Source organism: Apium graveolens, chromosome 11 (genome assembly GCF_009905375.1).
Source record: "Apium graveolens cultivar Ventura chromosome 11, ASM990537v1, whole genome shotgun sequence".
Lineage (NCBI taxonomy): Eukaryota > Viridiplantae > Streptophyta > Magnoliopsida > Apiales > Apiaceae > Apium > Apium graveolens.
This window is the reverse complement of record NC_133657.1, coordinates 49,638,752-49,710,840: the sequence shown is the minus strand read 5'-3', so window position 1 is coordinate 49,710,840 and position 72,089 is coordinate 49,638,752. Positions and strand designations below refer to the sequence as shown.

Here is a 72,089-nt window from a genome sequence, read left to right as displayed (position 1 = left end):
AACGGGCATTACGACGGCTATGTTTACGCGATTACCAAGTTTTAAACTACTCCAATCAACCACAATTCAACTCATAACCATCAATACAACAAAACTTCACCTAAACCATACCACATTAGTCCATAACCTCCAAGTTTTTTAACTCAAACAACCACAATCAAGACCTATGAACTATAATCAAGCTTCAATTACCAAAACACTTCCAAATCAAACCAAACTACTAATAATCACGATCCATGCTTCTCATTTCATAAAACCAACCATTAAACTTACTAAAAAATAAAGTAAAGGCTAGGTTTTAAAGTTTATATCTTCCTTGGTAGGTGTTAAGTTTCTAGGAAGCCTTAGGGAGCCTTAATCTAACCTCCTACAAGCTTGATCTTTCCAAAGAAATCAAGAACACAAAGTTAGGTTTTGAAGTTTCTAAAAGTATGATTGAAAGAACTGTAAAAATGAGGGTCTTACCTTGCCTATTTGGACGAGACTTGTGAACTAGAGTTGTAGGCCATCTCAATACCTTTCAACCGAGCTATAGAACACAACATTTGAGTAAGTATTGAAGAAGATATGGCAGTTTTAAGTTGTTGGTATTGTTTTCGCCGAGAACTTTTGTTCTTGGAAGCAAAAGTCAACTTCTAAATTTTGTGTTTTATGATATTTGCTTGGTTGCTTCTCCTTTTTGTCTCGGCAAATGTTTTAGCTTTTTACCATGGAAAATTTTAGATGGCCCAAAATCAACCAACAAAACAAAACCCCTTGTCATTCTTATGTCATCCCGCTTGTGTCATCTATTTGCCACATGTCTTTGTCTTGTGGTTTGATGATGTCATAATACCTTGGATTCTTGTACAAGCTTATCTCTTGGTTGTGTATTTGTTTTACGGTTCGCGTAACTTTCATTCTCATTCGTCGTTTGAGGGATCATATCCAGGATCTTATTACTTGGGTTCCCCTAAACCTTTCTCAATATTTTATATTCCTTTTATGATCCTCTCTTATAATCCTTGAATTTAAATCCTTTTAATCATGTTACCTTATACTCAATTTTTTCGATATCTGGTGGATTTTCGGGAAAAATCAAAGAGTTCGAATTTTGATTCTGACGATCTTTACATACACTCATTTACTTTATGGAATACTAATACGATCTTAGAACTTCCATAACAGTACTCCTATATAGTGTGGTCTGATAATTTTCCTTAATCAGCATCATCAACAAAAAGTTACTATTCATCAGTGTTTCGAAAATTCCAAAAATTGGGGTTATTACATGTCACAATCTGGATATTTCTATGAAAAGAACAACTTTGCAGCACTTTTGAATAAGGAGATTCCTTAGTCTGGAGAATTTCACAAGATGATGGATTTTGGACAACTGCCCTGTACAACTCTACTGACAAGACCATAACTTTCACTCTCAAAGGTAAACAGTTTTGCATTAATAGTGATATTGTCAAAGCATGCTTTAGAATTCCAGATAACACTGCTACTGTTCCACACACAGACACTGATATAGTTAACATGCTAAATTTTATGGGCTATGCACTTTCTACTTCTAAGTTAAGTGAAATTAGGAGGCTAGGTCTTAGAAAAGAATAGAGATATCTGTGTAATGTGGTAACTAAAGTATTTTCTGGTAAAATTAGCAATTTTGACTCTGTTAACATTTCCATGCTTAATATGCTTTACATTCTAGTTACTGATAAGTACTTTAATTTCAGTGACTTGGTCTTGTTTGAGTTAGGTTATAAGTTAGGAGAACTTAATAAGAGAGGTAAAAGTGTCTATTATGCTAGATTCTTTATGATGCTTGCTAACCATCTTATTGAGAACATTATTGTTGAGAACCCATCCAATAAATTGAACCGTTGGGTTCGAGAAAGGAGAGTCATTGCAGATTTAAATAGGGCAAGTCATCACAAGGAGGTGCCCCTCTTCTACTTTCCAATAATGGAGGGCCCTCAGGTAAGTGAGGTAAGCACAACTTTCTCCACAATTCCAATCTCACAAGTTTCTTTGCCTTCTATTGTAGCTATGGCATCTGTGTCAATGACCCAACAGATGCCTACCCAAGCTACCAAATCAAAAATTTCAAAACCCAAAACAAAGAAAGCCCGCTCTGGTGTCTCTCAAAAGATACCAGTTGCAAAAACTACCAAACACAAAAAGGGGAGTGTGAAGGAGAGTGAGTTAGGTGAGGGACAGGGTGAAAGTCAAAAAAACCCTAAGGATAAGGCTGGTGAGATTAGTGTACCCAAGCCTAGCCACACCACAGTTTCCCAACAAACTGTGGTTGTTAATAAGGAAATTAGCTATTTTCTAGTTTCATCCTCCCAAAAGGATGTTACTATTAAAACATGCTCCCAACCATGAGCACAGAACAAGAGGGTTAGGGACACAAGTTCTCCACAGACTTATGCAAGAAAGAAAAGATCTAAAACCCTTAGGGATGCACATGGAACACACACAATGCAAACTGGAGCTAAAGACCCAGTCACTGCACCATCTCAAAGTCAGCTTGATGTGGCTCCAATAAATGTGGAGTCATAGCCAAAATCATTACTAAATAAAGCACCTCAAACACCAAATTCACCCACACACTCACTGGATGTAGACATGATTCATACATCACTTCCAAATTCTCCATCTTTAACTCTATTGGAGAAGCCAAAAATCTAAGCAAGTGAGCATCATCTTTTAGATGATTTGTTGGCTCACTTGCCATTTCTTTCTGAGTCTATTGAGACATCTGTGCCCAAACTTTCATCAATCTGCACAGAGTCTACAATAGTCTCCACTCCAAACTCATTCATTTCTACTCTCCCGGTGGATATTATTCATCCGTCGAGTGGTGATTGTATCCCGACGGATGAACTACTATCCGATGGATACTATCCCGATGGATATTTCTCATCCATCAGGAGTCTCTGCACAACTTCAAAGTTCAACAATTGTCACAAGTGCAGATGACTTAGTTGTAGTACAATCACTCTTAGGACTGAGGGAAAGGAGTGAATTGAGTGAGAGGCTGGGTTGCTCCCAGGAAAATGGAGAGATAATGAGTGAACCAATGCAGATCATTTCTTCAGGTCTCGAAAAAGTGAGTGAGAGGAGTCCCACCTTAGATGGTGAAGGTGAGGGTGTGAGGGTGGGAAGCCAAGGGGAGCCCTTGATGCAAGAACAGAGGGATCATGAGAGAAATGCAGGTACAGGAAAAATAAGGGTGGACATCATTGTTAGTGAGTCAAAAAATGTCAATGATGCAGACAGAGAGGAACTATCTCAACATAGTCAAGCTGTTATAGATTCCACCTCTTTGGATGCTGAGACATTTACTCATCCTGTTCCACTATATCAACTTTTGGCTGGACAGGGCAATGAAAATGTAGAGAGGATGCTGAACTTGGTGCACATCACTCAATCAATGCAAAGAGCAAATGATGTCATCAAAGTTATGCCTTCTACAGCTGGTGATGACATTGATTATGAGGCTGGTGGGTCAGAAGATTTCTTTGGAGATGAGGGTGATGATAGTGAAGAAGAGCCAATGGACATAGGGGGAGAAGTAGGCCCTAGTTCCAGATCCAGTATGCCATCTTGGGCATTTTCAAAGAAATGTGATGAACATCACTTCAAGACCACTCTCCTATAACTCATCAATCAGACACAAACTGCTCTTCAATCAACAACCAATGCAAGCACCAAGAAGCTCCTACAAGCACACCTTGATTCTCTTCAGTTACATCAAATCCAAGGCTTTCAACACAATCAGAATGTCACTTCTATCAAGACTGAGATTGATCAAATAAAGAAGGATATTTTGAAAGATTGGATGTTAAACAGCTTCCAGAAACAATAATGATTAATATTAAGAGACAACTAAGGAAGAACTTTGATCTTGCCACTAAAGTGGATTCCTTGGATAAAAGGATGACTGTTATGGAAGCTTCTCTAACAGCTATTCATCTACATTAAGCACAATAAACAGACTTGCTTCAAAAGCTAGTGGCAGCACAAACCTCTTCCTCTACTCTACTTGCTGATAACAAAAAGGGGGAGAAAGAAGACTCTATTGTCCCAATTAGTCAAGAGGGATCAAGGAGTGAGGGGGAGTAGAATATGCTAAACATACAAGTCAGCAAAGCAATTGTGCCGGCAATTACCTGCACAAAGCCACCTACTATAGATAGAATTGATCTTATCAATCTAGCAGCAGCCAAGCTAAAAGCAGCTGCTGAGAAGAAGCAAGTGAGTCCAATAGATTGGAAGAAAATTGATGATGACATCCAAAAGAAATTTGGTCAAATTCAGAAACAAGACAAGACTTTTCATCATCACTCTCAAGTCACACAAATTACAGTAAATGAAATGAGTCTTGGCATCTTAGAAAAAGGCCAAACTTCATGCATCAAATCTCCAAAAGCTAATCTAATTCTGAAGACTAAAAGGAACTACTCAAAGTTCTCAGACAAAAATCATGTGGATCTTTTGTTTGAGACACCTAGGCCAGATGAGAAGAAGCTGTTGGCAAGGTCAATTACATTTTACAAGGATCCATATGATTCAGCACTTAAGAGAAGAATTGCCAAGATCTATAGGAATGGTAAAGAGATATGTGTGGTGGCTGGGCACCCTCAGTTTGCAGCAGAAAAGAAAGAAGAAAAAGAAAGAATCAAGCAAGAAAAGAAGCAGGCTGTCTTGGATGCTAAAAAGGCTAAACAGAAAAAGAAGCAAGATGCTATCTTGGCCAAGCTTCAAGCTGTGAAAGTTGCAACTGAAATATCTATAAAATTACCTGTGATCACTGAAACTAAGGATCAGGAAATGCAACAGAAACCTCAACAGATAAAGAAACCAAGGTACAAGCAAAGAATTAAGAAGAAATTGGACATTAGTGATGAGGAAATGGAAGACTATATTCCTAAAGAGTCTACTACTACAACACAGACATCCATGCCCTCAGTGGTACATGAGGAATTCAAGGTGGATCCATTCAAGAACTTTCATGGTGAACCTATCATTTCAAAGGATGAGTTAATAGAATGGGATAGTCTACCAATTCTTGAACTAAATCTACCTATATTCAAGAAGCCAAAGAAAACAAAGATTAGAGAAATCAAGAAAGTGAAGCCTGTGACTCTCAGAACCAAGTCCCCAGCCAAAGTTCAACCCAAATTCAACAATGGAGATCTCTTGTATATCTGTGATATCAAGGAGTTTTCTGATATAAATCTCTACTTGGATGAACTGGAAGAAGTAAGAGGAATTGATGCTCACGGACATCTTCCTGAAAGGCTGGTGTTCAAATACAAAGCAGAGAGAGAGATCACATGGCCTCTTCAAAGGATTCTTGAAGAAAGTCGTTCTACATTGATAAAGGTCTACTCATCTTTTAAAAAGAACTTTGGATTCAATATGACTGCAAGAAGACTAATTCTAAAGAAGACTGAAGAGCTAAGGAGTAATAAAGCTAAAGATGCACTCCCAAAGACTCTAACAATTTCTTACACAAGAAGTAGAGTGCATCTGAGGCGTTATTGGCTGATGGAATTTATAAATGACAAAGGTGTAAGAAGATTCTTCAGATTGGATGACCAACTGAGTATCTCTAGCAATGAGACTCTGTTGGAAATGCAAGAAAAACTGAATCTATCTGAACCTGATGAACTTGAATTTCACAGACAACTCCAGAATTAAATTGAAGAAAATGACAGAAAGCTTGGGAAGAAATCCAGAAAGTCAAGGAAATAGAAATCATCAGCTCAGGCTAGAGGAGCACCTTGATAATGATTGTGAGAACTCTTTGTACACTTTACTTTGATCAATTTTCAAATAAATAATGTAGCATTTATTAGTTTTTATCTACTACTTTTTAATCTGTATTTTTAGGGTGTTTTGTTATCATCAAGTTTCTCTTAATTTATGGCTACAATTCTAGTAGACATAAATTGGGGGAGATTGTTAGGAATATGTTGTGTACTTGGTCATTAGATTAATAAAATACCTTAGTAGATTCAACTTAGTGTAATTTGTAGCACTCGACGGATAAACCTTTATAGTCCCGACAGATGACCAATTGACATCCATCGAGTGAGTAGCTTATGTAACAAATAAGAACTGTAGCACAATTCTGCAAAAAACTTTGTGTAGATTCTGTAGGAGTATATGAGTCATATTGAGTACTAGTGGATATGCAGAATAGGTTGATTAATTGTAAATATGAGATGTCTTGTAATTCTGTATAAGTGAAATGGAGTAAAGTGACAAATAGATACCCGACAGATGATCAACAAACCTACCCTACGGATGATCAACAAAGCTACCCAACGGATGATCAAATTCAAATATCTGTTGACAGTGACAACACGGTCACATCCGTTGGGTGTTTGCAAAAGGAATGTGGCAGCCTGTTAAGCAAGATTTTGAGAACAAAGAAGCATTACCATTTCAATGATATTTTGAAGACAGTCAAGGATGCTGAAAAGAGTAATGAAGCAGCATGGTTTTAGACAAGATAAGTTTTGTTTTATTATCTTGTCTTATTAGACATGTAACTTGGTGATATGTATAAACCAAGAGTAGCAAGTAGAACATTTAACTAAGCAAGCTTATTTTCATAGAAACATATAAGGTTGTATCCTGTTAAATTTTCTCTGTAGTTTTATTTTTTCAAACTTGTAAAACAGTTGTGAGCTCTTCAAGGCTTCACAGAGTTCTCATTAATATATATATATATATATATATATCTGGTGGATACTTTCAAATCCACCAGAAAGTTTTAACAGCCTTTATTTTTATTACTGCCATATTTTATCAAGTTAGAACTTCTTTAAATTTGAAAAAGTAGCCAGAATTACATTGAACCCTCCTTCTGTAATTCTTGGTGTATTGTTAGGGACTAATAAGTTTCGACTTCAAGTATATGAGAACAAGAAAATGTATAAGGAGAAAGTCAAGAGGTGGCACGATAGGGGTCTAGTGCTCAAATTATTTGTGCCGGGGCAACAAGTTATTTTGTTCAACTCTCGTCTCCGTCATTTTCGTGGAAAGTTGAAGTCAAGATGGTCAGAGTAATTTGTTGTCAAAACTGTGTTTCCACAAGAAGCGGTGGAGATTTTGAGAATGATCCAGGCCAAGCATTTAAGGTAAATGGTCAGAGGTTGAAGCATTACTATGGTGACACGGCAAACCGCGAGCTGGTTAGTGCCGTTTTGTTGTCCGTTTGATCTTGCATTTCTATGTCAAGTTAACGATGTAAAGCAAGCGCTTTTTGGGAGGCAACCCAAGTTTGTTGTACATTGGTAGATAGAGGAATAAGAAAGAAAGGAGAAAAACACAAAAAAATCAAAAAATGAAAATAAATTGGGGCCAACTAAAATGGCACGGCGCGCCCGCGCTGAAATTCCATAGACATGGCGTGCCCGCGCTGCCTAGCGGGGCGGCCGCGCTGAAATAATAGAAACACGGCACGCCCATGCTGAGGTAGCGCGAGGCCACGCGGCCCCCAGAATTCTGAAAAAAAATTAACAACTGGGAATTAAGAGAAAATCGGGGGCTTCTATTAAAAATAAATTCCTACTTGAATTTTACTCTTCCACATCCCAAATTTCCCTCTCCAAATCAAACCCATTATTCCCATTATTCCTATAATCAATTCCCACTTCTATTCCATATGTAATTCTCTTCTCACCTCCTATATATACATACACTTATTCACAAACTTCTCCACCACTTCACAAATTCTCAAACACAAAACTCTCTTAAACACTTATCTCTTATTCAATCCCAATGGCACCCAAGAGACAAAGAACTCAAGTAAGCAGCAGCACCATCAATTCTTCGAGTGCGGATGGTGTGAGGCCAAGGTTTTCAACTCTCGAGGATGAAGCGGAGTATACGAGGCTTCTCTCGAAGCCTATAACCAAGGAGCGTGGTTTTCTGCCATCAGGGAAGGATGGTAGGTTGTTGGAGATGATTTTGGAGATGGGCTGAGTTTCTTTTTGTGAGGCACCCGCTGTTGTGCCCATGAGTGTTGTTCAAGAGTTCTATGCTAATGTGAAGGCGTGGAAGAATGGTTTCACTGTGCTTAGGGGGATGACTGTGGAGTACAGTTCTGATGTGATAAGGAGGGTGATTGATCAGCCCGCGAGGAGGCCTGGTCAGGACACCTGAAACGATAAGACTCCAGAGGATTTTTATTTGGATTTGATTGTTGCTACTCTATGTGTGCCTAAGACTCATTGGAAGTTCAAGAGGGGCACGACTGATTATGCCACATTATCTGCTTCGTGTATGAACATGTTTGTATGCGTATGGAATTCTTGTATTTGTGCTAATATCAGGCCATCTTCTCATATGCATGAGGTCACTGTGGAGCGTGCGCGTTTGTTGTGTGGTATTCTGAAGGGTGACTATGTGGACCTTGGTAGGGTTATTCACCAAGGTATTATGAGGTTTTTGCGAGGGAGTACAACTGGTTCCATACCGTATGCGTCCATTGTGACGAAGTTGTGTGCGGAAGTTCGTGTCCGTTGGGCCGCACATGAACAGCTTCAGCTTCCTAGTTCTTCTATTGATAGTTCGATTATATTGAATATGGTGGAGTGGTACGGTGGTAAGCCCGATCCTAAGGGGCTTGGTTATTTATTTGATCTTCTTTCGGGCAAGCGGCCATATGGTCAGATGTACGTTGGTGGTTCAATGTTTGCCCGTGAGGCGGGTTGGAGATCTCAATTTGGTGAGGAAGTAGCGTCGTCCCAGTCACAGCAGCCATTGCAGCAGGAGTAGGAGGAGGCAGGAGCTGATGTTGGAGTTAGTATGAGCATGGCGCAGTATAGGCGTCTAGCGAGGAGGAGGGATGCGATGCATGACATCCAAAGTAGGTTTGCACGTGATCTCACCTAGGCGTTGGGGACTGCATTCAGAGCCACAGGTGTTGACATCCAGTGGCCAGTATTTAGTGAGGACTCTGTGTATCCACCTTCAGACATGCCTGACACTCCACCCGTTGAGGGTGAGGATCCTGATTCTGAGTAGGTATGCCTGATTCCTTACTATTACCTTCACCGAGGACAATGAAAATTTTAAGTTTGGGGGTAGTAGTTGAAGAAATATGTTTTGTGTGAGTCGCATATAGTTTGCATATTCATGATAGTTTAGTTCATATAGTTGTATTTTTGCCATGTATTAGTTTTTTTTATTTTGTAGTTTTTATGGTAGTTTGTTCATTTAGTTCAAGCATTTGCATTATAACATGATCCCTTAGATGATTTTTCCGATTGACTTGTGATATTGATGCTAGTGTAGTGATGTCGTATTTAGTGATGTTAAGTCGTATTGAGTAGATTTGCATGCTAGATACACTTGTATTTCACTAAGTCTTATAGGTTGCTTGAGTGCTAGATCATGATCATGGTTTGTTTGTTTGTCGGAATTTAATCGCTTATTTATATTTAAAATTTAGGATATTCTCTTAATGATAAAATAATATGGATGTTTAAAATTTGGAGAAAAATTGGATTTCATTGCTAGTTGTTGTGGCTAGGTGTCAAATGGCTAGTAGCCGGCTCATATTTATATGAGTAGTCTAGGGTTGAATGAATTGCAGCGAAACGCACTCGTTCAAAAATTTGTGAAAATGAAAAGAGAAAAAAAAAGAAAAAAAATGAAGAAAAAAATAAGTGTTATGTATAATTGATCACGAGTGGGCTCTTTAGTACTCGAGTTATTAAGTTTTTAGGGGACTTTGTGCCTAGTGACCTAAGGCTTTTATAGTCTGGGATCCGCTAACCTAACGCTCGCTACATGGGTACTATTGTGTAAGTATTTTGTGGACCTCACTCATTGCACGGTCAAATAAGCATATTTGTTTTATTTTGTTGTGAATAAAAACATGAATCCATATAAAACTCCAATATAAGAATTGAAGTGTTATAAGTTATTTTGAGTCTAGCTTTTATTTTATTTATAACCTTTCGATTGCTTTGATGAGTAGTGAGTCATGATTATTGATCTAGTTGCGATAGTATATCGGTAAGCATTTGCACACACGCACGTCTCTGGTTTGTAAGTTGATTTGTATTGTTTGATTCATCTTTATGCGAATAACTGCATTTATTGAGATGTTGCTTATTGATTAGTTTAGTTATTCTATGGGGATCGTTGCATTCATTTAGTTGTATTCATGCATTTTTATTTCTTGTTCTTTGAGTCTGTTTATGCTTGAAGACAAGCATCGATTCAAGTTTGGGTGTTGAGTAGCATTTTTGACACTTTATAACGCTCCATTAAGCTTTGAATTGGTGCTTTTGTACTCAAGTTGTTGGTGTTTTAATGTGTTTTCTAGTGTTTTTACATTTCAGACATTAATCCGGGATTCAGGTGAATTAGCATTATTTTTATGCTAATATGGTGTTAGGATGGTGTCCAAGGAATAAAGCTCGGAAAATCAACTCATTGCAGCAAGAAAAGAAAGAAAACAGAATTTTCTCCAGAAGGCCAGCGTGCCCGCGCTGTCATAGCTCGCGCCCAAACTACAAAGACAAAGTGCGCCCGCGCGCTTGCACGGCCGCGCCCAGCGCGGCCGCGCCGGGTCGGGTACTTTGAATCATGATTCTACTTGGCTTCTGATTGGAGGACTTCTACTTTGCATGGGCTGCTATATATATATAAATAAAGGACATTTTTTAGAAGGAGACGTACCGGAGCACAAGGAGAAGGCGTAAGAAGAATATTTTAGCACGATTCAACGAAGGCGAAGAAGATCTTATTTATACTTGTGATTCTTGGTTCTAAGTTGTAACTTTTGATGCTAGTTTTCTTATTCGTGAACCTATACTCTTGTTTCGTACTTGGTTTATTATTTATTCAGTATAAAGACTACGTTTATTATAACATGTTTTCATCGGAACCCACGTTGATGATGAGTCCGATCATGGGCTAGTCGTTATCGTGGGGTTCTAGCGGATTTGTTTATAGATTTATTTAGTTAATTTATTTCGATGCCTTAGTGTGTGGTGATTGTATGATAACCTAGTATTGGTTGTGCTTATTCGTCTTATGAGCGTCGCGAACTTATAAGATAGCGTGTTAATCTTTAATGAGGCGACAGTGCATTTAAGGATTTAGAACTTGCCATGCTAGCATAGGTTCATGTGTTATTGTTATGCATGATTTATAGGTAATTTTAACCATCTTACTTGCCCTATGTAATCATGATAGATAACTTGTGCATTAAGCCATTATTTTGTCAAATTCTATAGACATATAAGGTCTCAATATAATTGGTGTCTATTCAGCTTCTATTTCTTTTGTGGATGTTTGGTAGTGTATTATTCGTGCAACGAAAGTTGGCGTTGAGCAGTTTCATATTATCTGATTAGTATCATCACCATTGCATGATAAGGTTAAGATAAATAAGGCTATTGAATGAAGTATTTAATGAAGTGAGAATCCCATATTTGTCATATATATTAATTTAACCATTCTTGTTCTCTTAGTTATAATTGTTAGTTTAATTGTAGTTATAATCAAACCCAAATTTGTTATCGTCTTAGCATTGAATAATAGCCATATCATTGTTGCATAAGTGCATAAATCACATAGTTAACCTAAACCAGTCCCTGTGGGAACGAACTAGAAATAATTCTATATTACTTGCGATCGCGTATACTTGCATGAATTATTAGCGCGTGTTTAGCCCTAACAAAAGGTTTTCCAAATGAATTTCTTGAGGATTGAATAGAGACGTAAGAGGCTAGTGGGACTAGTCCAGTCATATAAGAAGCTAGCGGGGCTAGTCCACTATAAGGCTGAAATAATGCCATAGGTACCTTAATGACCGGATGGAGGTTAGTACAGGCTAATCACCCGTATTATATTTAAAAGATGTATATTCCAATCGAGGGTTCTTTAATATTTTCTAAAAAGGGTAATGTATATATTTGATAAAGCAACTTGCTTAATTATTTGAAATGAAACAGAATGAGTAGTGTTTTCCTTAAAGTTATGAGATTTAGTCGAGAACCCTGTCATTTTACTTTGTTATTGATTCTCGAAGCTTGAATAATTGCTTCCTTTGGAACGAGAAACTCCTTGAGAGCCCTGTTGTTGATTTGTGATGAATGTCAGCTTTCTCCAAAACTTTGAATCTTGAAAGCCCGAAACCTTTTTCAATGCCTTTACCTAGCCGCTAAAAGAATATTGCCACCTAGCTTAGTTTTATCCAGAAATAGAATGCCTCAATTAATGTTGTTTATGTCGATATTTAGAACTCCTCTATAGTTACTTGCTGAGTGTCTTTTCTCATTTATTTACTTTGATTTAACCATGGTCGTTAAGAAAGAAGATGGCCAGACTTAAGCACATCGCTCGTAAGAGCGTTCCTGGCGGTCTCTATCGTGTTGTGGGATTTCAGTGCCAGATCAGGTAGTTATTGATTGAACAAGTGATGGTGGGAAGTGTAATAGATGAATCACTTACTTTTGGGTTAATTGTCGATTCCAAGTAGGAATCGAAAAATTTGAATTTATTCATATTTTGGGTTGTAATAATATTATTTTCTGGTTGGTAGTTGTAATCTTGTCTTATACTTTATCCTGTTTAGATCCTGTTAGTATCGGGGTTTATTATATTTCTGCTATTATGGTATTAGTATATTGTGTGTGGGTCCTCATTTCCTAACTCCGAGATTGGGGGCATCACAGGTTGGTATCAGAACTACAGGATCTAGTCCCTGAGACAAGTTAGGATAACAGGGTATTTGGGTAATTATATTGTGAGAGTGTTTGACTCATATAGAGTTGAGTTAGACTATTAGGTATAGTCTAAGTGGAATAAATAGGTTAAGGTGATAAATAGAGTTAGGTCATTGAGTCGCTTGGAGGTTTTATTTAACCCTAATGATGTTTTCTTGACTGCTGTTTTATGTTTCATCTCAGGTGCCTAGTAGTGATAGTGATGCTGATTCTGAGGATAGTTTGTTGCCTGGTTCCCCAGTGGACTCTATTCCACCCCAATCAGTGGAGCCCCTGTATATTAGTTCAGACCCTGAGGAGGATCCATCTGAGAGCATTGAGGCCCATATGCATGTTTCTCCCCTGAGACCAGTTCTAGAGACCCAGTTCCTGAGCGAGAGCCTGCTATACCTGTGCCTGCCCATGTTGGTGGCAAGTTAGCTCGGGACCGAGACTTTATGTATTGTCGCATCACTGAGTTGGGAGCATTAGTAGATAGGCTGGCACGCGAGTCTAGGCAGCAGAAGTCAGTGCTGGAGACCGAGTGGCGAGTTCGTATTGAGATGGTGGAGCAGGTTGCCCGTATGCGGTTGGATGAGGGACCATATTCCAGTGATGCTTATGCCGAGGCCCGAAGGGTTCATAAGATTATTCATTGGATGCTGTCAGTGTTGAGGGAGATTCTTGATTTTGATGATTAGTGAGATTGTGAGATCAGGCGGGACATCTGGTGGAGCCCGTAGTTATTATGGTTGTTGTTTCTTTTCAGCGTTGTTAGGCTTTGGGATACTTGGTCAGATGCCGGGATCCCATTTTCTTTTCATGATGTATTGTATTTCAGAATTTAGTGTTGGTTATTGTAGTAGTAGCTAGATAGAAGTTAGGGGTAGATAGGGGGATATTTTCCAGTTTTTCCTATGTTTAACCCTGTTATGTTATTATACCTTATTCCCAGAAATTACTGTATTGGAACTATTTATCTATGTACTTTGGTTATCTTGCAAGAAACCGATGAATTTCATAAACTATCCATCTATACATCTTGTTTCTATATTGTTAAATCTTAGGTTTCATAAATTGTTTTGCATATATTGTTTTCCAAGTGACCATATTCAAACATCTTTATGATAATATACCTTATGTCATGTGAGAACCCTAACCGTGAGTGAATTATGTAGTAATAGGATTGCATGATCAACTGGGTAAAACCTAAAACCCACGAAATTATTTTTAAAGGAATCATTATTGTTATGTATGCCAAGCTATCATATTGCTAAATAATTTCTCATCATGTTTATAAAATGGACACTTCACCAAATCACCAAGAAGAAAAAACTCAAACTCAAAACCAAGAGCAAAACCAAGACACCCATATGATGAACCGACTCTTCCAACTTTTCCAACAACCCACAGCCCCTAGAGTCGAGAATTTCAAACATTTTCAATCCGTTCATGCCCCGAAGTTTGTAGGTTTTCCAGATCCGATTAAAGCTCGGTCCTGGTTGAGAGAAATGGAGAAGGCCTTTGTGTTAGCGGAGGTTAAGGACGATAAGAAGGCATAGTATGCAAGTTATTACCTTAAGGATAAAGCTAGTTACTGGTGGGAATCTACTAAGGCGTTGCTTGAAGGAGAAGCTATATCTTGGGAGAAGTTTACGGAGCTATTCTTGGAGAAGTATTTTCCAAGTTACATGCAAGACCAGTTAGAGATGAGATTTATGGATTTAAAGTAAGAGAATATGATGGTAGCAGATTATAAAGTAAATTTCTCGGAGTTGGCAAGGTTTGTGCCCGTGTATGTGAATACGGAAGCAAAGAAAGCCAAAAGATTTCAACAAGAACTTAAGCCATGGATTTGTAGTCAAGTGGCTATTCTTGAGATAAGGACTTACGTTGCTTTGGTACAGAAAGCCATGATCGTAGAAGGAGAAAGAGAAGCAACTGTAATATCCGGGATATATCGTGTAATTATTTTTGCAAATAAATAATTATTATATGTGTTCAGTATCTATTCTATGAATTATTTGTTAAGTGTTAAATGTGTTTGGATGTCTAAAAATATTATTAATTGAGTATTTTAATTTTTATATGTCCAAAATAAAATATAGATAATTGTCATATTTTCCTAATTATTTTTATGTTGATTTATGAATTTATAGGAATCATATGAATTTTATAAAATCTTTTTCCGGGTATTTAAAATCTATTTTATAAAAACGGGAACCAACCGACGTCATCCGTTTTTAGAACCCGAAACTCTTCCGAGAACTCCTTCCTAACCTAATTGAAATATTCCAAGTATTTTCCATGTTTCGACTTTTTCGATCCGGCGTACGGTTTGTCCTGCGCGGGTCCCGGCGCAACATTTTTGATACAATATTCGTTTCGGTAAATCAATAAAACTCGTATTTTTGATAAACGGGAGCTTTTTATTAAACTATCACAATTATCATCTCATAATACGTGTAACCAGGCGCTGAGACCAAGACCGTAGTACAAATTGTACTGATTTGGATAATTATCCCGAAAACCGATACCGTTTGGATCAGTTTTTACAAATAAACGTACCGTTTTATATTCGGAATGATCCAACGGGATACTAATTTCCGTAAATATAAATAGCCTTTTACCGTATTTTATTCCGTATCAAAATCATTTGCAGTCAGCTAAAAATATAATTTTCCAGAGAAAATACTTATATTCATATAATCTTCTGAAAATCAAACCAACTTTTGGAGGTGTTATTGATCATTGTTTGGAAAGCTCGAGTTACCAATTTGAAGGTCTTGAAGAGCTCTATCAGATTCTGTGATCCATACACCTGCAGAAATCAAGGTTTATTTTCTGGAAATTTGTTTATTTTCGAATTATTTTTATTAAAAATATGAATTTTTGTTCGGATGATTGTTTGTATGATTTGATGATTGCATGTTGTAGAGCTTGTTTTCCTGATGATTTTCATATGTCATACGTCTGATTTGGAGTCCAATACATGTTCAAAATTGGGTTTAATTTTCGAATTTTGAAATTAGGGTTTATAACCCGTATGAATGTTTTCAATTGAAATTTGGGGATTTTGATTTAGGGATTATTAGCTGTTGATTTATAGTGGGTTGTGTTCCTTATGAAATTTGCAATCGATTGGTATATAGCTCGTTAACAGAGGATTAGTGAATCGAAGGGAGTTGTCTTTTTGAGTTTTCGATGTTTCGCCGGAAACCGGCGATGTTCTTGGCCAATTTCCGGCCAGGACAGGGATGATTGATGTGTTTTGATTGCACGAATAGATTCCTGGTGTTGTGTAGTGTAAATCTGGAGCAGATGGTGAGGTGAGGGTGTCGGAATCGAGTTCTCCGGCCACCCCTGTATTTTCCGGCGACAGAGGTGTAAAAATTGCAGTTTGGTACCCTGACTTTTGAAAACGATGAAGTTCAGTCCCTGAACTTTCCAGAGTTTTCAAAAATAGGATTCCTGTTTTAAAAATATTCAAAAATCATATTCCCGATTTATTTTTATTATAAAAATTCATTTTTAATTTCTGAAAATTCCAAAAATTATTATTTTAATTCCAAAAATTATTTTTAATTCAAAAATAAATCTGAATTAATTAGTTAATTAATTTCAATTAATTTTTAATTGATTAATTGGTCAATTAATTCGAAAATTAATTGATTAATTGATTTAATTAATTATTAAGTGATTTTAATTTTTTATTTAATTAGATTTAATTATTTAAAAATGATTTAAAAATTTCGAAAAATAGTTTCGAGCTTTAAAATATTATTTAAAATTGTTTTGAAGGCTCGATAATTATTATAAAATTGTTTCGAAGCCAGAATTGGCCAGCCGAACCCTTTTTATTACTCCAAAATTGATCCAACGACCCGTTTTAATTTCGAAAAATGTTTTAAAAATCATTTCAAATACCCGAAAGCCTGTTTATGACCCGAGACTTCCTTATAAATGATATATCATTGATTATTTGACGTGTTATGTGCTATATGTGACTAGTTGGTTAACTTCCAGTCTATTTATTCGATGTTTACTTGTTTATTGCGTAACTTTCAATCCGTTAATCGGATTTGGGTGAAACGAAGGGTAGATAGAATTATGTGTCGAATAGAATCGTATGAGTTGAATATTGATAGATGTTTATGATATGTGAGCAGAAGAGGCAAGGCGCAGAAAAGGAAAATAGGTAGTCGAGGAGTAAGACAGTGGTGATTGAAAGCGAGTGCAGTATAGTAAGCTAGTACTAGGCAAGTGTTCTGAACTTTCTCGAGATATTGTAGTAATTGATAGTCATGTTTTATATTGTAAGTGCTTTGAAGCACTGAACCCTAAACCCTGATTCCAGTTATTGAACTTGAGCCATAAACCTGATTCTTTCTAGACCATTGATTGTTGTATACCCAAATACGAACCTCAAATATACGTTACTACTACACAATTACATACAAACTAAATATCAAACACTGAACCAGATTGCTTACACACTCAAACCATTATATCTTATGCTTTGAAAGGCCAAATCCTTGAAACCTTGAAACATTGTTTCCTTTGTTATCCAATTCTTTCACTACCTAGCATCCATGCTTTGAAAATGCCATATTGATCCTTATGTAGATTGAAACCATTTTCATTATTGAATGTCCAATGTTGTTAATGATTCTGTTTATTGCTTATTACTGTTTATTTTGTTATTATGTTAGAATTGGATTATTTTTATAAAATTGTGGACCGGATTCGTGGTCAGACCATATAATGGTCAAGTTAGGCCAATATGTGCATTGGATCCAGTACTTAGAGCAGTGTTGTGTGTTTTACTCGGGGTTAGTGCGTGATTGATCAGCAGCCTAACCTTGGTTTTTAAAATGAAAATATAATATCCAATTCTAAATCATAATCTATTGTTCACTTGACATCATAACCATGTTCACCTGATGATCATTATTCTCAGTTTTGTCATTGTGACTTGCTGAGCTAGTTAGCTCATTTGTGCGATGTTGTTTATGTTCTTTTTCAGTTAAGAAGGAACCGGTTGGTACCGAGGATCCCCAGTCCAGCGCGAGAGCTAGGGGTTCAGGTTGATCGAGTTGAGCTAGTAGGCTTCTTTTAGAATAAAATTAAGTTTGTAAAAGTTTGTAATATTGTTAATTACTCAGCTCTGAGTTGGAATAGTTGGGATTCGAATATTTGTAATATAAGTAAGTGTGTTTGGCTTGTGTGCATACTTTAACCTGTTGCGGTCCGTGGTAGTTGGTAAGTAGGGTCACTTCATATTATTATTATTATCTTTGTTATTGTTATAAGGAATTTATAAATAGTGTGTGTGTGGACCCCAAACTTCTGACCCGTTTTTGGAGGGCGCCACATCAACTAAAAAGGAAAGTGAAGAAAAGAAAGTTTGAGGATTCAGATAAAGATCAAGGAAGTTCCAAGTTTAGAGGGAAGTTTGGAAGGTACTCTGGAAGTCAGAACCAGAAATTCTAGAGGTTTAAGCCCGAAAATGGGAATCAAAAGAATCGTTTTCAAAAGACTGGACAGTCAACAAAGGAGAGTAGACCCCAGATTCAAGAATGCAAGACTTGCGGGAAGACACACCCTGGTAGATGTAATAAGCTCAACGTGACGTGTTTCAAGTGTAACTAGAAAGGACACTATTCAACTAAATACACCAATGGTTCGGGAAAGCCCGAGATGACTTGTTTTAAGTTTGGAAAAGTTGGCCATATGGCAAGGAATTGCAAGGAGCATGTTCAGAAGGCAATTATTCTTCGGATTGTTGGACCACCGTCTTCACCAGCACAAATAGTCCAGCCAAGGGCGCGAACGTTTAATATGATGATGAAAGATGCAGTACAATATACGGATGTGGTAGCAGGTATGCAACCTATAAATTCATTAGAAGTCAAAGTGTTAAAGGATTCTGGAGCTACCAAATCATTTATTTATGAAAGTGGTGTTGATAGACTAAAGTGTGTTGCGTACCCTTTAGAATCTAACTTGATTATAGAAATATCAAATCTGGAAAGAGTTACTGCCGGTAGGATTTGTCCCTATTGCGATACTGTTATAGAAGGTAGGCACTTTTCTATTGACTTAAATTTCGTTTAAGTTAGGAGAATTCAAATTTATTCTCGAAATGGATTGGTTAGCAAACCACGATGCGCAAATCGAGTGTAGAAATAAAAAAGTGAAATTGAGAACCAAGGATGGAGCTGAAGTGATATTCAAAGGAAAGAAGCAAGGTAGGAAGTTTCTAACGGCAATTCAAACGAGAAGATTGTTACGACAAGGATGTGAAGCTTATTTGGCTCATGTGAAGGATGTAGAGAAGGAACCTTAAAGATTGAGGACATTCCTGTAGTTAGAGAGTTTCCTGATGTGTGTCCTGATGAATTACCAGGACTACCTCCTGATGGAGAGATTGAATTCATGATTTGTTTGGCTCCTGGAATATAACCAATTTTGAAAGCCCCTTATCGAATGTCGCCCATTGAAATGAAGGAACTAGCGATGCAATTGCAGGAATTGTTAGATAAAGGAGTTATTTGACCGAGTGTTTCCCCGTGGGGAGCACCAGTGTTATTTATCAAGAAGAAAGATGGAAGCATGAGATTGTGTATCGATTATCGCAAACTCAATAAGTTGACTATCATGAATAAGTACCCTCTCCCGCGAATCGATGATTTGTTTGATCAGCTAAAGGGAGCTACTTGTTTCTCAAAGATCGATTTAAGATCGGGATATCACCAATTGAAGATTAAGATGAAAGATATACCCAAGATGGCATTTTAAATAAGATATGTACATTATGAATTCTTGGTAATGGCGTTTGGATTGACAAATGTGTCGGTTGCTTTTATGAATCTTATGAATCCAGTATTCAAGAAATACTTGGACAAGTTCGTGATAGTGTTTATCAATGATATCTTGATTTACTCAAGGTCAGAAGCGGAGCACATGAAGCATCTGACAATTGCTTTGGAAATTCTCAGGAAATAGAAATTGTACGCGAAGTTTTAAAAATGTGAGTTTTTGTTAAAGGAAGTTCGGTTTCTTGGACACGTAGTCAATAGTGAGGGGATCAAAGTGGATCCTACAAAGATTGAAGCTGTTATGAATTGGGAAAGACCAAAGACTCCAACGGAAGTGAGAAGCTTTTTGGGGTTAGCTGGATAATATCGATGATTCATTCAATATTTCTCTAAGATTGTAGTTCCCCTGACAAAATTGACAAAGGCAAATGAAAAGTTCGTTTGGACAGATAAGTGTGAAGAATGCTTTCAAGAGCTAAAGAGAAGGTTAGTTTCTGCACCAGTATTGGTTCTTCCTGATGAGAAAGGTGAGTTTGTGATATATAGCGATGCTTCGTATAAAGGATTAGGTTGTATTCTGATGCAACATGAAAAAGTGATACGTATACATCAAGGAAATTGAAGCCGCATGAGCAAAAATATCCTACACATGATTTGGAGTTAGCATCAATTGTGTTTGCTCTTAAAATTTGGAGGCACTATTTGTATGGGGAGAAATGTGAAATTTATACGGATCACAAAAGCTTAAAGTGTATCTTTACGCAGAATGAGCTGAACATGAGATAAAGAAGATGGTTGGAATTGATCAAAACCTATGACTATATGATAAGTTATCATCCCTAGAAGGCGAATATTGTAGTGGATGCGCTAAGCCGCAAGGAAAGATTGAGTTTATTAACTGCGTCCGAAGAATTGATTAAGGAATTCAAGGAATTAGAAATAGAGGTACAAATTCCGGAAATGGCAAGTGAAGTGATGTACGCCATGGCATTTCAGTCAGAGATTTTGGAAAAGATTCGACATTGTCAGGAACAAGTGATAGAGTACGAGAAGGTTAAGTTAACAGGAGAAGAGGTTAGAGCTCAAAAGGATGATAAAGGGATATACCGGGTTTGTTCAAGTATCTGGATCCCTAATGTTACAAAGTTAAAGCACGAGATTTTGCATGAAGCGCATAACTCGAGATTTTCGATTCATCCTGGAAGTACGAAAATGTACAAGGATTTGAAAGAGAACTATTGGTGGGCGAATATGAAAAAGGAAATCACAGACTGGATAAGAAAGTGCTACACGTATCAAAGAGTAAAAGCGAAACATCAATGACCTAGTGGATTGCTTCAACCACTGAACATACCTGAATGGAAGTGGGAACATATCGCGATGGATTTCGTGGTAGTATTACCAAAGACTAAGGTTAATCATGATGCGATTTAGGTGATTATCGATCGACCGAAAAAGTCAGCTCATTTCTTGCCTATCAATGAAAGATTCTCATTGGAAAGATTGGTCTAGCTGTATTTGGACGAAATTGTAATGCGTCATGGAGTACCAGTGTCTATCCATGTCTGATAGAGATCCGAGATTTAACTCAATATTTAGGCGACAATTTCATGATCATTTGGGAACGAAGTTGAAAATGAGCATCGTGTATCATCCGTAGACAGACGGATAAAGCGAAAGGACTATTCAAATGATCAAGGATATGTTGAGAACATGTGCGTTGGATTTCAAAGGAAATTGGGACGATTATTTGCCATTGATTGAATTTTCCTATAATAACAGTTATCACACAAGTATTGGCATGCCGCCTTATGAATGGAAGGAAATATAGATCTCCTACATATTGGGATGAAGTTGGCGAGCGCAAGATGATTGGCTTATAACTAGTCCAACATACGAAAGAAAAAGTGGAAGTTATTCGCAAAAGGCTGGTAGCTGCTCAATATCGACAAAGGAAGTATACGGACCAGAATTGAAAGGATGTGATATTCGAACCCAGAGATAAAGTGTTGTTAAAGATATCTCCAAGGAAAGGTTTATCCAGATTTGGAAATAAAGGAAAGTTGAGCCCCAAATATATTGGGCCATTCGAAGTATTAAAGCGAGTAGGAAAAGTGGCATACGAATTAGCGTTACCTCCATAAATGCAACATCTTCATAACGTGTTTTACGTCTCTCTTTTGAAGAAGTATAATGCAGATGTTATTAATGTGATTGAGTTGCAACTAGTGAAAATCTAGCAAGATCTATCTTATGTGGAACAACTAGTGTGATATCTAGATCGAAAAGAGAAAGCCCTTACAAACAAAGTGGTACCATTAGTTAGAGATTTGTGGAGAAATCCTAAAGTCGAATAATCAACTTGGGAATTATAAAGCGAAATGCGAGAAAAGTATCCCCATTTGTTTGTTTAGACTAGATTCTGAGGACAGAATCCTTTTTAAGGGGGTAGATTGTAGCGACTGGGATTTTCGCGATGTATTTATTTGAATAAAATATAGTTCTTGTGCTGTTGCGTGGATAAATGTGAATAAAATAAAAGGATTAATGTTTTTGTGGTTTATATATAATTTCTTGGAAATAGTAATAAGAAAATAGCAAAGTCTTGTTCCAGTTTGATGAGTAAGCTAAGGGCTTAAGCTGTGATTGTTGGGCCGTTAAGTAGAATGGGACCCGTTATTCAAAGGATGGATTAAATGAAAGGATTAAAAATAATAAAATTAAGGATTATAGTAAGTTATGATAAATATGAATACCTTTGTGTATTTCTGTTACTTGAGTTTATATTTGAAAAGTTATTTTGTTAATGGATCTATCGAGCAACTGTTACTCGCGTAATCACTAATTAAAAAGGGAACTATGTGCTAAGGTGTATAGATACAAATTATGGTGGCTAATATTATGTTAATATATGCTATTTGATGGTTACGAGTATGAATCTGTGATTCAGGAGTTTTTAAATAATTTTAAAAGGATATTTTTTATTTAAATAAGGGTTTATTGATCCTTACATAATTTTATAAATTTATTAAAATATGATCAATGTGCGAAATTTGTTTCATTAGCTCTGAAATAATCCCAGATACTTTTCAAAAATGATAGTTGGATTTATTTGGGTGTTCTGATATTTTAAAATGATTTTATGAAGTTTATTTTATTATTTGGGATTTATCTGTAAAATCCATAGAAATTAATCAGTTCACTCAAAAAATTATTCTGAAAATACAGGGAGAGATCTAATTTTATATTCTAGGTATTTGTTATGGATAAAAACCTAGGGTGTATTAATTTCTGTTTTTATAACTAAGGAACGTGAGCTTCAAGGCTCGATTTGACTGCTCTTGTGTTTCGTGACTCAATCTGCCTTAACAAGATGCCTACGTACCTTGCTGATTGCCAAGTATCAAGTCAAAAAATGTAGTTCTGATTTGTGGGGTGAGGCCCCTTATATAGATGTTGGGAGTCCTTGAATTGGACTAGGGTTAGGAGACTTGGTGGGCAAGTCTCAGAACCAGAATGGACTTTGGAGTCCTAGGAAGTAGGAAGCTGATTCCTTATCCTATGAGGTTCCTTGGAGGCCAATCTACATGGATTTATGCCCCACTAGGATTCATCTTAATAGCTGTTTTTCTCACTTATTAATTAATTATGAAATTAATTAATATTCAGGGTTTTGGGCCTTCTTTGTTCCATCAGGCTTGATCTGGTCCATCAGGCTTGATCAATGTGTTAACCTTTTTGGTCTGAATGTCATACATCTTCTTATTAGGCCTTGTAGCCCAAATCATGAGTAATTAATGTAATATTAATTACGTAATCATGATTTATTTATTCCCTATCAGTATTAAAAATAATATTCGTGGTATCTTCGGAAGTTACAAAATAATTTTATGATTATCAAATGCTTTTAATTGTTCAAAAGCATTAAAAAATTTGAAAAAGGAAAACAAAATTCATAAAATTAGATGGAAATTTACTAAATTGCCCCTGCCATCTAATTATATATACCTCTCCCCCTTTCTTTTTTTCTCCCGGCCTCTCCAATCTCTCTCTTTCCCGAACTCTCTCTACTCTCTCTCTCTCACCTCGGTAAACACTCTCTCTCCTCTCCATTTACCACCGAATGTGGGTGGTTTTCGATTTCGAGACCATCATTGTGATGGCCTTTGCTTTCTCTATGCTATACATGGTTGCATGTGGTTGCTTTTCGATTCCTTGAAACCCTCCCTCGGGTTTTTGGTCCGGTTCTTGATTGTTGTTGATTGAATGTAAATTTGGTTGATGTTTCTGTGATAATACATGTGTTTAATTGTTGGAAGCAAGTTATAGGTAGAGTTTCGGTAGGAAACCCCGATAAGAGGCACCACCATGCTTTGTCCCCATCGGTGGTGAACCTCCTATGAGCCGAGTGGGACGATGATGCTACTTGAGTCCGAAAAATTTCATAAACACTTTTTTTAACTTGTATCTTTACATATATGTACGTGTTTAAGGTTTTTCTAAAAAAAATTTAATCCTTGAAAAAGTTGATTTTGGTATTTGGTACAAGGTTTATAATCGGTTATTAGAATTAATGTTGCATGTCGATTTCGGTTTGAAAAATCGAATGAAACTCTTGATTTAAGGAAAATTTGGTTCGACTTATGCAATAAATCCAATTTTTATGATTTTGTTCAATTTGTTTAAGTGGAAATAACTTCAGTTTTAATTACAGAGTATGCATGCTAATTTCGAACAAATGCATGTGGTATAAATGTTATATTTGTGTCGGTTAAAGGAACAATTGATGATGCATATCGATTTTAAATGGTTTGGAAATTTTCTAAGTTTAATGAATTTAATAGGATTAGGGTAAAGGTGCGGTTGAATTCGACTAATAAGTTAAGTTCGACTGATCTCGATTATCCATAGGGGGAAATGTTGTATGTTAAATGTTAAAATGGAATAATTATGTGCATTTGATCCTTGATTATGGCGTTGTATTGTTATGATAAGAGTAAGTGTCATGGCCGATTCTTTTTGATAAGAATGAAGTCGATATTTACTAACGCTTGGTGTTGATTATGTAAAAGTAGGATTTGCTTGCTATATGTAAAGTATTGAGATAGTCGATAATATAAAGAGTATAAAGGTATATCATATTACGTGCTACGTGTATGAAAGCGTATAAAAGATAAATGATTACTGCGATTGGAGTAGAAGTGAGACATTTTGAGAAATGTCGGGAGTTTATCAAATATCTAATTAGGGTTCTATTTTGTATTGTAGATTTGTAAAGCAAAGGCATTCGGCCTAGTAAAGGGAAGGATATCTTAGGTGGCAGTAGCTCAGGTTTCGTAAAGAAGGAAAGCTTTTTGAGGCAAGTAACTTTGCCTTCTATTATGAATTGTTATAGAGAGGATATTATTGATGCCATGATAGAATAAAAGTTCTTTGTTATACTTTTAATCGATTCTTGAGAAACCCACCACATGATCCATGCGAAAAATAATATTTAATTTATGAATGTTTACCTTAAAGAGTTTTACGATTATGGTTGTCAAAAGGAGATCATAACTTTAACCGAAAACCACGTATCCCGCCTTAATGATCTACGCCATAGAGGTATCCACACGAACGCTGGTACGGAGGAGGCGTGTACTAGCACCAAGAACGGACCTGTTTTCCCCTCTCTCTCACCTTTAGCTTCTAGGGTTTTATGTTTTTATCTAATAAAAATGTAACCCTAATTTTAGCCTTAAGGATGTTTATATAGAGAGGTCAAAAACAGTCCTAACCCTAATCCAAGTTAGAGTTTATTAAAATCTCAAATTCTATTTATTTAATAATTAAGTTTAACTCAATTACTAATTAACAACTGAATTTCGGATTTAATAATATACAAACTCGAAATTCATTTATCCTATTAATTAAGTCCAACTTAATTAATAATAAATAATTCAAATTTCATTTTTAATTTTGAAATCTGAATTTGAATTAAATATTCCTCCATGCTTTCTTTGTGCATCCCTATAGGTTATTATTACGTTGGCAATAATATAAATATCTCATATTTAAATTATAAACAATGAGTGGCATCTAGTAATACATCATTGTTGAAAGAAATATGTCCTAAGTCCAATCATGTATTAGGATTTAGGAATAACTTTTATGTAATCTGTTTTGATTTCATTGATATTAATAAAAGACTTGTTTTGTTTTTATTACGGGCTCTATCTATTTAAGTGTTTAAATAAGATATACCATAGTTTAGAGTAAAGCTTTTATGGATTATGATGAGATCATAATAGTGAGACCTAAAAGAAGATAACTCTAAACTTAATTAGTTCCTGGTCATAGGATTACTAACTGGTAATTAATAATCCGCAAAGATCGGTATATACTATGCTTGCTTCATTATGAAGGATGTCTGTTCTTATAGACATTTGTGTGGTGACAATATAGCTAGTATGTAGGTGCTTATTATAGAATAAGTTTACTGAACATGACTCGCACAGCTGAACAACTGATGGAGTTCACTCACGTGTCAGCAGTTGTTCATATAGTGATAGTTGTACAAGTATCCTTAGACTTGAGGTCATCATAGTCATCTTGTGTACACTGAACTATGCTTTGGTTTAGTTCTTAGTCTCCAGGGATAATTATTAGGGCTCTACTGGGTATAGGAATTTGTACACGAAGATAGTGTATGATCAATAAAGGATCTACCCCTTCCAGTGAAGGAAACGAATGTTCAAGGCTGATCCACTTATGCTAGTTCAGGAATCTCTGGCCAGAGTGAATGAAATTAGAAAGGAGTTTCTAATTTGCATAGAACTAAGCATAGTAAATGGTAAGCAAGTGATTAAATTAGATAGGCTTGACACGAGATCCATGCCTTGTATTTAATCGGGACATTGTAGGGTAGAAGGAGTTTATTGTACGGTAACTATTCACTGAATAGGTTCTTGGTATTCTAAGCAGTGAATTCGTATTATCCGGATAGTCGCGATATGCTGAGAAGTATCCCTCACGATGTAGAATAAATATGATTAATTAATTAATCATATTTAGTGAATTGGAGAATTTATATAAATAATGATAAAATAGTTTTATTATTATTTATTTCTACTACCGGCTTAATATTGAACCTACAGGGTCACACCGTAAAAAGAGAATGATTTAATGGTGGAGGAATTAATTAATAATGGCTGATAATTATTTATTTATGAAATAAATAATTAATTGGCAAATTTAATAATTGATTAAATGAGATTTAATTGATTATAAATTAATTAAGAAAAGTTCTTAATATTATTAATTAAGAATTTAATTTTGGAAATTAAATCAAGAGAGAGAATTATTTCTAAAGTGTTTAGAAAAAGGATTAATAATTAAAAGGTGTTTTAATTATTAATGAGAATAATAAATGGGTTAATAATAATAATATTTTATGGGAAAATTTCAGCTGAAAATTTTGCCTATAAATATACTATTATAAACCCTATTTTTATTCCAACCCCAAAATTTTATAAAACCTAATTCTCTCAACCTCCTCCTCCTCCTTAACATCGTTTTCTTGGTGGATACCGGTGGAGTGCTTCACGTTTAAGGAGCAGCTGCTAAGGATCTCCGATCGTTGCTTTTGGATCGCTATTAAAGGTTAGTAATCGATTCATATGTTTTTACCACGATTTATATGCTTTTATTTGGATTTTATGTGTAAAAAGTGTTTTACCATGCCTCCACTGCGATTAAAATCCAATAATGGTATCAGAGCGTAGGTTGTATGCATATAGATCTGTGGTAAAAATTTCAGAATTTTATGTGCTTGTATGAATTAATTATGATTTTTACAAGTTATATTATGGATTAATTATGTCTGATGAGAAATCGTTTCTCAGAATAATTTTGAATGTTGATATGGGTTCTATAAGTGTTGTAGATCGTCTGGTTATTTTTCTTATAATTTTATGATGTATAGATTATTTATTATGAATTTTTGAAGTTGTATCATTAATAATTCGTAATTAGATAAGTATATATATATATATTCAATTATGTATCTATATATTTGTGTTGTTTATGCTGCTGTTGGAAATAATGGCACATGTGATGTGCTGCTATTAAAGTACGGTGGCACGGGAAGAGAGAAGAACAGCACGGCGATCGAAAAACGGCGACTGACGTAAACAGGAGAAGGACCGCGCGACTGGCGCGCGCGCGTGGGGCTCACGCGCTGGCGGGCCACGCGCGGCGCGTGTCAGACACGCGCGGTCAACGGTCAAGAAGTGCTGACGTCATGCTGACATCATCAGATGACGTCATGCTGACGTCAGCGTAGGGTCGTAGGCGCGTGGGGGCGCGTGGGCGGTGTTCTGACACGCGCCTGACAGCGCGTGTGCATGTGGCCGCGCGTGGGGGACCTTGTTTCGGCGCGTGAGGGCGCGTGGTAGCTCAGATTTGGGCGATTTTGGGGCCGTTGGATTCGTCTTTTCGAGACGCTTCTAATGGTATATTGTATGATATTTTATGAAATTGTTTCGAACTGTTTATAGCTAACAGAAGTGTTATAAAGCTGTTTTTGACTGTTTAAATTGCTTTTAAATGCTTCATGTGATACATAGAGATGTATAATGCTTAGACCAATATGCTAGATGATGTAACATGCCTACCTTGATGTTTATTCATGTTGATATATGTGATATATGCTTAGTTTATCATGCGATGATAGATTTAGGTGAACTTAAATGAACATAAGGCGTTTATTAGACAACCTAGTATAGTGAAATTGTTTCATAACCTTAATAGTAATATTATGAATACAATCATGAGATTCTTGTGTTTATGAAACACGTAATTGAATATGAATTTTCGATATGAGAGAAAGGATGATTCTGTCAACAACAGATTTCTATCTGTAAGAAAGGGTTATTAAGTGACGCCTCTTGACAATGCTCCACCCGATCTGGGAATCATCTGATTATTGATTATTGATTTGAAATATTTAATTTAAAAGGAAGAATCTCTTTATAATATGATTATGATTGTAACGTAATATAATCCCTCTAAAATTAAATAATATCAAGTAGTAATTGGCCAATGATACAACGGGCTTGTGTCGGTCATAGCCTTCCAACATGATAGAAAAGTAGTTCTTATTTTTAAATCATTGTCGGTTCGTGCTACAGCCGAGGGCTTTGATTTCGAAATAAGAAATACTTGTCTATTACATAGAGATATGTACGTTGAATTAGAATCTAAAGGTCGGTACGTGCCACAGCCGTGGGCCGTTGGAGACTGATTCAAATGTACGGAATGTTGGGTTAGACTTGACTTAGAATATTGAGTTTGTTGTGCCACAGTCGTGACTCAAGTATTCAAGAGGCTAAAGTTTGATTAGGGAATAACATAAGATGTAATTGACAAGAGTTGTCTGCCTATTGAACATTACATGGCGGTTCGTGCCACAGCCGAGGTTGTGTGATGGAATGTAGGATCCCTATTCCCACTAGCATTATGAATGCTTAATTTTTCACGTAGGGGGTTGAATAAATTAGATAAACTAGTGGGAGCCACTTATGAATAAAGACCCGATTTATATAGTGTTTTTAAAATGAAATTGAATATTTGCTAAGTGTTGTTATGTGTTTATCATTTACAGAATTACAATATACATTATGTCTTCTGCACTATCACTCAGGAGCATACTAGATGCTCACAAGTTGACTGGTCCTAATTATGTTGACTGGCTTCGAAACTTGAGAATTGTTCTCAGGATTGAGAAGCTGGAATACGTGATTGACTCACCTAAGCCTACTGAACCTGCTAGTGATGCACATAATGATGAACATGTTGTGTATCGTATGTGGATAGATGATGCAAATGTTGCTCAATATATCATGCTAGCTTCCATGAACATTGAGCTACAGAAGCAACATGAGCATATGGATGCTCACACTATCCTCATGCATCTACAAGAGTTGTATGATGTGGCGGGGAGGACAGCTCGATATGAGATATCGAAGGAGCTGTTCGGTTGTAGGATGTCTGAGGGATCATCTGTGAATGACCATGTACTTAAGATGATCAATTTGATTGAACGTCTTGGACAACTTGGTTTTTCCATGGATGGGGAGCTGAGCCAAGACTTGGTCTTGCAATCGCTTCCAAGTTCGTTCTCGCAGTTTGTTGTGAACTTTCACATGAATAAGTTGGATGTCAGCCTGCCTGAACTCCACAACATGTTGAAGACTGCGGAATCAAATTTTCCCCCTAAGAAGAGTTCTGTTCTTCTAATTGGTGAAGGTTCCAATCCTAAGAAAAGGAAGAGGAACCCTTCCAAGAAGAAGAAAGTAGGTGAAGAAAAGCCGGTTCCACCAAAAGCTGAAGACCCCAAGAGCAAAGTTGTTTGCTTTCACTGTAACAAGGTGGGGAACTGGAAGAGGAAATGCAAGGTTTACCTTACAGAATTGAAGAAGAAGAAGGGTAGTGAGACTACCGCTTCTGATTCAGGTATGTTCATGATAGAAGTGAATATGTCATTAAATCAAATTTATACTTGGGTACTAGATACTGCATGTGGTTCTCTTATCTGCAATTTGTTGCAGGGACTAAGGAGAAGTAGGACTCTTGAGGAAGAGGAGGTGATTCTACAGATGGGAAATGGAGCAAGAGTTGCTGCTGAAGATGTAGAATCATTTCATTTACATATGCCTACGGGCAAGACTATTGTTTTAAATAATTGTTATTTTGTTCCCTCGATTGTGAGGAATATTATTTCTATTCCCATGTTAGACTTGGCTGGATTTTCATTTATTATTGAGAATAATGAATGTTCTATTCTTAGAGATAATATTCTTTATGGACGTGGTACTTTAAATAATGGTCTGTATAAATGTGACATAATTTACTTCAGATTGAACAAACTAATAAAAGAAAAGGGATGATGAAAATCTCACTTCATTGTGGCACTGTAATCTCCATTTAGTGGACATGGAGAGAGGGCTGCAAATTTGCTAGGAATGGTACACACAGATGTATGTGGACCAATGTCTACGCAAGCCATGGGTGGATTTTCATACTTCATTACTTTCATGGATAATAGATCTAGATTCGGATATGTGTTTGATGAAACACAAGTCTGAAGCCTTTGAAAAGTTCAAAGAGTATAAGTATGAAGTGGAGAAACAAACCAAACATAGTATTATAATTCTTCGATTAGATCGAGGTGGTGAATACTTGAATGGAGAGTTTCTGAATTATCTCAAAGTAAATGGTATAGTCTCCCAGTGGACGCCTCCAGATTGGTATCTGAAAGGAGAAATCGAACTTTGTTAGACATAGTTCGGTCCATGATAAGCTATGCAAATCTTCCAGTATTCCTATGGGGTTACGCATTGGAAACCTCAACATATTTACTGAATAAGGTGCCTTCCAAATCTGTTCCTCAAACTCCGTATGAGATATGGAAAGAAAGGAAACCGAGTCTTAAACACGTTAAGATTTGGGGATGTCCAGCTTATGTCAAGAAAGTTGACCCAGATAAGCTGGAATATCGATCCGTAAAATGTAGTTTTGTGGGATATACTAAAGAGACTTTAGGGTATTACTTTTACACCGATCATCGGGTGTTTGTCTCCAAACATGCTACCTTCTTGGAAAAGGAGTTTATCCTTGAAGGAAACAGTGGGAGCAAAATTGAACTTGATGAAGTTCAAGAAGCACAAACTACTACGGATCAAGTGGAAACACCTGTTCTGACTAAACAACCTTTTGTGGAACACCCTATTCATAGAACAGGGAGAGTGTCTCGCCAACCTGAGAGGTAATATGGCCTTGTCATTAAGAATGACAATGAGTTGTCGATCATTGATGATGACGACCCTGTGACCTATAATGAGGCTATGAGTAGTGTTGACTCAGAGAAATGGCAAAGTGCCATGAAATCCGGAATGGAATCTATGTATACGGTATACGAAAGAATGATTAGAGCAGATGGGCAGGTGGAGACCTATAAGGCCAGGCTTTTGGCAAAAGGATTCAAAAAAAGGCAATGGATTGACTTTGATGAAACCTTTTACCTGTAGCCCTGTTAAAATCAGTTCAGATTTTGCTTGCGATTGCTGCTTACTACGACTATGAGATATGGCAAATGGCCAGATGGTTTTCTTTCCAAGGGAAATGAAAACCTAGTGTGTAAGCTGCTGCGAACCATATATGGTTTAAAGCAAGCTTCTCGTAGATGGAACATCCGTTTTGATGAGACAATCAAAGAGTTTGGTTTTATCAAAAATGTAGATGAACCATGTGTCTACAAAAGGGTTAGTGGGAGCGCGGTAACATTTCTTGTATTGTATTGAAATAGAGTTGACACACATAACAACATAGCAGACCCACTCACAAAGCTACTTTATGAAAGTCACTTTGATCGTCATAAAGACTAGATGGGTATTAGATACCAGAGTGATTGGCTTTAGTACAAGTGGGAGATTGAAAGGAATATGTCCTAAGTCCAATCATGTATTAGGATTTAGGAATAACTTTTATGTAATCTGTTTTGATTTCATTGATATTAATAAAAGACTTGTTTTGTTTTTATTACGGGCTCTATCTATTTAAGTGTTTAAATAAGATATACCATAGTTTAGAGTAAAACTTTTATGGATTATGATGAGATCATAATAGTGAGACCTAAAAGATGATAACTCTAAACTTAAATAGTTCCTGGTCATAGGATTACTAACTGGTAATTAATAATCCGCAAAGATCGGTACATACTATGCTTGCTTCATTATGAAGGATGTCTGTTCTCATAGACATTTGTGTGGTGACACTATAGCTAGTATGTAGGTGCTTATTATAAAATAAGTTCACTGAACATGACTCGCACAGCTGAACAACTGATGGAGTTCACTCACGTGTCAGTAGTTGTTCACATAGTGATAGTTGTACAAGTATCCTTAGACTTGAGGTCATCATAGTCATCTTGTGTACACTGAACTATGCTTTGGTTTAGTTCTTAGTCTCCAGGGACAATTATTAGGGCTCTACTGGGTATAGGAATTTGTACACGAATATAGTGTTTGATCAATAAAGGATCTACCCCTTCCAGTGAAGGAAGCGAATGTTCAAGGTTGATCCACTTATGCTAGTTTAGGAATCTCTGGCCAGAGTGAATGAAATTAGAAAGGAGTTTCTAATTTGCATAGAACTAAGCATAGTAAATGGTAAGCAAATGATTAAATTAGATAGGCTTGACACGAGATCCATGCCTTGTATTTAATCGGGACATTGTAGGGTAGAAGGAGTTTATTGTACGGTAACTATTCACTGAATAGGTTCTTGGTATTCTAAGCAGTGAATTCGTATTATCCGGATAGTCGCGATATGCTGAGAAGTATCCCTCACGATGTAGAATAAATATGATTAATTAATTAATCATATTTAATGAATTGGAGAATTTATATAAATAATGATAAAATAGTTTTATTATTATTTATTTCTACTACCGGCTTAATATTGAACCTACAGGGTCACACCTTAAAAAGAGAATGATTTAATGGTGGAGGAATTAATTAATAATGGCTGATAATTATTTATTTATGAAATAAATAATTAATTGGCAAATTTAATAATTGATTAAATGAGATTTAAGTTATTATAAATTAATTAAGAAAAGTTCTTAATATTATTAATTAAGAATTTAATTTTGGAAATTAAATCAAGAGAGAGAATTATTTCTAAATTGTTTAGAAAAAGGATTAATAATTAAAAGGTGTTTTAATTATTAATGAGAATAATAAATGGGTTAATAATAATAATATTTTATGGGAAAATTTCAGCTGAAAATTTTGCCTATAAATATACTATTATAAACCCTATTTTTATTCTAACCCCAAAATTTTATAAAACCTAATTCTCTCCACCTCCTCCTCCTCCTTAATGTCGTTTTCTTGGTGGATACCGGTGGAGTGCTTCACGTTTGAGGAGCAGCTGCTAACGATCTCCGATCGTTGCTTTTGGATCGCTATTAAAGGTTAGTAATCGATTTATATGTTTTTACCATAATTTATATGCTTTTATTTGGATTTTATGTGTAAAAAGTGTTTTACCATGCCTCCGCTGCGATTAAAATCCAACAATTGCTACCCAAGTAATAATAATTAAATCGGTGATCGATTAAACCTTTCATGAATAATGTATAAAGTAATATAATCCCTTTAACCAAATATTATAGATTAAACTTGAGGCATGTTATTTGTCATCCTCTTCATGGTTTAATCCAGGTTTCCTTGATCAATGAGTAGACTATCATTTCAAATCAACATTTGAACACGGCGCCGTGCATTTCATAGTCTAGCTCACATAAGAGGCCAATAATATCTCGGCAATAATTAGGAGGGTTAAATCCTTTCTAGATCATTCATATTTCTCACACGATTCTTAGTATACCCGAAGTCCACTTTTATCATTACCCGGTCAAAGACAACTTTTGATGTAATCAAAGTTTATTAATCATCGTATAGAAATATAATGATTTCATGTCGAAGGACCATTACATCATTATCACTGTGAGAATTACTTATGACATAACAGACATGTAGAATCTCACATTAGGTCTATCCAGCACCATGTATATGTACATCTGCCTTTGGATTCGACTTTGGTATCAATATACCTATGATCAATAAGATGTGATCATCAGTCAACAAACACATTAGTCTTAATGCATTATTATTGTCCCTTAATATTAATACTCGACTAGGGATATTTGGGAATATCGATACCGTAAGGTCCCGTAAGAGGGCTATTTTAAGCTAAAGGGGGGTTGAATAGCTTAATTACCAATTTAAAAATTATTATAGCATTTTAAAATAATTTATCCCTTTTTAAAACTTTTCCGAGTGGTTATGCAGTTTATATGTGCGGAAAAATAAAGTGCAAGGAAAGAAAATACCACACGGTGATTTTATCCTAGTCCACGAGCTCCTCTCCCGGACTCAGGATTTTCCCTTATAATAAACTCGCTCCTTTAGTAGGCGGAGAAGCCTTTACACCCATACAAGTACTTGTCTTGGTGCGTAACACAAGGGTCACCACCTCAAAATAAATGTAAATCCTATACAACTTATCTTAGACAATAACTCCCCGCTATTTCTTCAAAGTTGTTGTAGAGCTTTTGTGTGGACTTGGCTTTTTTAGCTTTTGTCGGTCTTGGATCTTAGTGACCCGGTCTTGGATCTTGGGTCTTTCCTCTTCTTCACGGTGCAAAGACTACTAACTCCCCGTAAGTACGTCTAGGACTTGGGTCTTAGAACGAGAATCACCTCACATCACTTCACCTCACTACAAAACTAATAAGACAATCCACGAAACAAACCAAGTATAGAAAAGATGGTTTGAACTATTATGTTACTGTACTAGCCCATAAATAGTATAATATTCAAATAAGAATATTAAAACTAAATAAGAATACTTGACTTTAGATAATAAATGGTAGTCCAAGTATTTTTATAATTACTCCTTTATAGATTAAATAAAGTTGTGAAGTACTATGAGAAGTCTTTTATATAAAGCACTTATAGCTTATGACTTCTTTGATATTCTTCTTCTTTCGATTACGTATTTATAAATCGAAGAATACTTTAGTTACAATCTCGGAATTGTAACTTATCCTTTACGCTCAGAGGCTTAAGGATATTAGTATACTTATATTTTGACACTTATGTGGTCAAAGTATACGTTTAACTTCAAGCACTTGTATAAGATTTATGAGTCTTAGCCAAGATCCAAATAAGAGAAGTGCAAGTAATTGGCTTAGTGCTTTTGAAGTTTAGACGAATAATTACGAGTAGTTTATATATATCGAATAAGAACAGCACGGAACACTGAAAGATGTTAGAAGGGGCTTATACGATATGTCTCATAATTGTTTATATACACGATATGTGTTAGCCAAGGTCCAATTAAAGAGATTAAAATTAATTGGCTAACTCATGGATTTGATTCATCTTTAAATAATGGATGATTACGAAGTGTTTATAGATCGAGTTATAATCCCCCGGAACACTAAAGATGTTAGAAGGGATTAAACTATGCTTTGTAATATTTTATGTGCATGATATTTGTTAGCCAAGATCCAATTAAAGAGCGTGAAAATAATTGCCTAACTCGTGAAGTTTAATCCGTTTTGATATTTGACAAATTACGAAGAGTTTATAGATCGAGTTATAATCCCCCGAAACACTAAATATGTTAGAAGGGATTAAACTATGCTTCGTAATTATTTTATGTGCATGAATATTTGTTAGCCAAGATCCAATTAAAGAGCGTGAAAATAATTGGCTAACTCGTGAACCTGTGTCAAATTTAAATCTCACTCTTGGAGATTAAGTACTTATCTTTATAGATCTTCTTGATGAAATGATTTTTTGAAGATCAAGTACTTATTCGAATTCCGAGTTCGAATCTTAGTTCTCTTTTCCCTCGAGAATTTTCTTTATAAGAGATCTTGTATTAGAGCTTAAGATGAAATAGAGAAGTTAAGTACAAAGCTCAAATAAAAAGAACACAAATAAGAAGCTTAAAGTTACCACTTCTGAAGAACGGTCGGAAAAGTTTGCCGGAAAAATTCGCCGGAGGTTCGGCCGGATTTTGGCACTTTGGTCGAACTTGGGCAGCCCTTCGGGAGGCCAGTAAGTGGTAGTGGATGAGCTCGCTTGGTGGGATAAATATTGGTTGGGTGAAGCTAAGCTTGGGTTTCAAAAACCTTGTATATATGTAACTATATAGAAGAGAGAGAAGGTTTTTGAGAAAAAGTGTGTGTTTAGAATTTGAAAGAGATGAAGAGAAGCACTTCTTGAAAAAATCCCAGAAACTTTGTGGCTTTTTAGCTTGAAGAAAATGGGTTGGGGTGGGGGTTTATTTATAGGAGAAGTTAGGTGGATTGAATGGTGGAGATTTGAGGAAAATGGATGGTGGATGATGTATGTCACTTGGATTGATGACATGGAAAGCAAAGTGTCTTTCTTTGCAACTTTCCATATGAGACAAACAACTTTATGGGTTCAAAATCTCAGCTGATATATTTGAATAAATATATATTTTCTTTTTCTTTTAATCATTGTTTAATCACTTAATTAAGGATTAAACACCATTAATTATGACCACCTTAAAAACTCCTAAATAAATACCATAAAAATTGATAATTACTTAAATAATATAAAATGATGTCCTGCAAGTTTTGGTCAACTTTAGTCAATGGTAACTAGGTCAAACATGGTTATCTATGGGATCAACTGCCTCAATTTTTGTGCTCGGACAAAAATTCTCTGAATGCTATGAAATGTTTACCATACTTATAAAATATCATTTAAATGATCCATACCAAATTTCAAGTCATTCTAGAATATGGAAGTATTTTATCTAAAAATAAAATTGTTTTGCCAGCCTTTCTTCCGAGTTAAAATATCATTGGTCTTGAAATAAAGGAGATGGATCTTTTGACCAAATTTTTGACTTGAATAAATACTTAAAATATATTTCCTAATATATAAAATATATTTGGATGATAGGAAATATGTTTTAGTATTTTTGAATAATTTTCTCCGAGAAATGTTGATTTTACGTAACGGGAGAAAATTACTGTAAGTATACATAAATGATTTGCAGAACTGGATATTAATATTCCAACCATGAATATTAATAATCTTTGAATAAAAACTCTTTTGATATATGTAGAGATATATTTTGGAGCGAAGAGTTAAATATTTTGATATAGCACGAGACCTTTAAAGAATATTTTTGATATATTTCTTATTCGAGCTTGTTGCCATATTCTTGTTACAACACAAATCTAAGAAATATCATATCTTGATGTTTCTTATTTGATCATATTTCCTTAGAGATATATTCCATAAAGATATAGTTTTGATATTTTGCAAAAATGGAATATCTGTTTTATCTGTTTTAAAAGACATGATTTTGCTAGTTTGACTTTTTGACTTTGATTTGGATCAATTAAATTCATGTCCTAATGGAGAGGATCTATGTGTACATAATTTTATGTTTAATCGTACAAATACCAAAATAAATAATATATCGAAGATATCCTTTCAATCTTCCCCTTTTTGGTATTTGGCAAACAAACATAAAATTAACAGTGTGTGCTTCCCCTTGGTGTATGCATGAATTTTTGAAAAATATTTTGCACATAAAATATTTAATTACTTAGAGATTAAATCTCTTTCTTGAGATCCTGCAAAATACTTTGTTAGATGTATCATATAATAATATATTGAAGCATAAGATAGATCCTTATATATCAAGAAGATAATCATATTTAATTTGAACATTAGGGGTCTAATTCTCTTATATTTGATCAATTTGAACATTAGGGGTCTAATTTCTCTTCCCCTTTTGTTTGGTATATTCCAAAAGAGTATGATAGTCATATACTTAACATTTTAAAAATAGATATTTATGTTATCAAGTCATAGATGACAATGCCATTTTATATATTCATGTCTTTATTTGATGATTATCAGTTTGATCATAATGTAGTGTTATACAACCCATCTAACTATAAGATTTCATACCAATAGAGACATTTGTAATCATGAACAAGCATTGTGATTAAAACAATTGACAGTTTAAAGAAGTTTTGGTTTTACAAGAGAAGATATCAATTGTATTGTAATCAGAGGTAGTACCAGAAATTGTTTTTATCTATGAGTTTTATCAATTATATTAATAGAAAACAATGGTTCTAGTGATTATCATGCTTTTGTAATATTGTATTCTAGTTATTAACATGCATTTGTAATAGTTAAATTTTGAATGCATACAACCACTTTTGCATCTTTTCAGTCTTTAGAACTTAACAGGATACACGAATGCATTCTAATTTGTCAATCACATTTTACACAAACTGTCACTAATACAAACTATTTTCTTGGTACAAAATCTAGCACTAATACATACTATTTTGTCATTTAGACGATTCTGAATATTTTCATGTTACAAACTTTAACACTAATACAATCTATGTCTATTCTAGGTCTGAGTAACAGACTACACAGTTTGGAAAGCTAATACATTCTAAGGAAAAACCACATTTCTAAAAACAACCGATCATAAAAATAATATATATAAATCCACAATACTGATACTCAATAAATTTTACACAGTCAATTTCCACAATATGTACAGTTGGATTGGTTTGAGACTGGAACACAATATATCAATCTAGTGTGTGTATGTGAAGTAAAATGAACAGAGGTTGAAAACTTATACATGTTTTACCTTGTGGATTCTGACAGATTGCTTGGGAAGTCAAGTTGTGTTCCTTGTATACTTTGAGAAGCTCTTGCTGGATTCAAGGGACTCAAATTTGCCATTTTTTTCTTCTGGAGTTCATTCAGGGACATTTGAGTTTTTCCTGCATGTCATTTAGACACAGAAAATAATTTCCAGCAATTTACATAACTGTTAGTTGTAGTGTATAAAGTACTGAAGTATTAGAAAACATAGAAATATTTGAAGTCAGGTTTGACTTTGTTCCTGCATAGAGTGGTTAGTGAGTTTAAGAGTAAACTTGTAGTATAATTACGATAGGGTATGCAACACTAGAAGTAACAGAATGCAGAGTATATTACATGGAACAAAAGTATTCATATCAATCAGTGTGGTTCACTGATTAAATAGAACAAAGTTTTGCACTTGTGTTAAGAGATTACAAAGCATAGGGAGTGCATACACTCCATCAAATCTTAACAAAGTTAAACAATAATTCGAGATTACAAACCAACAACCAACACAAAGTCTTTTAAGTTACAAATACATTATACAATAGCAAAATAGGTACATAACAGCAAGTACCAGCACAACATCACAGAGCATACTTCATCACATAACAGAATCAGGAAAGTTAACCAGTCACATTTCCAGCAGCATCACATACATGGATTAAATCAGGCAGATTATCAATCAATTGACCTCTAGATCCCCCACCTACTTCTTCTAACTCATGAATCATTGCAGTGTTCTCACTCAAAAGGACTTGATATGAATTGACAATTTCTTGGTCAGACATTTAATTTGTTCCTAGTGTAGATGCAGCTAGGTTTTCTAGATATGCAATTTTATGTTTACAAGATGCAGTAATACCCTCTAGTTCTCCTACCTTTTCCTTAACCTCATCATTTTCAGTTTTTACTCTCTTAAGTTCCATTTTTAGTTTAGTAAACATGGCCTAGACAGACTCAAATTTAGAGAGAAAGACATCTTCTTCTCTGATGAACTGAGGAATGACAACAGGAATGACCTCTTGAGGTTCACAGTGCATCAGGGGCACTTGTGGCCTAAAGTGGTCATTGGTGATTTGAGAATCAGCCATATTTGCAAATATTTCAGGCATTGGAATGTTGAAGATTGTAAAGAGAGAAGAAATTAACATACCATATGGTATATAATCAACAAGATGAGCATTTATCATGTTCAAGAGAATGACATAGGAGATACTGAAATTGATTTTGTTATTAAAAAGCAGATGTATGATTTTCATATCAAAGAAGTCAAAATAATTGCTCTGATTAGGTTTAGGCATAACATTAGACCTAATAATGAGAGTAATGTGTTGGAAAGTGCTAGTAAAGTATTTAAAGTGGATACCACAGTTGACATCACAAAGATCATCAGGCACATCAGACTTACAAAACATACCTACCGTAAGTTCAAATTCAGACTTATTAAACATAAACAGAGAAACTATGTCCTCACATGGCAACTCACATAGATGAAGAGGTAAATGTAGTGCTCTATTTATGCTCTTGTTATCTACACAGATAACTTTCCTATTCACTATAGTAGTGAAATGTAAGATGCCCTATACCCCTTTAATTATGTTCATGTTGCAATAAAATTCCCCCATGAGATGAGTGAAATACTGTTTTCCTAGATTGTACATCAAACCATCCCATTTAGCCCTTCTAATGATGAACTCCACTTTATCTTTAACATCTACACAAGTGCCAGGTTGGACATTTTTATGAGTTCAAGAAACTTTTTGGAGTTTGATGGGTTAGATAGTTTTGGTGGTGGAGGTTTTAATTTGTTCATGTTTGGGCTAGGGTTTGGTTCTTGTCTGAGATTGGCTTTCCTGGTATAGACTTTTGGTTGGAAAGGCTTAGTTGGTATAGGGTTAGTGGAATGAGGGTTCTGAAATTTTCTGCTTTGGTAGAAAGGAATGGTGTGATTTTTGTATCCCTTTCTGAGTTGTCTAGGTGGAAAATGTCTTTTGTGATAGTGTTTAGGATGTGAATATTGAACAATTTTGAAGGCTGATGTTTTGTGATGGTGAAACTGATTTTTCTCCATATCTTTAAGAAGATATGGATTTTCAATCAGTGGTCTGGGCAAGGGGTAATAGGGATTGGCATTTGGTTCATGTTGCAAGTGAAGTGGAGTAATGCAAATAAACTGTGTTTGTGTGTGAATGCAGCAAGTGTAAACAAGTATATATGCATGCACATAGCACAAAATTCAATATCAGTTAGAAATTTTTTTCTGGAAAATAACTTTTACTGTTCATGAACAGTAATTTTCATTAAATGCAGTTTGTAGAATTTTGATAAGCAGAGGAGTTTTTTACATGATTCCAAATTCTAGGTATAATTAAAAATGCAACTAGAGTATGATGTTTGATAGCTGACATATGCAAAAAGTGTCTGAACCGCAGGAGATAGTTGCCCATCATACGGACAAATGGTACTAGATAACACTGTTTTAGTACTATTAGAAGTACAGAAAGTACATAGATTTGGGACAATGTGTGACATAAAGGTGAAATGCAGCTCACTCTATATCATAGAACCTAGCAAGTGACAAACAATGCATTTAAGAATGTTCAGTGCTGAGACAGGATTAGTGCAGAAAGGTTGTCCCTTTTTTCAAAGAATTTAATTTTTGAAACCTTTTAAGTTTTAATAAAGAATGTTACATTCATTTCTTTAGGCAGCTTGTGTTAAATGAGATGCAACACATATACTAATATGCACATTTAACACAGAACAATGCATCTATATTAATGCACACTCAGTTTCATTTAGTACAATCAGCATTCAAGGTCATACACTTCACAGAATAATCAGACTATAATTAACACCAGATATAACACATTGACTGCATTGAATTTAACTGAATTTTCTCCTAGAATTCTAAGTGGCCATTAATCACAGTAGTGATCCAGATACAGGGATGCTCAAGGCTCCCCTGCCAGGTCTTTCTATGAGGGCGGTATGTGCTTGTGAGTCTTTAACTTTTAATTAACTTATGCTCTTTGAAAAAAAACATTATACCAAGTCAAACTCATAAATAAAGTGTATAATATTAGAAGCATACATAAGTTCAAGTACACAGATAATTGTACCAGCAAGATGCAGTTCAAATAATCAAGTAATGTTTTAGCAGTTGCTCAGATAATTAGAACAGTCTATATCAAAGTCATTTGATGAACTTAATCATACACAAATGTATACCTACACACAGATTCGGCAAAGATATAAACAATCCAATAAAGCCTTTTTAACTATTTATTATAACTGAACTAATGTTATTAATAAGGAAGTCTTCAAGCATTTATCAGATAGGCACATATAAACAGCAGTCACAAGACACAGACAGATCTGACACTAAAAGAAAAACACAATGTTCATGCCTATATCAGTTGAGTCCTAGAAGTAAAGTGAATATTGATTACCAAGCAGCGTATAAATTAAGAAATCTGACTTATCTTAGAAATTGATTTCAAACAAGACATTCCTGTTAAGCCTATTAATTCCAGTGATTTACCATAAAATCATTTCAACTTTATCACACATCAGTTGCTTCATGGGATTTAAGCAGATTGACTTTTCATGTTTGAATTATACAGAAAGCACTAATATGTAATCTAAATTAAACTAAATCAACCACATTGTGTTTTCACAATCATAATCAAGGAATCAGTTTATACATTTGATTTAGGTGGAGTTTACACTATATATATTCAAGCTTTTCTATCTTACACAATATGCAAATAGCACATTCAACATGAAGATTAAGTCAAGCCTGTTAATTTACTTTAATACTATTTAGACCATTACAGAAAATCCAAGTAAGTGATTGACTTAATTACAAAAAAAATAAGCACATTCTGTTGATTTCATGTGTACTATCAGATTTCAACTTATACACTTAAGTAATTCAAGTTTTTATCATATAAAATCATTAAGCTCATAACATACAATCAATGATCATATTCATAATTCAATTATCTATAACAATTAAACTCCAAGAACTGAGAGTAATTATTCTAAATTTACCAAGTGATTATCATAATCGAATTATTACTTTAAGCAACCATACTGAGATACAATCCAGATTAATCAATAAAACTTGCATCTGTTATCATTAAACTACAATAATTATCAAGTAATGATTATAATCAACACACTTTAAGCATCCATACTGAGATTCAATCCAGATTAATCAACGAAACTTCTCGACTGAACTTTATATCCAACAAATAATTTCAAATCGCAGCCACAAAATGAATCTACTTTGACCAAGTACTCTAATTCACCAATAACTTAAACCAATCAATTTCCATATAGTTCCTTAACCATTCAAGCATTGAACATCTTACCATTTCCTGAGACTATGTCGAGTCATCAGGACTCACCTGGTCGACTGAGTCAACATTCTTGACTTTCATACCGCATGCAATTCAATTTTTTCTTCTCCGAGTGATGTTTTCAATCATTCAAGTCTTCTCCTGTAATTAAACTTAAAGAAAACGTTAGGGTTTTTAGAAACGACCAAAAATATGAACATAAACGTATTAAAATTAACTAATCTAATGTTCGATTTGATGATTCTCGTTCGATTTATATATAAATCGTCGATTTTTATCACCGAAAATCGATTTCATTTTAACCAACCCCAATACTGATTTCATAGAATCTATCAGATATTCGATGAATATATATATATATATATATGTATATAAGCATAGCTTTGCAAGAGCTGTGTCGAGTATTATTGGAAAAGAAGAATTTTGATCGGAAAAAGTCTAGGGTCTCAAGTCTGAGAGACGATGAGAGCGGCAAGAGAGAGAGAGAGAGACAAATAGATTAGGGTTTGAAGTGAGAGAGCTGAACTGTAGAAATAGTGTTGGAGTGTATATATATTTTAAGGATTGAACGGCTAGGATTGATCCGATTTATGAATAAATGCCCAAGATTGTAGGGTTTGTAGTTTGGCCTAAAAAAATAAATATGGGTTGGGCTTTTTCTGGGTTAATTCAAAATACATTGAAGTAATTTTTAGGAAAATATGGGCTTTTAGAAAAAGAACTGGACCAAATATATTTATTTTGGGCTTGGTTTATTAAAGAAATAATTCAGAAAAAATAATTCTTTCATAAAACTATATATTTTTTTTAAAAATAGCCGAATTATTATATTTATCCTTATATATATATATTTTGTAAATTTGTTTTGCAAGAAAACATTCATATATTGCAAAAATTACTTATATATACATAATATCTATTTTAGAAAGATAAAATAACATCCATTTATATATATACATCTGTAAGTAAATATCTGAGAATAAATATATATATTTATTTAATACCAAAATAGGTATACATAAATATAAATGACTGAAAAAATATAATATTAATTTATATGCGAGTGACTTCTAAATGGATATAAATCTCATGGAATAATAAATATTCACTCGATTAAGTTTATTTTCCCGGTTAATCTGGGCTATTTAAGTTATCTAAACCCGATCAATAAATTTCTTTATTGATGAATCTGAGTTTTAGACAAATTTAATAACTTGATCGGAAAAATATCCTTATCGTTGAGATTTATTTATAATTCTTTTTTTATAAACCATTATTTCACAGATTCCAACATTCCTAAATCCAAGCGGAGTTTAGTGAATCTTTCATAATTTAATTGTTTTGTGAATATGTCAGCGAGATTGATCTCAGTATCAATATGAGTCATTTTTATATCACCTTTATTGACATGATCACGTAAAAAATGATGTCTCACATCTATATGTTTAGATCTTGAATGTAATATGGGATTTTTGCTAAGATCAATAGCATTCATATTATCACATAAGATTGAGATCACATAAAATTTTATATTATAGTCAGCTAGTGTTTGCTTCATCCATAGTATTTGAGCACAACACTTTGCAGCTGCTATATATTCAGCCTCGGTTGTTGAGATGGATACAGAATTTTATTTCTTTGAAAACCAAGAAACTAAACATCCACCGAGAAACTGACAAGTACCACTAGTACTTTTCCTGTCGACTAAATGCCCGACATAGTCCGAATCAGAAAATCATACTAAGTCAAATGGTATTCCTTTTGGATACCAAAGACCAACATCAATGGGTCCTTTAAGATATCTCAATATCCTTTTTACCGTGGATAAATGAGATTCTTTTGGTGCTACTTGAAACCTAGCACACTTACAAAAACTATATTGAATATCGGGACGACTTGCAGTTATATAGAGCAAGCTACCGATCATTCCTTGATATTTTTTTGTGTCTACGAGAATTCCTTTCGGATCTTCGGTTAATTTATCAGATGTAGACATAGGATTAGAGATGGGTTTGCCATTATTCATTTCGAATTTTTTCAACATCTCTTTACAATACTTGGATTGAGAGATATGAATTCCTTCATCAGATTGCCTTATTTGCAATCCCAAAAAGAAGTTTAATTTTCCCATCATACTCATCTCAAATTCTTTACTCATATTTTCAGAGAATTCTTTACACAGTGCATCATTTGTTGAACCAAATATGATGTCATCTACCTATATTTGTACGAGCAATATATCATCTTTTTATTGCCTCGTAAATAAGGTTTTATCGGCTGTTCCCATCTTAAATTTATTGTCTAGTAGGAACTTGCTCAACCTTTCATACCATGCTCTTGGGGCTTGTTTTAAGCCATATAGAGCTTTATATAATTTATAGACATAGTCGGGATGTGTTGCATCTTCAAACCCGGGAGGTTATTTCACATATACTTCCTCTTCCAAAATCCCGTTTAAGAATGCAGATTTCACATCCATCTGATAGACTTTTAAATTTTTATGACAAGCATAAGCCAATAGCATTCGAATTTATTCAATTCTTTCTACCGGTGCATATGTTTCATCAAAGTCTATACCTTCCATTTGGGTATATCCTTGTGCAACTAATCTTACTTTATTTCGAACTACCATTCCATTTTCGTCTAATTTATTTCGAAATACCCATTTTTTACCAATTATGGAAGTATCATGAGGCTTAGGGACAAGTTCCCTCTCTTTACTACGAGTAAATTGGAGCAATTCATCTTGCATAGCAGAAATCCAATCCTCGTCTAATAAAGCCTCTTTCGCGGTCTTAGGTTCTATTTGAGATAGAAAACTAAGATGATTCACAATGTTTTGAACTTGTGACCGCGTTTGAACTCCCTTTCTTAAGTCTCTAAGCACCTAATCTAGTGGATGACTTTTTATAGTGGGAATTGTTTTAGGAAGTTCATCTTCCTTTTCATCCAATTCTAATGGATTTTTATGTATGGGAGTCCCGAGATCCATATTTTCGAATTGTCGAATAACCTTTTCAATATTATCTTGTTCAACATTTTCTTGGTCAACAAGATCTTTATATTTCGCCGGTGGTTTACTTTCATCAAAAGTGACATTCATAGATTCTTCCACCATAAGCGATTTGAGGTTGAACACTTGGTAAGCTTTACTATTATTCGAGTATCCAAGAAATATACCTTCTTTTGATTTAGGATCAAACATCGTAAGGTACTCTTTTGAATTTAATATGAAGCACTTGCTTCCGAATACTCGAAAGTAGCTTAGTTTTAGAGTTTTGCCAAAGTATAGCTCGTAAGAAGTCTTTTATTTTATAGGTCGTAGCAAGACCCGATTAAGAATATGACAAGCGGTTGACATAGCCTCGGCCCAAAAATATTTAGGTCGATGATATTCATTTAGCATTGTGCTAGCCATTTCTTGGAATGTTCCATTTTTCCATTCAACTACTCCGTTGGATTGAGGAGTGTATGGAGCAGAAAAATTATGTGTGATGCCATGTTCATCACAAAATTTGGTGAAACTAGAATTCTCAAATTCTTTACCATGATTAGTCCTTATACAGACTATGGTTTTATTTTGTTGATTTTGAATCCTTTTATATAAAGATGAGAAGGATTCAAAAGCATCACTTTTGGATTTGAGAAATTCAGTCCATGTAAATCGTGAATAATCATCCACAACTACCAACGTATATGAGCAACCTCCGAGACTTTGTATTGGAACTGAACCAATAAGATCCATATGTAGTAGCTCGAGAAGTCTCGAGGTAGATACCATAAACTTTGCTTTGTGAGAAGCTCTAATTTGTTTACTGTGGCGCCCTCCAAACCCGGGTCAGAAGTTTGGGGTCCACAACACATACATAATATATAAACCTGTATATGAGATACTATTTGCAATGACCCTGCTTTACACAACCACGGATCGCAACAGGTTAAAGTATGAAAACAAGCCACGACCTTAACTTTTATTACATCGTACCAAATCCCAACTAATTTAACTTACAACTGATAATAAAATTATTCTTACAATCTTACTATCTCACTACCGCAATAAGTTCCTGCTAGCTCGATCCAACTCAATCTTGAATCCTAGCTTGTACATTGAACTGGGAAACCTCGTTATCAACCGTATCCTTCTTAACTGTAGAATACATAAAAAGATTCGCAAGAGTGAGCTAACTAGCTCAGCAAGTCACAATGACAATAATTGATGTTAATCAATGATCAAACGAAATGATTCAGAGGAATCAAGTTTATTGCTAAATAATCATTAGAATTGGATATTCATTTTAAGTTTTTAAAACCAAGGTTAGGCTGCTGATCAGTCACGCACTAACCCCGAGCAAAGCACACAGCACTGCTCTAACTACTAGATCCAAGGCACACATTGGCCTAACTTGACCATTGATATGGTCTGACCACGAATCTGGTCCATACATAAAAAAAACTATCCAATTCTAAAGCAGTTCAATATGATAAACAATATAATTCGATACAACACGATCATAGTGAATGATGATTAAACACTTGAATAAAAATATAAGAAAACTCATGGATATCACAAGGGTATATCAGGGTATGTATAAAAAACAGTTTTCAGTCCGTAAAGGATCAGGTATTAGACAAATAATGATTTTTCAAGGTATAGTTCTCTGATGTTATAAAGAATGGTTGGAGTATAAAAGTTTTTGTGTTTTCAAATAATTTTGTTCCAGTGTTTGGTGTTTAGTAGTTATACATTTAGGGAGTAGTATCATATTTGTCTGGTTCGGTGTCTAAGGACCAACAAAGGATGGTTTACAAAGATAAGGCTTACGGCTCAAGATCAAGAAAAAAAATCAGGGTTCAAGGGTAAATAGTTTAAAGCACTTGCAATATAAAACAGGAGTTATTTTGAATAATAGCGACATGTTATGAAACAGTACGAAAATATTTACAATATATCTTGAAGAAAAGTTCGGAAGTACTTGCCTTACAGGGCTTTATAACTATTACTGATCAATTCTGAGCCGACTATGTCGCTCAGGCTTTAACGTCCAACCACTAGATCCCATTGGATTCGACTTCGACACTCAGGTTTTTCTGTTGAAACTCTATTGAGCTCGTCGACTGATCATTAGGTTATCCTTAGTCCATTGTCCACTTTCGGTTTTCCGACTAGAACCTATAGGGTCGAAATACTCTATGTTAGATACACAGTTATACTTGACATATCCTCGCTATAACCTACCCATACGATAGCATATTCTGACTCGTAATTATTGATATTATAATATCACAGACAACAATTAGGGTTCACGTTCTCGAAATCGGTTTAGTGTTCATTTTCAGAAAATATGTATACTCGTCATTTTACGAAATTAGGGTTATTGAGTTTTGGACAGAACGTTCACCACAACATACAATCAAGTTCGTATAAAGTATAAGTATATATATTCACTCGACGTCCCGATAATTATCGGATACGTTCCCGTATTTACGTAGTTCAATTTTCCGAAAATCGGGCAGCACTTCCTTTATTTATCGAACTAACCCGTCGAACAACTCGACGTCAAATCAACAACACAATCCAATTTACAAGTCCCAATTACCAACTCAAACCAACAACAACAATCGCAACCTAACAATCCAATCATAATCCAATTATCTTCCCACTTCAATATAACATAAAATTTTCGTTCCAAAATTAATTTCACGTACTAAGTATTATTTTAAAAAAATTAGGACTCAGATTACATCATCACGGTCCACCGTCGGCTCGCCGAAACTCATCGCCGATGGCGGCAAAATTCGCGGGTACCCGATTAGTTCGGGTTTCCAACGCTAAATTCTACCGATAAATAATAATTTCTCGTATGCATCAAAAATAATTTCATCAAAATAATCAATTATTATTTTTATTCTCAGCAAAAAATTTAAGAAATAGCAAAATAACACACGCGCGGCCTAGCAACCGGAGAATACAGCAACAGTCGGAAGGAACCAGAGAAGAAAAAGGGCAACCGAAAGACAATAACACGGCAACACAGAATCGAGGCATCACACAGCCACACACATATGTATAAACATCTAGGAATATGCATACAATAACAACACATACCCGCACCTAACCGCCACCACCACGTCGGAAAAATCTGAAAGGGGCGGCGCACGGAGTTACAGGGCAGCGAAGCACAGGGTCTCGAGGAAAGAGGAAATCAACAAGGTGAAACAGGGGAAGGGTGGAATCAACGGGAAGCACCAGAAAACATGAGAGAAATCAAACCCCCGCAAGGTTGATACCACCAAGAAAAATGAAGGCGGTGTTGTGGTATTTTATTTCTGTTTTTATTATTATTATAATTATTTTGTTAGCACAGCAATAGCAACAGGCCACGTATCTGTTTATTAGCTCAGCTTATGACACGTATATATTCCCCTTCTCGAGTCCTAATTTGTGTCCCGCATATCGCATTTTTTAAACGAAGATATTTACAGATAACTAAAATTCAAAAATTACAGAAATATTTTCAAAATTCTCGGAATAATTCAAAATTAATAAAAATAAAAATTTCATGATTTTTAATGAATTTTTGATTCGCGCTTTATATCCGTATTTCACAATTAATGAACTGAGCTACACTTAAAATAATTTCAGAAAATTACGAAAATCATCTTAAAATGTTATAAATATCCCGAAGTTTATAATAACATAAAGTTCGTAATTTTAAAATAATTTTCGAAACACAATTTATATCCGCTTTTCTTCGGTAAGCGAATCAACGCGCGGGTAAAATTAATCTAAAAAAATTCCAGAATAATTTTAAAATTATCAAAATATCCCAAACTTCAATCAATATGAGTTTCATATTTTTTAAAGAATTCTGTAATTAAATACGGATTTTACGAATAAATGTAATCAGAAAATCATATAGGGCTAAGTAATTGATGAAATATTGATTTCTAAGTTTTATAAAATCCCATAAATAATTATTGTAATTATGAAACCATAAAAACAATTTTAGAGACAATCCACGTATTTATATAAATAAATTTGTATTAAATCCACTTTTAAAAGTGAAAACAATTCAGTACAACTCCATAATTAATTACACGGACAACCCGGTACACCATAAATAACACATAGATAATAATCAAACCACACATAGCGGTCAAAACTAATACACATGTTTTATTTATTTAATAATTTCCATAATAATCACCTATTTAAATAATTCAAAAACACACGAGTCATTATATTTACCAACTTCGCAAGCTTCACAAGTATGATCTTTATGATAGTTTAGTTTTGGTATTCCTCGGACATGGTCTTTAGTTGATATATTTTTTATCAACTTCATGTTGGCATGTCCTAATCTTCGATGCCATAGCCATGGATCATAATTTATAAAGATTAGGCACAAGTTCACTTGCTTGCTCATGTCACATGTATAAACGTTTTTATTTCTAGGGCAAGTGAGAACCAACTTTCCAAATTTATCTAATATAGAACAATGAGTAGTGTAGAAAATTTCCTTGCAATCATTGACGCATAATTGACTAATGGAGAGAAGATTGTACTTTAACCCGGTGACCAATTGAACGTCAGAAATTTTAACTTTCCCATTTCCGATATCTCCGATACCGACAATGTTTCCTTTACTACTATCACCAAATGTTACGCTCCTCGCGGTAACCTTTTTAATGTTGTTCAAGAGTGACTTATTACCGGTCATATATCTTGAACAACCACTATCAAGGTATCATATGTCTTGTTTCGCGGAAAGACAAATCTACAACCATTATTAGTTAAATTTATAGGTACCACTTTATCTTGAGGGTCCTGGGGTTAGTACATCATATATAACATTTGACTTATGAAAGAATCTATGCATGGTATAATTATCAGTAGGCATATAAATATTTCTAGATGCATAAGGCCTAGTTTGAGGTTGATAATACCTAGAGCTATCATGAAATCTTGATGGAGCATGGTAAACATTATATCTATTAATAGCATTGTAAGTAGCATAAGCATTTCTACTAAGAGGTTGTTACCTTCTAAATGCATTACCATTTACATGATATTGTGTGTTTCTGTTTTGAAACATAGTTGGTTGATGAGACCATTGTTGCCTTGGATTCTTATTTTTCATATTTTTGTGAGGCATATGTTTATCATCTTTCTTGTATGATTCCTTGTGAATCCATACATGCTTCCCCTTAATTTTACCATTCTTGAATTTGCAATATTGAATGGTATGTCCCATTTTATTGCAATAAGAACATTTATAAGATGGTGATTCGGGTGAAGTCTTTATTGGTGATACAAATCTCCGAGTATTTCCTTTAGGAGGAGAATTCTTATTATATCCCAAACCTTCATGATTATATGAGGTTTTTGTATGCATCATTTGATCCAACATCTTATTGCCTTTTGTAAATCTTTGAATGACTTCTTCAAGATTTTCATTTTCTTTCTTTAAGGCATCAATCTTGTTGTTAAGGATTATTTCTTGATCCTTAACTTGAGCTATGAGTTTATAATTTTCTTCTTTTAACCTTAGAGCTTCACCTTTAAGCTCATTCTTTTTTAATAGCTCATTTTCTTTATCAAGATTGTCTTTATATGATGTTTCTTTATCTTGAATATTTGATTCATTTCGAATCTTTAAGTTCAATAGATCAACGTAAAGTTTACAAATATTATCATTCAATTGTATCTTCTCACGTTCCATCTCTTCGTCTTTGAGAATTAATGATATATTTTCCGTTTTAAGATTGAGTATATTTTCTTGAAGTTTATTTACCTCATCTTAATGAGATGGTTTTGATCTTTTAGAGATGTAATCTCATTCTCATCTTGGACTTTTGAGTCCATCATCTGAGTATTTTCTTTATTTTGAGTATAATGAATTTCCTCAATTTTCATCTTCTCGGACCATAATAAGTGAAACCTTTGTTCAACATCTTTATATATATTCTTATAACTTACTACAAGTTCAATTAAATCATGCTTATTCATATCTAAAAGAGATGAATTAGATTCATCTAATAAAGATTTAATTGAGACATAGTTAGATGTTACCTCTTGATTTGAAGAGGAGATTTCTGTTGAGGTAGTTTCATCTCCGAGAGCCATTAAGCATAGATTGACCACTTTCTCACTAGCTTCCGGAGCTTCTTCATCTTCACTTAGATCCCAACCATTTTCGGCCACGAGTCTTCGTCCCTTTGAAAGTTTAGGACATTCTCTTTTATAATGATCAGGTCGTTTACACTCGAAACACACATCTTTTGTTTCTTCCGGAGATGGATGTTTAGGTTTTGGAGGAGTGTAAACAGGATGGTTTGTGGAGGCATTGGCATTACTATAGGTATTTATATTTTGATTGTTTTTGCCTTTATTATAGCTCGTTGACAGATAATTACTCTTATAGTTGGAAGAATAATTTTGAGAGTAATTTGGCCTTCCGTTAAAGTTAAAAACTCTTTGTTGATTTTTTGATTTTAGGAAGTCTTTTCCGTATCTTTGAGCTTTGCTTTGAAGCATACGACGAAGTTGTCTCGTGAGTAGAGCAATATCACTCTCATCGAGATTTTGGAGTTCTTCATTTAACTCCTCGTCGTTTTCATCTTCATTAATTAATATGGCCTTTAGAGCCATATTTTTCTTTTTATCCTCCACTTTTAGAGCAACCTTTTCCGGAATATTATCTTCTTCGTAAGCACGAAGATTTCCGAATAGGTTATCAATCTTATACTCATTTAAGTTATGCATCTCTTTTATAGTAGTGACTTTAACCTTCCAACTTGGAGGTAGAGATTTGAGCACTCTTCTATTCTTTTCATTTTGAGTATAATTATCTCCAAGTTGAGATAACTCATCGATAATACGAGTAAATCTTGTTTCCATATCGATGACATTTTCTCCTTCTGGGAGTTTGAAGTTCTCGTATTCTTGAATTAATGTATCCATCCAAGAATCTTTAATATCAGTGGTTCATTCATAGGTTACCACTAATTTGTTCCACATTCTTGTGCCGACTTGCAATTATTTACTCTTTTATATTCTTTTCTGCAAGTGCACTTGTGAGAACCATTTCCGCCTTTGCGGCTATATTCATTGTGGTTCTTTCTCTAAGTTGTATTCACTAACCTTATTTTTGGACGATGATGTCATCGATAGTTTTGGTAGGAATGCGAACACCGTCTTCGATAGCCATCCAAACTTTGACTCCTTGAGATCTAGCATATATGCGAAATCTCATTTTCCATGTTGCAAAGTTGGTGCCATCAAATAGAAGAGGTCGTGAGCTAGGTAGACCTTCACTACATCCAACGGGATTAATAAACACCATTCCAGATCACTTTTTGTTATGCCTGTAAATCTGCAAATCACTTAACAAACATGTTAAAAAAGCATTGCTCTGATACCAATTGTAAAGTCCCGTAAGAGGGCTATTTTAATCTAGAAGGGGGGTTGAATAGCTTAATTACCAATTTAATTATGGCGTTTTAAAATAATTTATCCCTTTTTAAAACTTTACTGAGTGGTTATATAGTTTATATGTGCGGAAAAATAAAGTGCAAGGAAAGAAAATACCACACGGTGATTTTATCCTAGTTCGCGATGGCGCAACCTCTAATAGATTCGCTCACCCCTACTCCAGTCCCCCAGCTCCTCTCTTGGACTCGGGATTTTCCCTTATAATAAACTCGCTCCTTTAGTAGGCGGAGAAGCCTTTACACCCTTACAAGTATTTCTCTTGGTGCGTAACACAAGGGTCACCACCTCAAAATAAATGTAATTCCTACACAACTTATCTTAGACAATAATTCCCTGCTATTTCTTCAAAGTTGTTGTAGAGCCTTTGTGTGGAATTGGCTTTCTTAGCTTTTGTCGGTCTTCGATCTTAGTGATCCGGTCTTAGGTATTTCCTCTTCTTCACTATGCAAAGACTACTAACTCCCCGTAAATACGTCTATGATTTGGGTCTTAGAACGAGAATCACCTCACGTCACTTCACCTCACTACAAAACTAATAAGATAATCCACGAAATAAACCAAGTATAGAAAAGATGGTTTGAACTAGTATGTTACTGTACTAGCTCACAAATAGTATAACATTCAAATAAGAATATTAAAACTAAATAAGAAGACTTGACTTTAGATAATAAATGGTAGTCCAAGTATTTTTATAATTACTCCTTTATAGATTAAATGAAGTTGTGGAGTAATATGAGAAGTCTTTTATATAAAGCACTTATAGCTTATGACTTCTTTGGTATTCTTCTTTCAATTACATATTTATAAATTGAAGAATACTTTAGTTACAATCTCGGAATTGTAACTTATTCTTTACGCTCGTAGGCTTAAGGATTTTAGTATACTTATGTTTTGAAACTTATGTGGTCAAAGTATACTTTTAACTTCAAGCACTTGTATAAGTTTTATGAGTCTTAGCCAAGATCCAAATAAGAGAAGTGCGAGTAATTGGCTTAAGATCGTGCTTTTGAAGTTTAGACGAATAATTACGAGGAGTTTATATGTATCGAATAAGAACCCCACGGAACACTGAAAGATGTTAGAAGGGGCTTATATGATATGTCTCGTAATTGTTTATATACACGATATGTGTTAGCCAAGATCCAATTAAAGAGCGTGAAATTAATTGGCTAACTCGTGGATTTGATTCATTTTTAATTAACGGATGATTACGAAGTGTTTATAGATCGAGTTATAATCCCCGGGAACACTAAAGATGTTAGAAGGGATTAAACTATGCTTCATAATATTTTATGTGCACGATATTTGTTAGCCAAGATCCAATTAAAGAGCATGAAAGTAATTGGCTAACTCGTGAAGTTTAATCCGTTTTGATATTTGACAAATTACGAAGAGTTTATAGATCGAGTTATAATCCCCCGGAACACTAAAGATGTTAGAAGGGATTAAACTATGCTTCGTAATTATTTTATGTGCACAAATATTTGTTAGCCAAGATCCAATTAAAGAGCGTGAAAATAATTGGCTAACTCATGAACTTGTGTCAAATTTAAATCTCACTCATGGAGATTAAGTACTTATCTTTATAGATATTCTTGATGAAATGATTTTTTGAAGATCAAGTACTTACTCGAATTCCGAGTTCGAATCTTAGTTCTCTTTTCCCTCGAGAACTTTCTTTATAAGAGATCTTGTATTAGAGTTTAAGATGAAGTAGAGAAGTTAAGTACAAAGCTCAAATAAAAAGAACTCAAATAAGAAGCTAAAAGTTACCACTTTTGAAGAACGGTCAGAAAAGTTCGCCGGAAAAATTCGCCGGAGGTTCGGCCGGATTTTGGCACTTTGGTCGAACTTGGGCAGCCCTTCGGGAGACCGGGAAGTGGTAGTGGATGAGCTCACTTGGTGGGATAAAGCTTGGTTGGGTGAAGCTAAGCTTGGGTTTCAAAAACCTTGTATATATGTAAGTATATAGAAGAGAGAGAAGGTTTTTGAGAAGAAGTGTGTGTTTAGAATTTGAAAGAGATGAAGAGAAGCACTTCTTGAAAAAATCCCAGAAACTTTGTGGCTTTTTAGCTTGAATAAAATGGGTTGGGGTGGGGGTTTATTTATAGGAGAAGTTATGTGGATTGAATGGTGGAGATTTGAGGAAAATGGATGGTGGATGATGTATGTCACTTGGATTGATGACATGGAAAGCAAAGTGTATTTCATTGCAACTTTCCATATGAGACAAACAACTTTATGGGTTCAAAATCTCAGCTGATATATTTGAATAAATATATATTTTCTTTTTCTTTTAATCATTATTTAATCACTTAATTAAGGATTAAAACCATTAATTATGACCACCTTAAAAACTCCTAAATAAATACCATAAAAAATTGATAATTACTTAAATAATATAAAATGATGTCCTGCAAGTTTTGGTCAACTTTAGTCAATGGTAACTAGGTCAAACGTGGTTACCTGTGGGATCAACTGCCTCGATTTTTGTGCTCGGACAAAAATTCTCTGAATGCTACGAAATATTTACCATACTTATAAAATACCATTTAAATGATCCATACCAAATTTCAAGTCATTCTAGAATATGAAAGTATTTTATCTAAAAATAAAATTGTTTTGTCAGCCTTTCTTTTGAGTTAAAATATCATTGGTCTTGAAATAAAGGAGATGGATCTTTTGACCAAAGTTTTGACTTAAATAAATACTTAAAATATATTTCCTAATATATAAAATATATTTGGATGATAGGAAATGTGTTTTAGTATTTTTGAATAATTTTCTCCGAGAAATGCTGATTTTACGTACCGGGAGAAAATTACTGTAAGTATACAGAAATGATTTGCAGAACTGGATATTAATATTTCAACCATGAATATTAATAAACTTTGAATAAAAACTCTTTTGATATATGTAGAGATATATTTTGGAGCGAAGAGTTAAATATTTTTGATATAGCACGAGACCTCTAAAGAATATTTCTGATATATTCCTTATTCGAGCTTGTTGCTATATTCCTGTTGCAACACAGATCTAAGAAATATCATATCTTGGTGTTTCTTCTTTGATCATATTGCCTTAGAGATATATTCCATAAATATATAGTTTTGATATTTTGGAAAAATGGAATATCTCTTTTATTTATTTTAAAAGACATGATTTTTTTGGTTTGACTTTTTGACTTTGATTTGGATCAATTAAATTCATGTCCTAATGGAGAGGATCTATATGTACTTAATTTTATGTTTAATCGTACAAATACCAAAATAAATAATATATCAAAATATCCTTTCAGATATTATTCACATAATCTCATATCTAAGTCACGTACTCAGAGATATAGAATTCATATCATATTCCAAGGACACTTATTAATCTAATATTTATGTCGCAGTAAATTAAGACCTAATAAATTATTTAAAAGAATAATCAATAGAACATAAATATTAATAATCCAAATATTATTAACAAAACATAATAGTGTTGTCTCTGGGGCACAAACATTTACAAAACTTTCTTGTATTCCAACATAAAGGTTTTCCAAATGAATTCCTTGAGGATTGGATAGAGACGTAAGTCATTCTGATGAAATAATGCCATATAAGAGGGACTAGTCCCGTCAAATAAGAGGCTAGCGGGGCTAGTCCACTATAAGGATGAAATAATGTCATAGGTACCTTAATGGCCGGATGGAGGTTAGTACGGGTTGATCACCCGTATTATATTTAAAAGATGGATATTCCAATCAAGGGCTCTTTAATATTTTCTAAAAAGGATAATGTATATATTTGATTAAGCAACTTTCTTAATTATTTGAAATGAAACAGAATGAGTAGTATCTTCCCTAAAGTTATGAGATTTAGTCGAGAACCCTGTCACTTTACTTTGTATTGATTCTCGAAGCGTGAATTATTACTTCCTTTGGAACGAGAAACTCCTTGAGAGCCCTGTTGTTGATTTGTGATGAATGTCAGCTTTCTCCCAAACTTTGAATCTTGAAAGCCCGGAACCTTTTTCAATGCCTTTACCTAGCCGCTAAAAGAATACTGCCACCTAGCTTAGTTTTATCCAGAAATAGAATGCCTCAGTTAATGTTGTTTATGTTGATATTTAGAACTGCTATATAGTTACTTGCTGAGCGTCTTTGCTCATTTATTTGCTTTGATCTAACCATGGCAGTTAGGGAAGAAGATGGCCAGACTTAGGCATACTGCTTGCAAGAGCGTTCCTGGCGGTCTCTATCGTGTTGTGGGATTTCAGTGCCAGATCAGGTAGTTATTGAGTGAGCAAGTGATGGTGGGAAGTGTAATAGATGAATCACTTACTTTTGGGTTAACTGTCGATTCCAAGTAGGAATCGAAAATTTTGAATTTATTCATATTTTGGGTTGTAATAATATTATTTTCTGGTTGGTAGTTGTAATCTTGTCTTATACTTTATCCTGTTTAGATCCTGTTAGTATCGGGGTTTATTATATTTCTGCTATTATGGTATTAGTATATTGGTGTGTGGGTCCTCATTTCCTAACTCCGAGATTGGGGGCATCACAGGTTGGTATCAGAACTACAGGATCTAGTCCCTGAGACAAGTTAGGATAACAGGGTATTTGGGTAATTATATTGTGAGAGTGTTTGACTCATATAGAGTTGAGTTAGACTATTAGGTATAGTCTAAGTGGAATAAATAGGTTAAGGTGATAAATAGAGTTAGGGCATTGAGTCAGTTGGAGGTTTTATTTAACCCTAATGATGTTTTCTTGGCTGTTGTTTTATGTTTCATCTTAGGACCCTAGTAGTGGTAGTGATGTTGATTCTGAGGATAGTTTGTTGCCTGGTTCCCCAGTGGACTCTATTCCACCCCCATCAGTGGAGCACCTGTATATGAGTTCAGACCCTGAGGAGGATCCATTTGAGGGCAGTGAGGCCCATATGCATGTTTCTCCCCTGAGACCAGTTCCAGAGACCCAGCCCTTGAGCGAGAGCCTGCTGTACCTGTGCCTACCCATATTGGTGGCAAGTTAGCTCATGAACGAGATTTTGTGTACTTCATATCCCTGAGTTGAGAGCATTAGTAGATAGGCTAGCACTCGAGTCTAGGCAGCAGAAGTCAGTGCAAAGTTATTCGGCCTAGATCTCTTCATTCTCTTATTGCAGACGTCTTCTGTTCCAGATGGTCAGGAAGCGTGAGCAAGAATTTCAAGTTGAACTCCTCAGCATCATATAACTTGTCATGCAGTTGCAAGTTATTATTAGTTTTTTGAATCTTTCAAAAACCTCAGTAATTTTTTCTTTAGGTTTATCCATAAAACCCTTATATTGTGACATTCGAATTCTTCTTTGATTTGACTTCACTTCCTCAATACCATCACACAAGTTTTCTATCTTCTCCTATAATTTCTTGGCTGACTCAAAGTTGATAATGTTATTGTACATAACATTATCAAAAGAATCAATCAGAATGAATTGCAAACCACTGTCAAGTGAGACCTTCTCTTTCTCTGTCTTAGTGTATGTAGATGAATTTTTTGGAGTATAATGATTAGGAACAAATACATCACCTTTGGTTGCTTCGTGTACCCTTACCATATGAGCACTTCACTATTTCACTTTTAAATTTGAGCATTCATGATTTTAAAGAGATTTGTTATTGGTAAACTAAATTTGTTAATTTTTTTAAAGACATTTTAATGGTATACTAAATCTATGCTATTTATTTTTAGATTCGTGGTCGTGGATGCAAAAAAACAAGCAAGATTAAGTCGTTGACTTTATGTTTTTAATTTCTTTTGAATGTTGAACAATTTGTAATTTGTTGTACACAATAACATTTTCACTTGTTTCATGCTTTTTTATTAGGAACTTTGTTGTTCACTTTTCAAGACCATTTAATTATCTATTGCATTTTTTAACAATTGTTAGATATATTTGTGATGTCATGTCTAATAATGATTTGTGTTTAGTTTTCAGATCTTGACTAACAGGACAAATCAGGATTTAACTGACAATCAGTACTTATACTGAAGTCAGAGGTTAAGATATCAGAACTTAAGTTATCAGAACTTAAGATATCAGAAGATATTTATCAGAAGATAATATCAGAACTTAAGAAGACATTCAGATAAGGAATGCGGCTGATTGAAAGGAAAGAAGATCAAGACTAAAACAAGAAGAGATATACATGGAGAAGAATTATATGAAGAATAGAAGACTTGGAAGAAAAAATAACTAGTTGATATATTTTAGGATGCAGACTTATATTCGATATCAATTAGAAGATTATCTTGTAACTATGTGTCTATATAAACACAGCATAATGTTTACACTATATGTGTTATCTTAATCGAGAATATTATTCATTGTAACCCTAGCAGCTCTCGTGATATTTGTTCATCACTGAGAGAGAACGGTTTCATTGTAATACTGTTTTATTAATAAGATTATTCTGTGTTTCATACTTGTGTTCTTAATCCGATTTGATTGTAGTATACACTGTATTCAACCCCCTTCTACACTGTGTGTCACCTAACAACAATTAATTTTTTCGTATATAATCTGTGTAATTTAGTGTACTAAATCAGGTAAATACGAATACATTAGTTTCGGGTTAGTGTCACCAAATTGATACACGAATCCAAATCCGGGTCAGATTCAGATTTAAAATTTGGTACACGAAAACAGAAAAATACACGAAATGTTTATACAAGGCAAGAAACGTTGTAAGGTCTAATGAAACCTCTCAAGAAATGGAAAGTAAAAAAAAGAACTTGGGAGGCAAAAAAAAGCAAGTATTACTTAGGGCAAATTCAACAGTGATCCAAAAATCCAAATTTGGGGCAGATTACTCTGAATTTCATTCCAACAGTGATCCAAATGGTGATCCAAATTTGGATCAGTGAACAGTAGTTATCCAAATTCACTGATCCAAATTTGGATCACTTTATTTAATATAAAAAAATGGTTTTATTATTTGTAGTTTATGAGATTTTACATTAATTTTTGATTATTTATTTATATAATTAATAATAGAATATAATTAATAGTTAACAAAATTTATTTTTAAAATACAACTTAAAATAATGAGAAAACATAATTTCATTAGAATTTAAAAATAAAAAATAAAGAGGCATATATTGCACTTAGAGATGCATTAATTGAACATTTGTGAGAAAAATATACTAATTCGGAAAATGAGTGTGTATTAATGATATTTTTTATGTTAATTACTGCAATAAATGTGGTTTTGATGAATTAAGTGCACAATTTTAATATTTTTATGTGTATTATTTTTTTTTGATTTAATTAATTTATAAAATATTATATAAATTGTTAATAATAATTAAATGATAAATTTAAGATAAAATTGCACGCTTGAGTGGCCAAACATGTCCAACTCATAAAAAATAACGGTTTTTTATTTATTTTTTCGTTTATATTATATTTAGCATTCTTCAACTTGGCACCCCGTGTGAGGTGGCTAGATGGTCCCCAATCAATAATATAAAAAATTATATATAGATTACCACATATTTTTTGAAATTTCTGAAATATTAGAAATTAATTTTAATAGACAAATACAAAACTAACGATATGATTATTTTCAAAAAAAATCTTTATGTAGTGTTTTTACCCCATCAATATAATTTTCTTATTTACGATAATAGATAAACTACGAAACTTTTGTTAGTAGAGTTAGATATTGATTAGAGACATTAGTTAGTTTTTGATATGGATTCTCCTTATAAAGATAGTAAACTAAGCACATTTAAATACTAAATATTAAAACTTGTTCGGTGGCTCCATATTTAATTAGGTTACAGGTAAACAAATTAATGATACATTCTAACTAGAATAATTATATGTTTGTCATTTGGCTACCTATACAATTAGGTTGTAGGTGTATAATCTGTAATTTTCATAAAGTATAATTAACAAATTTGCATATTGTTGAAAAATTCAATAATTTAAATCAACAACATATTCTAAATGTGTTTAATCTCACAAATATGCATATTGTTGAAAAATTCAATAATTTACGACAGCAACTAGAGTTGCAAATGAATAGAGCCGTTCGTGAACTAAACTCGGGATCGTGGACAAAACTCGGGATCGGCTCGTTTAAGTGAACTCGGCTCGGCCCGTTTTCCTAAACGAGCCACGAACATAAAAACAAGCTCAGATAATTAAACGAGTCGAGCTGAGTTTTTTGTATGTTCGACTCGGATTCGGCTCGTTTAGCTCAAACTCGGTTCGGAGTCGGCTCGAACTCGGTAACTCGACTCGGCTCGGATAAAATTTTTATATATAATAAATAATAAATATTTACTAACCACTTTTATAAAAAAAATAATTTTTTTAATCAAAATTTAATACTCATTTTCAAGTAAAATAATTAATTTAGTTGAAGTTTAATACATATTTTAATAATAAATAAAATAATTAATTTATATTAATTTAATAAATATCACTAGACCTTGATTACTTTAACAAAAAAGTTCTAATTAAACTTAACCTTAAATTTAACCTCACACTTTAATTAGAGAAGTTTATGATAAAATCGACCAAAATTACGATCAAATGAATTAAAATAGTGAGTTGTTAAAATAATTTGTAACATTATAATATTTTTTAATAATATTTTTAAGAAAAAAGATAAAACAATTATATTAATTTTGTTCGTAAAACTCGACTTGTGAAATAAATAGATAAAATTATATAAATTAAGAAATAAGTGTAGAATGTGAGTGTGCATATATTATTATATGTATAAAATAATTAATATTTTATGAGATGATATTTATATATTATTATATATAAAAATTAATTTAAATTAAATATTTGAATCATAGGTTAGAGTTGGTTATAAATTTAAACTAATGTTTGGAGCGGTTAGTGATCCACAGAAAGATGGCCTTACCGGGCCTAAAGAAGAGGGAAGCCCTCCAACATATTAAAAAAAATCTTTGATATTTTTACTGCACTGCACCGCACCGCCTTATACATCTGTCCTCCTGTATGTATTGTATATATATATATACACTCCTCCATCTCCCCTGCTTTTCAGATTCCCACGCATTCTTATTTCCCCCAAGAGAAGGAAGAAGAACAAAATCAGATTTATCATCTTCCTTGTTTTTCTTTGACTAGTATAATTTTATACAAATATCCAATGGCCAGACTGTGCTCATCAACGTCCCTGCTGTTCCTTTTACTGATTCCACATCTTCTTTTACTTCCAGGTAATCAATTAATCCTGTTTCTGTATTTGTATGTGTGGTTAATGATTATTATATAATAATAATACTGATAATTGATACGGAACAGGAGGAGTGTATTCATCAGCAACATTCACGCTGGTAAACAAATGCGAGCACACCGTATGGCCAGGCATTTTATCAAACGCTGGAATTGCACCCCTTCAAAACACCGGTTTTACACTCCTCAAAGGCGATTCCAAAACTATCAACGCTCCCTCCTCCTGGGCCGGTCGTTTCTGGGGTAGGACCCACTGCACTCTTGATTCCTCCGCCAAATTCTCCTGCCTCACCGGCGACTGTGGCTCCGGCAACCTCGAATGTTCCGGCAGTGGTGCCGCTCCTCCTGCTACTCTAGCCGAGTTCACTCTCGACGGCTCCGCTGGCTTTGATTTCTTCGACGTCAGCTTAGTCGACGGTTATAATTTGCCGATGATGGTGGTCCCTCAAGGTGGCTCCGGACCTAACTGCTCCGCCACAGGATGTATGGTGGACTTGAACAGCGCGTGTCCTTCTGCGCTTAAGGTGATGAGTGGTGATCAAGGGGTGGCGTGTAAAAGCGCGTGTGAGGCGTTTGGAAATGCGGAGTATTGTTGCAGGGGCGCGTATGGGACGCCTGATACGTGCACGCCGTCGGCGTATTCGAAAGTGTTTAAAAGCGCGTGTCCAACAGCGTATAGCTATGCGTATGATGATAAGAGTAGTACTTTTACATGTGCGGGTGCCGACTATCTCATCACGTTTTGTCCAACGCCGACTAGTACCAGGTAAACTTACATTTCACTAAACTCAATAAACACGGAAATATTACGTATGTGTAGGGATAGTTTTGTCAAATGACTTATTGTAACCGTTAAAATTAACTGACACACAAATCGGGGGCACATCCCAAGACGTCCATAAACGCCACACTCTGTAACGGTCGAAATTACATAGATTTTGCCGCATTTTTTCCTGTGGCATTGCTAATTTGCTACATGTACAATATACTTGAATAAGGATTTTATAATGAGTTTGAGAGACTTTTTTAATTTAATTTTTTTTGTGTTTAGAGGTCGAATATAATTATTGATGAGAAACCAATAACAATTTGATTCAAACTACTGAATGAGAATCCATGTAATAATAATATGGTGTTGTGATTGCAGTAGGAAATCAGCAGACGCACAGAAGCCTCACCGAAACCAGGAGGACCAAAATTCGGGGAATCCAGAAATGGTATACCAAGGTCTAATGGATGTAAGCAGTGCATCATCATCAAACACTTGCAGCAGCATAATTGTTTTGACTGTGTCAGCAGCCTTGAGACGGTGGTTATTTCAGCTGCTAATATGAGTGACTTGCTTGCAACCCACATGAGTGAGTGAGTGCTAGGCCCGCCCACATGAGTAGGAACTGGATTCATCAAGAGACAAAAATATATCTCATATAAATGCAATAGATTTACACACCCATATATGCCGCAGCACTTCACAGATCCACTCTCCCTCCTGCAACCTACCAATTTCAATATGCAGTGCAGTAGGAGGAGGAGGAGATGCAAGCTTTCTTTATTCTTTTTATTTATATCTACTTCAGTTGTAATTTGGACTTACTAGATTGTTTCTTTCTTTCTCTTTTCGTGAGAGAAATTTTAATAAAATAAAGGGTAGTGTTACTCTTACATGCATGGGAGGTTGGATCTGATTATATTATGTATGGAAATCGATAATCCAACCAATTTTTAGCTGTATCTAATCTATGTATCTAAATGTGTGTATGTGATACATTAGCAAGATGTAGTAGCAGGGGGCGGTCTAGTAGTATCCACTACTTTTGTTTAATTTGATGATAACAAACACAAGAATATTATATAATATATACAGTAGTTATTTCAGTGGTTCTTTAATGTGATGTGGATTGGAGATTATACGCATTATAGGAGTATATTTGTTCCCATAATACTACGATTTAATAAACATGTATTTCAAAATAAATAGTTTGACTTTGGAACCCCCTTTTAACATATGAGGGAAAAGGAAATAATGTGTGTACCAATTAATAAATAATTCATTTATTTACTACAGAAATTTTTTTGTTTAACTTTATAAGAAAATGGTTGTTAGGGTTCAAAAAATAAATAAAAAAGTTCGTTACATATTTATTTATTAAAATGGAACTGTATATATAGCAATATAAGATATATTAATGGGTTTTATCTAGACGATCGATTCGAATAACGGTAATGTTAGAACTAGGGATAATTTCGGTGCGATTTTTTGTTAAATCACGAATTATATCGCAGTTTATTCAATTTTTTAAATCACAACTATATCATAATACAAAAGATTGCATAAATCATATCAAAATAATGTGGGGTGATGCGGTGTGATTTGTGCAGTTTAAATATAATTTCATTTTATAAAATAAAATATATGTTTTTTTAATTTTGTAAATTAAAGATAATTTATGAAGATAGTAGACTAAAAATGATTCGTACAAATAATTTATGAAGATCGTAGACTTAAAATGCTTCTTACGTATATAAAATGACATTAATAATAATAGGCTTCCACATAAATTTGTAAATATACATTAACTCGTGTCACAGTAAGTATACTTTTACTTGAATTATGGTGCTTTCAAGTTTTTTCTCACATTCAAATAAATAATTATAATATCAAAATCATATGATTAAAATTATTTTAATTTAAGAATGAATTTATTATATACATGTATACATGATTTCATGCAATACATAATATATAAATTTGTAGTACATGCGGTGCGGTTTTAACCAAGTTATTTTGACATCAAAGCACCTTACCGTGCGGTTTATAAAAATTTCAAACCGTGACCATCCGCGAGCATAAAAAATCACGTTTCGAGGTGCGGTGTGAAGCGGTACTGGTGATTTTTGCGGTTTGATGAGCACCCCTAATTAAAATTTATTTAACCTGCAAAAACATATAGAACGACGTGCATCATATATTATTAAACTAACAACCCATTCGAAGGTCCTTATTCAGTTAATAATACTATAATTTAATCTCGTTTAAATAATAATAAATAAAATAATAAACTTGCTAAAATAATATTTTCTTATCTGTTAAGTTCTGATGTTAGTAAATATGGTGAATGTACTAAATGCTGATAAGCCTCACTTATCAAAAGAAAAGGAAAAGAAAAAGAAATAAAAATCAGGTACTCCTTTGAGATCTAGAGTAAAAACTGTTGAAGGGAAGACCCAAGTGCATTGCTGGTATTAAGTAATATGCATCAGAAAAGCAAAAATAAATAATTTTATTGATGACTTTTCACACTCTATGATTACTAGAGAGATACTCTGATAATAGCATAAATTCTGATAAGCAGTCGTGACTCACTTACACTGAGAAACCACTGTAAAATGGAATTTCAAAAGATGCATAAAATGAGCACAAAACAGTTGAGGTGGACTCATGCATGAACTCATTTTAAAGTAGACTTCAGAATCATGACAGATTTTGAGCAAAGTTCTTAGTTATGCCTTATTTCTAAGATGTACTGTAGTGAATCAAACTTTAATCTTTATCTGATTTTTAGCTTACTACACACACATACACTCCATATGAATGATGAAAATTACTGTGGTGATAAATGGTGTTTTAGATGAACGTTTAAGTGTCAGTTACATAAATTCTGAGGACAAGTTATGATGGAAGTTCTGATGATTAAGTTCTGAAGAAACGAAATCAGAATTTGTGTGAAGAATTACAGAAATAGGCATTCATTTTTCGAGTTAAGAAATCATGTTCTGATGACTGTTAAGTTCTGATATAAGTCTAAGTTCTGATATTACACTCTGATTCTTTACTTGACTTATTTGTGGTTAAAATCTGAAATAGTCTTATTTAAAATCAGAATATGTTTGGGTGAGATATTAACAGTCAATATAATTTGGGTTAGTGGTACACGTCTATGCACAGTAATAATTACTTGTTTCATGTGCACATTAAATCATGTTTTACACTTCCAATGGCTGTTATTATTCTCCTCAGTCTAGGGAGACGAGGTAGAATTATTTCTACCTGTAACCATTCAATTTTCTTTGCGTCTCTTGGCATTCTATTGACTATATAAACCAACACCTCATTTCAGCCAACACATCTCTCATTTTCTCTCAAACTCTCAAACTCATTTCTTTTTCTCTCATCACAACCATGGTTCATTACGACTTAGCTCTGAACTATGATACTTTCACTCTCACCATGACGTGTACAGAATGGCAGCAGAAATGGCATGTCACTGCCATTCCTGATGAGATTTGGGACTCAATTTCCCAAGAGGTCCTCACAGACCTCTTGTTCTTTTACATGGACTATTATCGCCATGTTGAGCAACTGGAAGAGGAACGGCTGGAAGCTCTCCGCCAGCAGAAGCGTATTATTCGTCTTGCTGTTCTTTTTGTTGAGAGTAGGAAGAAGAAATAATTTCTGCTACCTGTTTCTCTTCACCGTCAGCTTTGTCAGTCTTCTTAGACTTAGGACAAAAGCTGTTGATGTTAGGATTTGTAGCTTAGGACAATCTTGTACTTTTCATCATGGAATTTAAATTTCATGAAATGTATTTGCTCAATATATGAATGAAATTTTATATTTATGCAAGATTTTGTCTCTGAGTAGTTTGATTTTCTGATAATATATTAAATCCTGATACTAACCATATTCTGATGACTTTTTTAGCTCTGATATAAATCAAGTTCTGATTCTGACGTGGCAGGATTTATTTACTTGATTTCTTTATGGTCATTCTTTCATTGGTCATATTTTTACAGAATATTGGTCTCGCAGTGAAAATAATTAATTCAGTGGGAACAGGTTTAAATTTTAAAATAAAACTGAACTACCTTGATTAATGGGATCACTTGGTAAGTGAAACGGTTTTTCCTTGAAAACTGCATGTGATAAGTAATGATTACTGAATTCCCGTGCCCATTAATTATCTTTTACTGCTGCATATCTGACAGGTGTCCCAACGGTTACTTTTTCTACCGTGTATAAGTAAAAGAGAGAAAATATTGTAAAATCTTTTATTTACTTTCACATTTTATCTCTCTCCCTCTTTACTTTTATTCTCTCTCATCTACTGACGCTTTTTCATACAGACATTTTATCAAACACCTTACAGGCAACCTAATTTCTCAATTTTTCTCATGGCACCTAAGGATTTGATTATAGATGGAGCCAAGTTTGTACCCAACAACTATGCTGCAATCTTGAACAAGGCTGAAGCTCCATCTGATTTGCACTTTGTGCAAGATCTTTTAGCACACAGTGAGATTGGGTATGCGTTGACCCAACCTCAAGTCATTTCAAGCCAACAAGTTCTGACGTTCTGGCGGACTGGGCATTTTGATAATGGTGGTGCTACTGGTACTCCAAGCATTATTTTTGAAGTGAATGATATTGAGCATGTGGTAACTCCTGGAGCAGTTCGTAAAGCTCTCCACTTACCAGAAGGCTGCATTTTTTCAACAGCGGAGAAACCTGTTCTACAGCAGCTCATGGCCAATTTGGGTTATGAGAAGAGTTTGGCCAAGTTTGGACAGTTGAAAAGGGCACATATCATGAAGGAATTGAGCTTTTTCTTCAACTGCATCAGTAAGGCATTCGCCAATAAGTGTTCCAACTTTGATGTCATTCCAATTATGAGTCAGCACATCGGGTATGCTATTATTCACCAAACTCACTTTGATTTTGCAAGTGTTGTGCTAGGTTTTATAGGGGATATGATGACAGAAGATAGGAATGTAGTGTACTTTGCTAGATTCTGTCAGCTTATATATAACTTTTATTATGCTAATGAACCCCAACCTACCACTGATTTAATTTCACCCTTTAAGCTTGCAAAACGGGCTTTTAATGACTTGGTAAATGCTGACCTTAAGAAAAAGGTGGTTAGACCCTTACAGATATCTCATTCTGTAAAACAGATCCTGGTAAATGTTGATCCTCACACCTACAGATCTGTTTATCCTGATGTTCAAACCACCAGCACATCCCAGACACCACAACAACCATCAGAACATAACACACATACACCTCAACCAACTCAACCCTCTATCAGAACATATTTCAAACCTTCACAGATATCTCAACCTTCATCATCAGCACATACTGTGAGGCCTTCATCTTCAAAGCCCAAGAGGACAAAGACTGTACCTCAGACACAACAGAAAAGAAGGAGGATTGTTCTGAGAGATGAGTTAGATAGTGAGGAACAGGTTCCTGTGTCAGAACCTGTTGTCAAAGAAGCTGAGAAGGTCTCTTCTCAGAAGGATATTGGAATTGGGGGATCTAAGCTTCTCAAAAGGCTTAGAAGGATGTATTCTGATGAAACTCCCAATGTATCTCCACCTTCAAAGAGATACAAGAAACAGAGAGCTCACAGGGACAGGGCCAAGCCAGTTATAGAGGATGAGGAAGGAGCAGCTAAGGAAGGAGATCAGGAATCTCTGATCTCAAAGGAGCCAGAATTTGCTGAAGCTACTGCATCTACACTTCCATTGTCACCAACTCAGGAAACTGCTCAAGATAAAGTATCTACACCACCTGTGTCTTCTGTAAATGAACCAGTATATACTACAGACCCAGGCACAAGTGTTGAGATTGATATTCACAACCTAATTGTGCCTGAGGTTCTCTACTTAGAAGCTCCACCAGCTCAAATCCATTCATCAACATCACCAATTCCTGATGCTGATGTTACTCCAGAATTGTCTATAACACCTTCTCTGCATCTAGACATTGAAGATCAGACTATAGGTGAGCATCAGAATATGGCTGTTGATCAAAACTTGGAAGCAGATCAGCACTTAGGGGATGATGTTGAAGCCTCCAAAACCTCTCATATTGTTCTTTTGTCAGATGATGTTGACTCTGTAAGTTCTGATAATGCAAATGCTGATGATACTGATGATGCTGCTACAAATGTTGATGCTGATGCAGCTGGTCCATCAGGACATGCACCTCAACAAACTGTTCATAAAGCTGAGATAGTCAAAAAGTTTGTTATAGGGGAAATACCAGTACCTTGGAGTGAAACTCCTAGAGGACAGGAGTGGACTAAGGAGTGGAACACAGTCACCTTTGTTCCATATGAAAAAATTCTTGCTGAGCACTTGGCAAAAGCTGATGAGATGCTAATAAATGAAGATTTCAAGACACAGCTACGAGTTACTGCATTGAGTACTAGACATCTTCAGGGTCAACACTCAACAACTCATGTCGGGGTGCATAAAATTCAAGAAGCTTTAATCAAGCAAGAAATAACCATTAAACTTGAAAAGAAAAACTTTTTCAAACCTACCTTTGACAGATGTGCCTACATTGAGAAAACCCAAGAGAAGCAACAATCTCAAATTGATGAAATTTTGAAAAATCAAGCTTCTCAGAAATCTCAACTCAATGAAATCCAATCATCAGTGGAATTGCTTGTCTCTCTTCTTTAACCTGCTGATGCCAAAAAAGGGGAGAAAGTAATTAAGTCCAAATGCAAACCTGATAAGACACTGAAGAAAAAGGATGATGGTAATGACCCGGAAAACTCTGGAATGGGTGGAGGTCATGGTCAAGGTAAAGATCATTCATCAAGTAAAGCTGGAACTACAAGTCATAGAACAAGTTCTGATACTGGGAGAAGAATAACTTATGATACTGATAAAAGGATAAGTTCTGATGAACTTTTGGATCTTGATGAAGAAATTTCAAGACAGTTATTTCTGAAAGAAAATCCAGGAATGGACTTTGAGAGTCGAATGGAATAAGAAGCTAGACTTAAGTTAGAAAAAGTCAACTCCAAATCTGAAGCTTCTGTTGTTAAAAAGAAACTTCCTACAACTAAAGGCATTTTGATAAAAGAAAGGACAAATCCTGTGGCAACCAAGGCCAAGTCACAATTGCAGATAGATCCAAGGTCCAAGGGCAAAGAAAAAGTTGGTGAACTTGTAAAGGTTTATGTGCCTCCTATGGATGAAGAAATTTCTGTTGAAGATGCTGATCTTACTCTGACTGCAAGGAAGATTTCTAAAACAACCTCTGACATGGCTCAAGTTGTTCAGAGTAAAGATATAGTTAGTTCTGATATAACAATGAAGCAAACAACCTCTAACATAGCTCAAGTTGACTTGATATCAGAAGATAAGTCAAAGGAAACCTCTGACATTGCTCATGTTAAATTCTCAAAGTTACTCCTACCAGGATTCACTAAAGCCAAACAGACTCAACCTTTGAAGACTGCAGCAAGTGGTTTTGAAGCAAGAGTGGTTATTGGAAAGGAAGTAATAGATAAATCTGGATTGGGTAGTGCTGATGAAAGAAGAGTACAGAACACAACCAATGATCCAACTTCCTTAAGTGAACCAGGTATTGAAGCAACTCCTGAAAGATTGAATCAGCTGGAATCTGTACAGATGGTCTATCATACCTTTTTGAAAGAATACATCTTGTTATATTTCATGACAGATGGTAGGGTTTACCATATAAGGGAAAATGCTATACCACTGAAGTATTTTGAGGAACTAGAACATGTTTTATTCTTACTTCAAATGAATGACAGAATAACAGAAAGTGCTGTAAATTATTTGAAGACTCAAATTCAGAGACAGAAAAGGCTTTCATCTGTAAAGTCTGACAGCACATATTGTCCCAAGTACAGAGATCACAAGGGTGATATTGTTGATATGAAGCCTAATACTGCGAAGATCAGAACATATCTTGGTATTAAGGGACTTGAATTCAATCTAGAGTCTGACAAAGCCTATGTCATAAGACTAGATCAGGAGTTGAAAAAAGCAAAAATTAATGATCTCAGATATGCTATCTTCCAAACCGGTGAAGATACTACAGAACTCAAAGATGCTAAAAGGAGGATGATTGATGAACTCAGATATGCTTAGAGATGTTTGTTAAAGAACTATCTCAGAATAACTCCTGATATTAAAGAGATCAGAAAGTGAAGCCAAGTCAAGATCTACAACTGCTCAAATTCTGATATATATACAGACTGAAGTTGTTATCAGAAGTTAAAGTTGGTAAAGCTTTAAGGACTATAAGTTGTAGTTATCTAGTCAAATTCTCATGCATTTGTACTTAATGTTTTTGACATCATCAAA

At 34.7% G+C, this 72,089-nt stretch overlaps 1 protein-coding gene across 1 annotated transcript; it reads left to right on the top strand.

Moving 5' to 3' along the window:
- Positions 1 to 62,657: 62,657 nt before the first annotated feature.
- LOC141697731 (thaumatin-like protein 1b) lies at positions 62,658 to 64,619 on the top strand. The gene is made up of 3 exons (XM_074502245.1): positions 62,658 to 62,941; positions 63,027 to 63,723; positions 64,105 to 64,619. The coding sequence occupies exons 1-3, from the start codon at positions 62,872 to 62,874 to the stop codon at positions 64,289 to 64,291; spliced, it is 954 nt and encodes a 317-aa protein (XP_074358346.1). The 5' UTR covers positions 62,658 to 62,871; the 3' UTR covers positions 64,292 to 64,619.
- The last annotated feature ends 7,470 nt before the right edge of the window (positions 64,620 to 72,089 follow it).

Bases quoted from the DNA above. Each gene is read 5' to 3' on its own strand.
- LOC141697731 (XM_074502245.1), top strand. From the start codon at position 62,872: ATGGCCAGACTGTGCTCATCAACGTCCCTGCTGTTCCTTTTACTGATT. The intron at 62,942-63,026 runs GTAATCAATTAA...GATACGGAACAG, and splicing joins ACATCTTCTTTTACTTCCAG to GAGGAGTGTATTCATCAGCA. The intron at 63,724-64,104 runs GTAAACTTACAT...TTGTGATTGCAG, and splicing joins CCAACGCCGACTAGTACCAG to TAGGAAATCAGCAGACGCAC.